The sequence below is a fragment of the Pagrus major genome, chromosome 9 (assembly GCF_040436345.1).
Source record: "Pagrus major chromosome 9, Pma_NU_1.0".
Classification (NCBI taxonomy): Eukaryota; Metazoa; Chordata; class Actinopteri; order Spariformes; family Sparidae; genus Pagrus; species Pagrus major.
In genome coordinates, this window is record NC_133223.1 from 11055531 (window position 1) to 11127619 (window position 72089).

The window sequence follows — 72089 nt, forward strand, 5'->3', positions numbered from 1 at the left end:
CTGCCACGTCTCCCCGCCTGCCTGGGATGTTTACTGCTAAATATTGATAGACATCTGGAGTGCCATTCATCCACCATCAAACTTCAGCGTGCCAGTGAAGCAGTCCCAGCCCTCTTTACAGTGTGTCACACACACACACACACACACACACACACACACACACACACACACACACACACACACACACACACACACATGCAGACAGGCACACATGTACACAGAGACACCTGGGGAGAGGTGTTTGGCATCACTGCGAATCAGAGGCCTTGGCCACAAAATCAAGCCCCTTTAGAAAGATTGGCTGCTTTCTCAAAGGCACAATGTTTTGGCATAAAGCTGTACTGTGATTAGACAAATATGCCTTTTCTTGATATGTGTATTAATGCAGACTCTTTATAACCAGGTCTTCTCGAGCACAGGTGGTAATCACATCGTGTAACTCCCTGCCTAACTAAACCGAGTCTGAGCTTCACAAACATTGTTTGGAGAACAAGCAATCGATCGTGGATACATTTCTTTTGTCTCTTTGCTCGCACCAGCGAAACAAAACAATGTTTCAGTCCTGTGCCATTGAAGCAGCATTGTTTGTGTTTGTCGTCTAGAACAATGGTGGAGGGAAAAGACCTGGTGGCAAATTCGGAATAAACTGAGTTTCAGCAGTTCTGCCTTCACCACAAGCCTCTTCATGTTAGAGAGAGATACTTGTACAGGGTCAGATTGGAAACATGTGTTGTGTGAGCACCATGGAGAGAATGATCCTCCATCTTATTAGTGGAGAACTCAGAGTACACCACACTGGGGTTTACTAGACACACAAAAGAAGGAGATACAGGAGGAAAAAAAACAAGGCTCTTTTGTCTTTTCTTAATTATTCATGCCCGGGAGGGATGCTCTCTCTCCTTTGTTTTTGTCAGCTGACACATGTACAGGTGTGCAGACAGTGTGTTTGTGTGTGTGTGTGTGTGTGTGTGCGTGTTTATATATTTGTTTGTCTCTGTCTGTGTTTTTGTGATTGCACAGAAATACCAGTTAAATGCATGAATCTGTCTTTGTCTGTGTGCACAATGTGTGCACAACGTGTCCGTCAGTGTCTGTGCACATGGGCGACGCGGAGCCAGATCAGCCACGTTGGAGGCAGCAGCTTTTCTCCTCAGTCCAAATCAAAGTGAGGAAGGAAGCGTAACAATGAGCCCAGCAGTTTGAGCTGATGGGCTCTTTAAATCCACCACAGACAACAGCGGCTCGGCGACGACCCTGCCCCACGCTCTAATCGCTTCAAATGAAGTCATGAAGGAAGCACAGCACAGCCAGCCTGAGCTCTCCTGTTCCGCAAGGTGCAGCAGCACTTGTTTGTGCAGAATGTCTGGCAATTAAAAATAATTGGGAAGCAGGTTTGCCCGTGAATCTTCCAAGAGTGCCAGTTATGATCTAATGAAGCTTCATTAGGCATGCTGAAAGCTGAGAGCGCCGTATGACAACGGCAATTAGCCAGGATCATAGGCAAAAAATAATCATTAAAAAATACCTCGGCCAAGATTAGCTTTTCACTTAATGACCAATTCATTAGCTAATTGATTTCTTATTAGTTACAGGCAGAGACGACTGTTTGGGGTACTGGTGCCGGTAATTAACAGCATTTACGCCATTAGTCAATCGCCTAATTTTCCAGGAAAACAACTTTGGAGGGGAGCATAGCTGGAGGCTTAGGGCCATTTGCTTTTTTGCTCCTCCACTGTGTTATCTCTTTAATATCGAGAGGGGAATCATCTTTCAGCTTAGGGGTTGTTAACACACACTAATACCTACTGATTACCCATTCATGTCATGTGACCACGTGTTTGGTGCCCGAATCCATCTGAGCGGAGATGGATGGATGAGGGGATGGGAGGAGGGTTGAGAAAGGTGATGTAATTAAAAGAAAAAATATAGGCCATATTTGATTTGACACTTTTTTCAGTATCACATCTGTGCTGCCCGCACCTATAGATTAGGTGTGTCAAATGAATTGAGTGGGAATTAGATTAATTATTGCTCTCAGCTGGTGAGGCTGCTGTGGTCTTCTGAGGGTCTTCTTCCCTCCATCAGACCTGAGTGAATGCAGACAAAGATGGATGGATCAGTAGTGACAGGTGCTCTCTGCCTAAAGCAGCTCACTGAGTTACAACTAGCAGCTTATAATGACCATCAGCAGAGGCTGTATGCCACAGCCAACTTTACTAACATGTGAAACAACACAATAAACTTATGATCTAAAATTATTTTCACAACCCAGTCTATTACTAATGATGTTTTGTTTTCTCATCACTGAGTGGTCAGAGGATATAATTATGATATTGTGACCTTACAGAGTTCATATTGCTCTAGTATAATTAATGGCTGCTTGCCTGCTTTGTAACATGATGTTTTGAGTGCTTCGGCTAAAAGATGCAATTTCTTTTCTTCAACGTTCCTTGTCTGTCTGACTCTAACATATTTACCTTTCACCTTCTTCCATTGCTAAAACCAAGATAAGTCAAAAGATAAGACAAAAATGTGTATAGGCACTAAGGCATGAGTAAAGAACAGTCTAATAATTAATGAATTGTTAATGAGTAGTTCCTGAATTACTGATTTGAGGACTATATAGTATATAATGAGTTACTAGAGAACAGTTTGGGAGAGCCGTGCATTAATGAATCATTAGGTAATGGTTACTTCATAAGTATCTGTGAATCAAAATAACAGCTACTTTCTTTATGAGTTGTGACAGAGTAACGCCTTGTTTTTACTTATAATTACGGACCTAGGCCCTTTGCATTCATCGCAAGGACCTGCAATTCTTTATGGATGGATAGAAATGCCACAGAGAAAATTAGATAATAATTCTCAATTCTCAATAATGAATGGCAACAAAAGAAAATTAGGAAGTTGACCTGCCATGTGTGTAGTCAGTTTTTTTTAAATATATATATATATATTAAAAAACAAAAACAAAGCATGCGCTCTTGTTACACGGCTAGCAAGCTACTTATATTAGCTAAAAATGCTGTTGAAATTTTCACTTAGAAAAAAATATATAAATAGAGCTGTACATTCATCAGTCAGTTAGCTAATTCAGTTTTTATGCTTACTTCCTGTGGCACACAGTAAAAACACTGTCCGAAATCTGCCACAAAAGTAACAAATTCCACCAGAAATGTGTTTGGTCCGTTGCAGATCCACCATGGCAGCGGAGCTGATGGGTTTCACTTTAGTCTATGTGTGTACTTCCACTGGCTCCGCTGCATTGTGTATCTACTTCGTTGCAGCTCCGGCAGTCCAGACCATTCTGTAACAGATACGCAAGGCTTCCATTTTTGCAAGATGCCGTAGCACGGCGCATCAGTTCAGCCAAATTCAGCACAGAGCAGACAGGACACCGCAAGAACATCATAACATCTGGTTAATTTTCAGAATAAAACACTCCGTGTTGACAGCAGCACAAAAATCTCAAAAAAAGGGACAAATATAAGCACTTCTTCTAATCCTTCAGTTGGGAACACTAATCTTTTGTCTGTTTTTTGTTGTTTTTATAACACATACATGTATAATTGCAATCGCACATGATTCTGTAATTACCACAGGAACTTCTTGGTCTTGCCACTCCAGCTGTCTGGCAGTGCTGTGCCGTGGTCCACTCAAAACACAGCTGGTGGGCGTTGACGGACGAGGTAACACAGAGCAAAACCGTAGCGGAGCAGTTCCGCAACGCACATGCAACCAGTGGAATTCTTGGGTTAGCCATCAAGAGGCACAAACTAGTAACGACTCATTCATTAGTAATTACTTAATCATTAGTTACTCTTCTTGTGCCCCTTCACTAAGTAGTTACTAAGTGGTCCGACATTACCTCTTGATTATCTCACCATTACTTACTGTGTTCACTAACAATGAAGGGGAAGTCTGTTCTCTAGTAACTCATCATTATCTATATAGACATTATACGTAGTCACTCATTAACAATTCATTACATTAAGTGTCAGATAGTTCCTCGTTCATTCCATAGTAACTACTCACATTTTTGTGCAACATATTGTAAAGTGTGACCTTGAGGCCTGCAAAAAGTGGACTTGAGTTTTGACTTATGACTTCAGTTCTGGCCTCTGTCTCAGTGAGAGATGAGAAATTCAAAAGGATGAGATGATGGACATGTTCTGATAGGAGAGAGGCAGTGATTTGGGCCCATCAAAGCCTGCCTTCAGCCAACAGACAGCCTGCGGCACATGCCAGATCAGACTTATATACATGTAGGTGTTGGTGTGTCACAAATGTAAGTATGTCTCTTAGATGGGGTTTCATGGGGACTGTCTTCTCAGAGTCCCATCTACAGAGGCCTCTCCTGTCTGGTTGCTACATAACATATAAAAACAAGCCTCTTCTTCATGCATCACCATTCTCATCCTAATCTCCGGCATCTGTTCTCCATTCACCCTCGCTCCCTGCGCTCTACCTCTCTGTTTTCCTGGGTAGACCCCTCTTCTGTGTTTTACTCACCTTTTTTTATCCCTCAATCCCCCCTCAAATCCACTCTCTCCCCTTCTGTCTCTCCTCCGTCTCCTCTGTCTGAGTCGGGTCTTGGGCTCTGTTAATTAAATCTAATGAAGTCATCTATCAAGGACTCCTCTTTTCTCAACACCACAACATAAATCACTCTCTGTAAAAGAAGCTATTCCTCTTTCTCCCTCTCTCTCTCTCTCTGCACTATGAACAGAAGACTCTCTCTCTCTGTCTCTCTCTCTCTCTCTCTCTTTCTTTTTCTCTTTCGACCGGGCTTTAATTGTGTGATTGAGAAAGTGTAACATCACTCCATAAAAGCCAGTCTGCCTCAAAAGGCCGTTCTCCGGCTGACACCAGAGGGACCCCTTATAGCCTGCTGTGGCGAGACACGCACATACACACACAAAGCAAGCAACTTAAAACAGACACTTATTGTAAATGGGCCTCATTGGTCTCTGTAGACGTTGTTAACATGTCTGTGGGATGGTTCCCCTGCCAAGAGGGAACTTGATCCATCTCCACATTTACAAAATTAATTTCTATTACAAGCTGTGACTGACTAACACTGTCCAAATAGGGATTTATTTGCTCCCACAATGCACAGCAGTGACACTGAACTGACTGCTATGCTGCTTGTAGTTTTGCGTAACATTTCTTCTTCTTCCCTGCACAATGAAAAAATTAGACAATCACATAAGTAGTATTTTCTTCTTCAGGTCACCCGCGCTGTGTCCCCCTCCAAAGACGATGATGCAAACCTGATGTAACAGAATGTACACGAGGAGCCCAGACGCATCTAAATAATGTATAAATGATACATCTTGTTAGCCTTGACACACAGGTTCAGTTGTCTTCTCTTGCACCAAATGATCAATGTCCTCCTATTATCCTCATGCGCTCTCTTCAGTTCCATTCCCGATTCTCCCCGCCTCTCCCCAGGTCTTTCATGTTGCCCTCTGGGAACCAAACAAAACATGGTTTTCTACTGCAAATAAGGAGCTAAAACACCATGTGATCAGCCATGAATTATTTGAACGCTATTGATTTGTATAAATTGTTGCATTTCCCTGGAGTATCTCATCGTAAGAACAATAGTATCTTCATAATACTCCCTTTTTTGGCACAAATGAGAGGAGATGATTTTTAGGGGGATGCTAGTAATTAATGAGTAGATTTAACCTGAAGAGCAAAATGGCTTGTTAAAGAGAGAGAGAGAGAGAGGGAGTTTGTATTTGATTTTCACACATTGTCAGTGGATTACTGTGTTTTCTCTGCAAATCTGCGCTGCATTTAAGGATATAATGTCAATTTCATGCCTTTTTTTTTTCTCAACAAGAGGCCCCGGTGCCCTGTGGGTAGATAGCAGTTAGAGAATAACAGGGAAAAATAACAATGCAAAAAGGAGAACCAACATATTCCCAGAACAATCCCAGTCGAGAGTGAGCTAATGTTCAGCACATTGTGGTATTTTCATGTTGAATTTTTTTCCTTTTTTTTTGCCCCGAAAGCCTCATTTAGATGGCAGACAAGGCTTTTGAACACAGAACAGCCTGTAGTCTCCGTGGACCGCTGCAGCACTGGAAAAAAGGACCTAAATGTAGGCACCAGACAATGTAACAACCATGAGATCCCTGCACCCCGCAGACAAGCCAGAGGAGTCTAATAAACAAACACACAATCACTGTCATTAACATGAATGCAAGATAAAATCCTCCTCTTCCTCACAGGGAAGGTTTGAATTTATCTACCAGGGGAAGAATCCAATTTTCTGATTCCTGCACATCTGTACGGCATTGGTGAATCAGATTCAAGTGTACCGCTTTATTGCATTTTTTTCTCTGCTCCCCTGTCCCTACAGTATAGGATGATGATATTTGGAGATAAGCGCTGCTCTAAAAGACGCTTTATGGTCATGGAAATTATGTTAGAAGCTAGAGGTGCATTCGTCGCTTTTTAAGTTCAATTTTCAAAACTCACTCTGCTCTCTTGCGGCCAAGTACAACATTTAGACAATCACATCTGTCATATGTTATGATTTTACTGAAGCAAGGCGCAGAGACACGAGCATGGGTGCAAGTAAAAACACCTTTTATTGTTTTCCTGTCTCTTTTATACACATGTAATTTGTAGTTCATAAATATGCGCGAAAAAAGTCATCCTTTGACTTGTTTTGATTGCCCAGTTTTAAGTAATAAAGTGATTTAGTTGTAGACTCCTTTCAGAAGTGGGAAAAAAAAATCTTGGCAAATTTCCAGCAGCTGAGATCTATATTTAGGATCATTGTCCCTTCTCACATGAGGGATTAACATCTTTGAACAGTGTCGTGGCATTTATTCTGAGGACGCACCTCTAAATCTGAACACTCGCAGGATTAGAGGGGTTTGAACCTTCACAGGCCACAGAGCACAAACACAGCTATTCTTATATCTGACATGCAAAAGTGTGAATCTGATGTCTGATCAATGGGAGCAACACAATCCTAATCTGTTTATTGCTTTGCATTGCTACAGTATGTCCCCCACTTTCTCTCCCTCTCCTACTGTTTCTCTACCCTCCCTCTCCTTCCCTCTCCCTCTCCCTCTCCCTCTCTCTCTGTCTCTGCTCTCCTCCAGCCAGCGCAGACTCATTTAAGTCTGCTGATGTCTTGATAATGTTCCAAAGCCTTCACAAGCAGGTAGAGGAGGAATTCCTCAGCTCCCTAATTAGCAGTAAATGGACGATCAGGGCACAAGTAGGTTTATGAGCAGTAAAAGACAGTGCTCGTCACCTCCTGCTACTCACTGGGAACGATATTTTACTGGTAACTCAATGTTAAGAAACCTGAATTCTACTTAGCACTCAGTATTTCCAATAGATTCAATAAAGTGGAAAAAAGACAAATTCATCAGTATTTTTCTGAGCCGGTCAGTTAAGCTTCGTTGATTATCTGCTTTAGTTGTTCAATTTATTTAATTTGCCATTGAGGTAGAGCAGCTGCTGTGCAATGGATATAAACATGAGCATACAAAAGTGGTGCTGCAAGGAGAGTAAAAATGTAGAAGATCATTTTAGTAGACCACATCAGAGCTGATGATCAGAAGTGAACACACACAATTAGAAAAAAGGAAATACATACTGTTTAATAATTGAATTTACATTTTCTGGACATTAGGGAGATCTATAAAATAAACACATTTTATCATTGGAATTTAATTGTAATAATAATAATGATAATAATAATAATAATAATAATAATAATAATAATGCTTTCTTGCTTTAATTATTATTGCTTAGTGCATTTATACACCCTTTTCTGTCCACCAATAACAACAATAACAATGTTAATAAATAATCAGCTGAATAATTAAATATAACATGTCTGTGTTTTTTCGGGAGCGCACGTGCTGTGGGGAAGGAGGGGTGCTGGGATCGTGGTGAGTTGAACAGCATGTGAAAATATGATTGAGGCCCCTTTAAGAGTTTTTTTGGCCACTAAACTGTAGCGACACCAGTGTTGGTGCGTAAAGAGCATCCATCCTGGATTTCTTCTGATATTCCTCCAGGCTGCTGCTGATTGGACACCACGTGCCTCCAGTCTGTGAGATTACACGTTTTTTAAAAAATCTTTAGAAAAGATTTAACTGGAAAATCCACCGTTGCTACTGGCGTCCTGTGATGAAGTGAAAACATAAAATAATAATGTTATAGAAATAAGAAATAAAATAGAAGGATACGTTTTGCTACACGCAGTTATTTTAATTGGGCACTGTGTTCGTCATTCATATTAAACATGCAAAGCCTATAGGCCTTCTGGCGGTATGTTTTGCGTTATTATTCTGGATGAATATTTTGTTGCTCTGAAGAATTGTAAATGAGCTTTAGTGTTGGATACACCGTTCAAAACACAATACGTCAAAATATCTCATCTTCATAAATGTAGTTGGTTAACAATACATTTAATTCCACTGTTTGATGAAAATGTCAGAAATGTGTTTTTCTGGTGATATTCTGATATATTTGAAATGACTCATTAAAATGACCACTGAGCAAATAAAGATAAGTGATCTCTTTATTGCACTCCGCTGTTGGATAGCACGTGCAGATGCCGTGCGTAAAAAGTTAAAACATTCCCATTAATTTCATTTTTAAGGAGCCTCCAGTTGGTGGGATTATTTCGTTACACGCACGTGCGCCCATTGTAAACGCAACTTTTATTGTGGGATGATATCGAGGCACACGACAGGGAGCGCAGATTTGCGTCTTAAAGAGGATTTAGGTCTATTAACAACAAAAGGCGCAGTTCATGGCACCAGGGAGAGACCTCGGCTTGTGCGTCAGCCGCAGTGATGTGAAGCGGGCTCACTGATAAATGGAGAGACATCAAACCGAGTCATTAGAGAGCTGAGATATGAGACTTTCACAGTGGCGGGCCGCTCAGGGCGGCGGACCCAGGGGATCACACTCCTCTCCCGGCCTTTTGTGTTTGTGTGCTGGACTGATGAACGACTGAGATAACGTTAAACCATTATGGGCTCACTTATTCCCATGAAAATGCTGTAAATAGAGGGAACATTTTTTCACTGCTGATATCTATTGATTTGTTGCCCATATTTGTAACCGGAAACCACAAAGGATTACAAGTGAATACTCAGAAGGGACCCGAATTTATACCAGCCTAATATTAATTACAGCACTGTCATTATGTGGTTGTGTATTTGCTGCTGTTAACTGCTGGCTACTTTTCCTCATTAGTTCCAGTTTGTATTTTGATTCATGTGAATATACAGAAGGCAGGGAGAGCTAAAATAAATAATAAATAAATAAAATAAAAATGCCTTTAAAGTGGCAAGAAATTAGAATTTGTCCTGCACTTAAATCTGTGGAAAATAAGAGCTGTGGCCTAATTAAGTTGTACTGATATTAACGTAGTTGAAGATTATTGGGCTGTTTCAAAAATATTGTAAGATATATTTTTAAAATGAATTAATTCATTTTAAATTCTGATTAGATATCGTTGAATCTCTCCTGCCTGCGTTTTCACACTCAGAATCGCGCCCTAACTCCACATCAGAGAAGTTTAAGTCCAATCAGCTGATACACCAGAGGTTATAGGTGGCTTACGGACCGAGTCGTGCACAGATTAGCCTTCAAACATATTTGTCAACTCAACAAACGCCAAAAAAAGGCGAAAAAAAAAAAATCAATCAATCAAGGGACTGCCCAACAAACACAGCATTTCTATCTCCTAATCGCGTTAATTAAATTTTCGCCGAATTAATTAGACATAACAGCCATATACAGCCTCCTCGCAGGAGTGAGCCACCGTGGGCATTTTAATGACCCCGTAATTCAATTAACCGCCTCCATCAGCTCCATCATTGATTTGTGGAAGAAGAAGAAGAAGAAGAAGAAGAAGAAGAGGAGAAAAAAAAGCTGCTGAAAGTTGAATTCTGCAAAGTCGAGCCGGCCTGTAATTGCTCAAGACACAGAGATCGGGGGGAAGACGGGGTGGGGGGGCTGGGCTGAGGTGGCCGTGTATAAATAGTGTGCTCTCAAATACACAGTCACAACAGCAGGAGTGATCTCACCTCCCTCTCCACCCCTTCTATCTAACGCTGCTGCCAGCCTCCAAAAAAGAGCGTATCCGTGAGCAGTGCTGGTACTATATAGAAGACGGTAAGGTATACACCGACAAATTCACGGTGGATTTCCCCGACCAGGACCACTACTGAGCCACAGAGCCGACCATGGAAGAACTTACGGCATTCGTGTCGAAATCTTTCGATCAGAAAACCAAGGAGAGCAGCAAAGAGAGTATCACGTACAGGGAAGTTTTGGAGAGCGGCTTGACGAGGGCGAGGGAGCTGGGCAGCCCGGAGACAAACCTGCAGGACATAGCGGAGGGCAACCACTGCCCGGTGCATCTGTTCAAGGACCACGTCGAGCTGGAAAAGGACAAACTGAAGGAGTTTAATGTTTCGAGGGCGACAGAGGGTGAGGCTTTGTTTTATTTTAATTTTTTTTTAAGAGAATGCTCCGTATTGTGTTGGGAGAATGTCTCAAGTTCAGTTGTCTTGTATCGGCGCGACGTTTTTTTTTTTTTTTTGGCGAATCCGTGCGTAAAAAGAGTTGTGTTTACACAACGGTGCGCTCTTAGTTTGGGTACATTTACAGAGTTAAGACATTATTCTGTCGTTACAATGCTTATTTCACATAGCAGGAGGCGGGCCATTCGTCTGTTCGGCGTTTTAACTATTTGATGATTGTTTTCAGACATTCTGTCTTTTGGCAATAAGAAAAAAATCACTATCTTGTATTTTTTATAACAGAATTTTGTTTTGTTTTTTCTCTTTAGCCTTATTTTAATGGCAAGTTCACATCTTGTGCCAATATTTTGCGTAATCCGAGAGGAAGCATTCCTTTCTTTTTATCTGTTGAAGCAATTGCATGAATTCCCGGGAACTTCTTCTGTTATATTCGGCCTTATTTACTGCTAATCAGATGTAGTGCCCTATAAAAATCTATTGCCTGTAGGGTCGTCATGCTCCTGTAGATTGTGCACCCAGAAGTCACACTTTGAGCTGCTGTGAATTAGCAAAAAAAAGAAAGAAAAAAAAAAACCCGCAAGTAAACACTCTCTTAAAAACGGATCCCCTTTTTTAAAAAAGCCTTTCATATATCAATTACATAAAAAGTACAGTCTCGAAGCAGAACAGGCCTCCTTTCACTCAGCAGTCAGATAGTGGGCAGTGGGCACAGTTTGAGACATTTAGTGAGTAATTTTAACTCGTTTCTATATTTATCCTGTCTCAGGAGCAAGAAAGGGTCAGCATTGTGCTCTATTATTTTGCCTTATGCAAGAGACTGTGTTCTCTGTGTGTGTGAGTGTGTGTGTGTGTGAGGTGGGGGGGGATTAATTTGATAAGAATTTTACATAACATTGTGTATAATATTGGATGACTTTCAACTGTGGGGAAAAAAGCACACTTTCACGTCAGCGAGCTACAAACAAGAAAATGTGAGCAAACAGGCCGGAAACTACAGCGGTTGTCAGGTCTGTTACTAATAATAACACACTGATAACACATATAGTGCAGTGTAACACGCGGGGTAGCCTCTGTGCTGACAGCCGTGCTGCTTATTGCACTGCCTGACATATATGAGCACATTTTAAGGTGTTAATGTAAATCTAATCTAAAGGTTTCTGGTGGAATGAAATGTTAGGACAGACTTTTAAAATTTTTTTTTTTATTTATAGCCTGAAATAACCTCAGTCTGTTTCACGGAGCGAGTAATTAGGCCCAAATCTTGTCCGTTTAGCCGGGGCTTAATTCTCTGCCCTTTAAATCGCTTATAGGCTTACATGCCATGTATTGACTGATTTACTTTTATAACGGCACTGACATTACACAGCGACTTATGGAGGCTGGAAATGCAGCCACAGGCCTCTCCCTCTCGAAGAGAAAGGCTGTGTAATGTGTGTGTGTGTTATTGCCAAAATTGCCAGGCCTTAGGCCCCTCACAGGGCCCAGTGTGTGCCATGGGGGGGCCAGTAATGTGCATGTGTGATGAGTGTAAGACAGAGAGCGAGACGGCGTGTGTTTGTGTCACTGTGACGAGTGCGTAAAGTCCAGCATTTGAACGCATCTTCTCTTTCTTTTTTCTCAACCGTGGGGCCGTTTAACAGGGATATACGAGTGTAAGGAGAAAAAGGAGGACGTGAAGTCGGAGGACGAGGATGCACAGGGCAAACTGAAGCAGCGGAGGAGTCGCACTAACTTCACCTTGGAGCAGCTCAACGAGCTGGAGCGGCTCTTCGACGAGACGCACTACCCGGACGCCTTCATGAGAGAGGAGCTGAGCCAGCGGCTGGGACTGTCCGAGGCCAGAGTGCAGGTGAGGATCTCCTTCTCCCTTTCTTTCTTTCTTTCTTTCTTTCTTTCTTTCTTTCTTTCTTTCTTTCTTTCTTTCTTTCTTTCTTTCTTTCTTTCTTTCACTTATCTGACTCCAAACGGCGTTAACACCGGCTGCTGTGTGAGCAACAAACAAGAATCGATGTTTTTCTCACAATATTCCTGCAGGGACCGGGAGCGTGCCTGCAGCGTTTACACTGTCCTGATCTGTCAGTGACAATGCTCCTGCTGTTTTGAAGTATTATTAGGGTGTTAGTTAGGCGCTATATACCGTCAGCTTCTGTACAGGAGGTGTTTAGTGGCATGGACGGGCCACGTTGGAGTTTTGTTAATGGTGTGATCAGACCTTTATTTATGCATCAATCACGCACTGCTCTACATAAGACACGATCATAAAATAATAGAATAGTGCCACGTGCAAAAGATTTTATGGATTTATGATAAATTCGTAAAATCATTAATCTTAAAATTATTTGTTTGGCCCATAAAACAAACAATTACAATCATGTCCCCCTTTTATTTTCTTCTTTATTAATCAGGCAGCAGAGTTTGGTGCTGATAATGTTTTTGAGCTTGTGACATTTACTACCAGAAATCCTGCGTGGGCTACATGTCATGTTTACAACATGCAGACATGTTTAAAACGAGCTTTTCCTCCCGTTTTTTATGTGTGATATAAGAGACCAGAGTGTGCGCGCGGCAACCTGGAAAACAAATTAAAAGCAAAATGTCAAGAGCTCATTAGTGAACAGGCAGGATGCCCTCCTAACCAGGGAGTGAGCGTGAGACACAAATCACAGCTTCCGCCCTTAAATCTAAAATCTTTTTAAAATATCCCTGTTGGGATTTATTAAGCGCCTGTGGTACTCACTGGTGGGTTTATTTGAACTTTATTGCAATATTATTTCTCATTCTTCGTGGTGTCTAATATTCCTGAGGGGAGTCACAGCTCCACTGTGACAGCTGGGTAAAATTCTGCAAAAAAAAAATCGTCTGCACGATCACAGCGGATTTTTCAGGATTTGCAGACTCACTGATTGAAATGAATTCATATTTAGACTGAATATTCAATCAAGTGTGTGTGTGTGTGTATGTGTGTGTGTGTGTGTGTGTGTACCTTTATGTGCTGTCATTGGCAAGTAGTTAAAATAAAGATTAAGAAAAAGGCCTTCGGCTTCAGAGACGTCAGTGTTCTCAAACAATCGTAGGATGCTGTAAGTCAGCCGGGATGTATCAACCTCCTGAACCTGCAGCAGCAGCAGGCCTGTACAGCCAGCAGCCTGTACACTCCTACGATCCCAGCAGCCATGGGGGACCTTAGAAAAAATCCCAACCAAACCAATGATTAAAATGAATGAAGAGGCTGAATGGCTGCTTCAGGGGACGCGCTCTTATGTCAACTCGTATCCCTCCTCATTTTCTTTGTAATATCTGCCATTGACTTGATGTAGTGTCCCCATAAAAACAGATTAGAAATAACTCAATTCTGGCCCAACTCTGCTGCTGTTCAGCCATCTAATCGGATGAATCAGACCCATCATAGAGCTTTTATAAGCCCACCGACTACCGTTTGGAGCTACCGTTAGTAGATCTAATACGGGACAACGTTACAACTACCACTAATAAACTTTATTGAAATAATTGATGGTGTAAATATGGTTAGTTGTGCGTGCATTTCTGACCGTGAACGCACCGAACACGTTTGATTGTCTCCCTGTGAAAAATAAAGCATCTGGAAAGTCTCATTTTTAGGCCCATTTTACGCACGGGGACACGTTTCCTCCAGATTTAGTGAGAGTGAAGTGCAGCAGGGCTGTTGCAGGCTGTGAACCTGCGCTCCGAGCAGCTGTCAATGAATCTAATTGAAAGTTATGAGAGCTTGGTGAGGAGCAGGCAGTAATTCGGTTAGGACTAATATCTTTGGGTTTCTGGCGCGCTGCTAAATTAAATGTCATTATTCACTGTCTCTATTAAAAAATCAAAAAGGAAATGAGATTAGGGTATTTGTGAAGCGCATCATTGAGTGGCCCTTAATGAAGAAATAACTGTCTGAACCAGTGTAGTTCACTTTGCTTAACATACTGGCACGTAATTGGAATTGATCTCGGGCCCGTCTAATATTAGCCTTGATTTATCTGAGGGATTACTGTGCGTCTATGCAAAATCACCTGGGATTCTCACAAACACCTTTTCTACCATCATTTACCGCTGCACAGCTGATAACACACCGCCTATACATTCACGACCATTTATAGTGAGTGCCTTTATTTATGTATTTGTAATAATAATAATAATAATAATAATAATAATAATAATAATGATAAAATTTCATTGATAAAAATAAACAAACACCGTACAGTTGTGCTTTCCAAATCTCATATTTTATTTTGAAAATATCCCTATTATATAGAATATCTGTAGGCTCAGTTTTTGAAGAGTTTTTATTCTCAGGTCACTTTTTCTCCTCTGCCGCGTGTCTCCAGTCTCTAATGGACACTTGATGGACCGGCCTGTTGTTGCAGTCCCATCGACACGCCGATCCACGCAGCTCAAAATGGCTCCGCGCGGCACCTTGAGACTGATGGTGATGATGATGATGATGATGATCATCAGTCTGCGCCCTCTGTGGTCCGCGACCAGCCGCTAATTTCGCATCTGTAAATGATAATCGTTGCGGGGGTCGGAGGGGAGGGGAGATGATGTTATTCACCGAGGCAAATTAGGTTGATGGTGATTAACAATAGGCCGTAGCCTGCAGCCTGCAGCTTCAAAGACAGACAGCAAATTGGACGGTGCTTAACGAAGGTCTTTTATTATTTTATTTTTTTATCTCATCATAAGATTCTTATAATATTACTACAGTGTCTGTGAGGCTGTGGCAGCTCAGTCAGTCTATGATCATTTTTGTATTTTATGATCCAACATAATGTCCCTTTAAAAATTCTCTGTGAAGCTAATTATCATATTTATACGGAGCTTGTGGTTTTGTTTCCTGTGTATAGACTATTTATGTTCTTTTCCTTTTTCTTTTGTTTAACGTTTTCCGGCTTTATTTAATCCCATAAGAAAAACTGTATTCATATCCTATACATAGCACTTTATTTGTATCCTATAGATAAAACATTATTTATAGCCTACAAATGAATCTTTATTTTTCAATTACAATTTACAGTTATTGTTTTTTATACCAACAGCTAAATATGATTAAATTTGCTCATATGTAACCTTCCCATAATATTTATTTTTATTGGTTACAAATAGGTGTCCTGTCCATAAATTATAATATTATTAAAAAAGCATCTGATATTAAAATTAAAAGGACATCAGTTACTTTTTTTGTGCTAAAAACTCAGTTTAGTTTGTTTTCTTTAAAGTCATTTGCTTTTTCAATTGTAGGTCTGGTTTCAGAACAGAAGAGCAAAATGTCGAAAACAAGAAAACCAGATGCACAAAGGTAAATGTTGCTTTTTTTTTAATAACCCTTTGAATGATCTTATTTATATTTTCCTTTTTTTCCGTAGTTATTTTTAGTTTGACAATTTGACACCGTTTTTAAACTGAAAAAAGAAAAAACCTTTGACCTCCCCATCTCACATAACAACAACTGTCTGGCTGTCTGACAGACATCTTTCCCTTCTCTCCAGGTGTTATTCTGGGCAGCGGCAGTCACCTCGACGCGTGCAGAGTAGCACCCTATGTCAATATGGGTGCCCTCCGGATGCCCTTCCAACAGGTAGGCCATGTTCGTGTGTGAGCAGCAGCTGACAATGCTTGAAAAAATGTAAACGTGTGATATGTAACATCCAATCTGGGAAGAGGAACTTAGGTGGAATTAAATGTAGTAAAGTCAAAAATGTAGAAAAAAGATGATTACTCAGCATCTTATAATGCAGTGGTGAGAGATCTAAAGGTCAAAGTGAGCTAGGTGGAGCCTCATGCATGTGGCTGTTGTGGTGCGATCAGAGGCAAAGCAGGCCTTCTATATTTGTACACTCAGATGAATCTATAGGCCATGTGCAGCTATCAGATGCAAGTGATGAGAGACTATGTGTGTGTGTTGGAGAGGGAGGGAGCAGCTCAGACCTCAGTGCACCTTTCACCTCCTGACTGTGTGGAGAGGTTCAGGCCGTACAGGGAGAGGAGAGGTGGACAGACATCTGATCTGCTGCTATCTGTTTGCGTCCCGGCTGCCGTGTTGTCTGCTTGACCCTCGTGAAATGCAAGCGGCCTAATTAAGCCAACAGTGCGGCAGGCGCGAGCACATAAAAGAGATGATGAAAGCGGGGAATGGAGTGGGCTCTGATGGATATTGGCGTTGAGCTGCACTGGCAGGGGTGTAGGCTTGAGGCCCAGTGTACCGAGATAGGCTCGCTGTTTGAGGTTGAAACAGGCAGCACGCACAGGGGCTGTGCTGATATTACAATGCAGAATCCGCATTTAAAACGAGTGAATGGGTGCTGGTTGGTTGGGTAAGGTGCAGGACTTGTAACTGCAAGGTCTGAGGGTTGAATCTGGCCCGAAACCTTCTCATCCTTTTTTCAGTATCAACAAACAAGTAAAGAAAAACAGTCAAAATCATTTTGATAAACAAAAGACTGCGCAAACTGCGAGTGTGTGTGAGGATTCAAATATGACACACACACCCTAACGCACAGGCACGTCAAATGTCCACCACCTGTTTTGTCAGGAGTGGATCAGATTCTGTTATGTCCCCCAAACACTCCACAAAATCAAGTTTCCACTACTTGAATCAGAGGTAATTGCATGATACATTTGGAAATGATCAGCCACAGCTACAGTTTGTTGGTAAATGAGATATGTGGAAACGCTTGTTGTTTGCAGGAGGTTTTGTTTGGATGCCACTGCAGCGCTGCCGAGCAACCATAAATTTGCGGTTCAAATTAATTTTCCCTTTCATTTAACAACTTAAGTCATTTTCAGTATTTTTAGGCAGATATGAAAGGAGGGAAAGCGTAAAAAATAACATTTAGTCGGGCTAAAACTTTGACTCGAAATGGTTCTATTTTGGTTGGAGAAGAAAGCATGAAATACTTGAGTTTTCCCACTTCTTCCTGTGGCGTTTGAAACACATGAGAAATGGCAACAGGCTCAGCCTGCTCCCTCTGAAGTGAGTGGATGCTTAATTTTCACCTACTTCTTATAAAATAATTGCCAAGAATGTGAAAACTGATATTCTATGCTCCTTATGGTTTCTTTTTTTCCCTTGACTCAGGAATATGTCTGGATAAATATTTATAACTCCAAATATGTGAATATCTTTTTAGTGCAAAATTGTTTATTTATGCAATTGAATACATAATCAGGATAACAAGACTGCATATTTCCAAGGGTATAACCGAGTCCTCAGTCTGAATTAAACAAATCTGTTCTGGGTCCTAGAAAGACTTTGATTCTAGACGATTAAATTGGATGTGGTGTCTGAGAGCAATGTATGATTCATTAACTTGTAGAATAGCTGACATGAAAAAAGGGCTAAAGCGCAGAGTGCAGCCCTTAACTATTTTCTTAGAAAACACACTGTAAGCAACAGCGTTGAGGGGGTAAAATTTGAGGTGGAATTTAATAGTGTCAGACTGTGAAACCTAAATCCTCACACACACACACACACATGGCCGGAGGCGCCCACGCTCACTAACTTTGTGTTTTGCTCTTCTGCAGGTCCAAGCCCAGCTCCAGTTGGACGGGGTCACCCACTCCCACCCCCACCTGCACCCTCACCTGGCCGCTCACGCTCCCTACCTGATGTTCCCGCCCCCTCCCTTCGGACTACCAATCGCATCGCTTGCCGACTCGGCCTCTGCGGCAGCGGCTGTGGCAGCGGCTGCCAAAAGCAACAGCAAGAACTCGAGCATCGCCGACCTGCGACTCAAGGCAAGAAAACACGCCGAGGCTCTGGGACTCTGACCCCACCGGGCTGCCCCTCCGCTCGCCTGATGCCCATAATCGCCTCTCACACAAGACTGAGCCTGTGAAAGGGCCGTGACACTCACAGCTAAAACTAAACTAAACAAAAACACTGAGTGAGAATGAAAGAGAGGAACACATACAGAGAAGGGGGGAGAGAGAGTGTGTGTGAGAGAGAAAAGGGGGGAGAACAGTGGAGGAAGAAAATAAAAAAAAGGAGGGAGCGAGAAAATTGTCACAAAACCAGCTGCCAAAACAAACCACTTGTAGAGAACGGTAATTAAATACCAATGAAATCACCTTTTACTTTTCGCCCCAACAGGCAGGACTTCTGCGGGGCCAGTGGCTCAGTCCACTCCAGGCACAGATCACATCCCAAGGACCGTACAAACACATGTGGATGTCTGTCTGAGGGCCGGGCCGGGGCCCGTCAGACCAGAAGATGTTAGAACAAACTGGCAGGGCAGCAGCAGGGCCAAAAGCTGAGCCTCGCTGACGCTGGCTGTCGCCATGTTGACAATGCAGAGGGGTTGAGCATGGGGGGAAAAAGACCCAAACACCACCTCATCGAGGCATTGGAACAGCTCTCACCTTTACACTCCAACCCTCCCCACCCTCACCCTAGAAAAACGAAGAAAAAAGAAAACATGAAAAAAAGGCCATATTTGTCTCCAACCACTGTGTTCCCTGCTGCTGCCAAGTGCATGAGCTCTAATGGAGGAGCGTTGTGGGACTGGCCTCTATTCACACCTGACATACACGCTCGACAGCTGTTTTTAACACTGCCATTCTACATGCCCACGAGCCCCCTCTCTACACCTACAAAGGTCTCCATTACAGTTTGATACCCTTCTTCTTATGGACTTGTGCTGTAACAAAAGCAACAACTCATTTTTCCTTTGCTGCAGATGTTCCTCTGTGTTGCTGGGCATGTGTCGGCGAGACGTTTCTCCTCACGACGTGCTCTCTCCCTCTTGTCTTTATTTCTTTCTGTTTATTGTGTTGTATCCCGGGTAAAGAAGTGAAGATAGCCTTTGCACTTCAGGTCTTGTATGTGGGTGTTTTACAAATGGCACTACAAGCAGATACTACTTTACTCATTAAAAAGGGGGAGGGGGATTTGATATTGTCATGTGATCAGCAAAAAGGACACTATCTTGGATAAAGGGTATACATGCATTTTTTTTCTTCTTCTCTTTTTTTTTGTAATTCTGAAAATAAGAAGAAAGCATCAGTCAAACTGAAATGCAATGGTGTGCAGTTTAAGTGCAATACTGTAAATAGCAAAAAAGTAAAAACAGCTAGCAGTTAATCCTCAACGATAAAGAGACCCAATGGTTCTTCTGTTCTCTTTCTCTTTCTCATGCACTGTCAGAGTGTTGAATTTCTTTGCCAAACACACCAGTTTATCTACAGCAGCATTTTTTTTGTTGAGTTCGAGGAAAGTCACTCGTCACCAGGTGCCATATCCAACGTAACACCGCCTGTGTATTCAAGCAGTTTTGTATACATCCTGCTGCAGTCGTCTCTTGTTGAGGAAAACATGAGCACATTTTTGGATGCTGCAGAAATTAGGGTCGGGTTCGAAAATAATTTAAAAAATCTAACATTAGAGAATATTTCGGATGTTGGAATGTTCATGATCAGCATTTTAATCCAAACCAAGCAGTTGTTTACAATATGATTAGCTTAATTCTGCATGTTATATGTGACATTTCCATCATTCATTTCCAAATAATTCAGACTGTATTTTTACAAATGTATCCAGACAACAACAGAACATTGGGCTTGTTTTGGATTTCAAAGATTATTATTTTTTTTTTACTTTTCAACACTGCTGTCAGAGCTGCGCTAAACATGTAGATCTGTTTGAGATCTACGTACCTCTAACAGTCTCCAAAAAACATTTTTCTCCGTTCACAGACCTCCATTTAGAATTGTTTATCTATGTCTCCATTTTAAATTAAACATATTGGTGTTTTATTTATTATTATTTTGTCTGAAAGTTTATGAAAGATGAAATAGTTGAACTACAAGTGTACATTTTTACATGGCTTTGCATTTATTTTTGTATGTTTTTTTAAGTGTTCAATTTGAATTAGGAGGTGTGGCTGTAGTGCATTGTTTGCCTAAAAAAAAAAAAAAAAATGTAGCGTGTCCGAGTTTACAAACATTTCAGGGATGGTTGAACTGAACAATACTCCATGGAATTTGTTGTACCCATTAAAAATGATTATCATTTCATATGCAAGCATGCCTAAACATGAATCATCGTACAGTTTGTTTTTTCCCCTTTTGATTCACAAAATATGAATGTACATCTTGTACAAGTAAACTATCAATAAAGTTATAAATATTTGTATTTGAGTTTTAAGATGATTTTACAACTTGTTAAGCTGCACATAAAGTTTCATACACAGAGTAAAGCAAGCGGGAGTAAACACAAACAAGACGATAATCCCTGTAAACGACTTGCTAAAACAGAACTAACCACATTTTCAAGATAATAACAGCAGTCAGTGTTAATCCCCCTCCCTAATGTCCTGATGCAGATTCGTGCTCTCTGCGTGCTCATGCTCACCAACTGTCTCAACCTGTGGATCAATATCAATATCAGTCTCGACTTGACATTCACATATACACTCCATGTTGGCCGGCCCAGCTCATCACATCCAATCTGAGCGGCGCATCGGCACGGAAAATTGAGCTGCTATAAAATCCAGATGCAGCGAGAATCTGGAGCCCCCCTACATGGTCCATCTCCCTGCCTGTGTTTGTCAAAATGACACAGATAGGATTGGTATGGAAAGTGGGGGCCGCAGCGTCGTCAAATAGAAGCAAGATGGCTGTAACCTGAGTGGGAGGCCTTTAAGTGTAGAGGGAAAAATAGAAGGCGAGGAAGAGATTTGAGGGATACTGCATATATGACATGTAATCTGCTTTGAGCTCGATGCTCAAAGAGGATCTTTTCTCCTTGTTTCAACGGCAATGATTAACTTTGAGCAGATGACATGTGAAGGTCAAGAGTTAGCCTATGTACATCAGCATCTACATTTGAAGTCAACCTCCCGCTCACCGCCACACACACACACATTATACACACACACATACATGCATGCACAAACACACTTGTTCCTCCCACACACACTAAATTTTGCACATTTAAAATTGCTTGGCCCCTTTTTTCTTCTTTTCAAGTGTATTAGCTTCCACTGGGAGCTTAATTCCAGATGTGTGTACACAAAGTAATTACACCATGTGGTATAGTGGCCTATTGTCTGAGCCCCATGCAGGAATTAGCCCAAATGGCGTCCTGTTGAGTGCAGCACCCCCTAGAAGGTCGCCGCGCGTTTAATTTGTACCTCTTTGCTCATACATCAAGATTGAGTGATATAGTCGCAGACTGATGGCTCCGTATTTACCCAGTGACCCCTCCGGCTGGGACCTGCTGGGCCAGGTCTGGAAATAACAGCATCCTTTTATGCGGACTAATAATTAGCATGGCGCACACGGCCATCCATCAACCGCCAATGAGCCATGGCTGCTTTGTCAACATGTTCAGGCACATAACTCTGTTTGTGTTGGCCACAAGTAACAAATACACAATAATATATTAATAGGGGAGAGGAGTGTGTGTGTGTGTGTGTGTGTGTGTGTGTGTGAGTGTTTTTGTATTACATCTGGTTTTATTGCTGATTAGTGTTTTCTTCTTTCTGAATGTGTTGGAAGAAAATCAGAACACATTCTTTGTTATCCAGACTTTAACATTTTTTGTTAAATAATAGTTTTGTTGCAATTACCTCGCACGGACTGCAGAACAGTCCCCGAGGTCTGAGCCTCGGTGCTACGCTGCACTAGCCCATCAGAGGTCAAGTGCTCAGGGGTCACGTGGAAATAGTTTTTATCACATTTCATTCTCATAATCCTCTTTGAAATGTCACACACAACTATGATCAGACGGAATGTGAGCTGTCGTAGCCTCAATGTAAAGCCAGCAGTGGTGTGAAGCGCAGGCCTGAGAAGACGGCGAATATTCAGCACAAAGACATGAAGTTAGAGCTTTTGTCATTCTATATCACAACAACTGGAAGGGCTGCTAACAGCGACTCAGAAAATAAGCGTTTATTTGGTTTAGCTGAGTTTTTTTGGAGAGCCAACTTTGTGGCTCTTAAATCCCGAGTAAATCCTGTTCGGGCAGTTTCAGTTGTAGCTTGAAGTGAAGCCACCCAGAGAAACCTCAGCTGAAAACAATCGAGCTGAAGTGCTGAAGTCACTCCGGTCGGCCGAGGATCAAAGGCCGCCTTTCATCCCAGTTTGTTTGGGCTAGACTCGGGTTTGCTTTGTTGGCTAATGCTCATAAATGTATCTGGAGTCATCAACAGTGCAAAACTATATTAAAACTAACATTTTAAGTCTGGGTCAACACTTTGTCCTTTTTTTTTTTGCAGTGGAGGTGGAAAGTGTCAAGAATTCAAACTTAGAAAATTGAGGAAAGAAGGAATAAAAAAAGCCGGGCATTAAGTTCACATTCCGTTCAGCCGTTTATGTTACACTCATTAGCAGTTTATTTTCAAATGAAGCGTTCTGGGCTTGTGTTGTTGTAATCCAAGTGTGTTATCTTATAAAAACACAATATTTTCTGTCTTATTGCGGTGTAATGTCCCATCAATTTGGAGTCATTATGACTAAATGTATCAGCTTCATCTGTAAATACAGAGACTTGAAACACTGTCACAAATGAAAAACAAAAAATTAAGAATGATTTCAGTTTAATCTTGACTTTTCCTACCTTTTATCAACCTCCATCTCACTAATTTATTGCATACACACATTACGATTCATTCTACTTTAAAATAAGTGTAGTAACTTAAACAACAGATGTAGTAAGAGATATGGAATATGTGCACGGTGGCAGCATTCTGAGCTGAATGTTTTGGTTTGTGCTTTAATCCTCTGGTTAGCTCTGGTTACAGTGGGTTCCTCTGTTGCCGAGTGTCGTTGCAGCTCCATCCAGTGGGCTCAAAGTATTTCTGACCCGAGCATTTCCTTGTCCTCCTCTTGTTCCCCGCTGTCTGTCTCTCTCTCTCTCGTATTCATTCAAGACAGGGTCACACGAGTCAGAGATATTCTGAATTTAATCACAGTGAAAATAATCAAACAAGCTCATGTAAATAAAGAATATAATGAATTTATTTAGGTAGTTTTTTTATTTATTTTTTCAGCAAGAGTCTCACATAGTTTGCTGTTATTAAAGTAAGAACATTTCAGACATTTTGACTTGTCACAACAGGAGAAGCACATACAAAATATAATGACTGATGGCTGGATTCCATTTAGTTGCTTCAGCTTCAGGGTCCTGCCGATGTTCATGCTGGCTCACTGTCACACTCATGTCACGGCTTATTGGGACGCTTAGAGAGAACAGAGCCCCTACGACAAGACACATGTTCGCTTTGAATAAGTCTACTGAATTGACTTAAACTGATTAAACTGAGATTCACTAAAATCAAATATTCCACAACATAAAACACAAAGCATGAGGAGACTTTTACCACAATCACATGCTTTTAAAATACAAAATCTATGTATTGCTTTATTCAGCTAATTTTAATAATTAAATGGAGATTGTGCTCTTTTATTTGTGAATTCTCTCTGTGGAGGTTACGATTTAAAAATGCTTCCTCGCTCCGTGGCATTGAAGGTAAACAACAATGCAGGACTGTGACTGTGAACACCTGCTTAATTAGCAGGCAGAAAATATAAGTAATAAATAAAGTAGATTGCATGCCTACAGGCACTGTAGTTCTATATTTTTATCTAGTATTCCCTTTACTTTACTAAACAGATAAATAGCTGATGTTTATTTAAAAATAGAATCAGATCCCTTATATGTTGTCCAGAGCTATACATTTCTCCCAGAAGGCGAAAGAAAACAAACTTTGTTCTGCGACCCGATGGACCAGCTTCAGATGGTGTGATGACATTAGACATAAGAGTCTCGTCTCTTATTCTCACTGACAGTTGTTCATGTTCATAAACAGTCTTTGAAGTGCCCACAGTCACTGAGAACATATGAACTCTATTATCGCGCGCCTTTTTTTTCTTCTTCAAAATCAGAACTGCTTCATTTTGAAGACAAAAACCCATCCCCATATAAATGATGCATCATTGTTTTATTTCTTTTTTTTCCACGGCAACATGGTGGATATGGTACAAATAAACACGGTTTAAAACCATAATTCGTTTTGAAATGTCCTCCATTGAAGTGCTGAGTAACAAACACTTCACTTAGAGCTGTTTTCCAAATGTTTCTTAAAATGTCAAATCTCTTTACTGTAGTCTTCTTCAAAGCTTTTTTTAATTACACAGCTTCAAACCAGTATTTAGACAACAAATTCACCCAGAGAAAATAATCATTGCATATTAATGTGATCAATAATCCCGACCAAACAGCAGTTTTATTTCCAGCCGGGCTGCCTGTTTATCTGAGCTGCTCTCCCCTGCAGACAGCACACTCCACCGCTGCTGCTGCATGGAGAACTTAGTCGATACCGTTTGGCTTGTATTCATAGACACTGTTGGTTATGCTCATATTTAGAAAAAAAAAAAAAAATCTAAATGGGAAAGCAAATATGATTAAGCTGAGGAATTGAAACAGATGCCAACAGTAAACGTTTGCTAACCATCCCAACAGACCATCAGAGTAAATTCCAAGACTGTTAGCTTTAGTTAGCTCAGATCGCCAGGAAGTCTCAAATTCATATTCCTCAGCTCAGTTTGTCCACAGTGATATTTTAATTGCTCTTGTCACAGTGAGTGAATCAAAAGATTGGTAAAGTTAGCCACTCAACGCTTTGTTATTGAGAGAAATCATAGGAGGAGAAGCTACTCCCAAGTAAATATATCATGTAAGCTTTTATATAAAAACTAGAACGATTTCTCTGATGCTGTGCCAGACTTTTGTGTGACTCTATGACAGTGCAGAGTTACTCGCCACATCTTTACTCTGTGGCTTTTTTTTTTATCACTCTTAGTCACCCAAAGTGGTTTATGCTAATCCGGACTAAGGCGGAGCAAAGGTCCCAAAAATTATCTCTCCTTTTCAACACTCTGCTTTGAGATCATTCAGGAGCGTCCTGTTCTTGATGTAGCTTGGCAAAACATCTGTTCGACAGAGAATTAGGTCCGATACATTTAGGGAAGACACTTCGTGCCTTATTAAAAGACCCCGCTACTGACAAGGAGGCCATCTTGGGCTGTGTGTATGAGACTAGTTTGTGTGGTGTGACAAAATTAATGGATAACACCACTCGCACTTTGACTCTAATCTATTTTCTGAACCATTTTCTCCACACTTGCCCAAATAGTAAGCATTAAGATATTTTCAGTGTGTTGACAAATAAGGACATTTGCACAACATATGTTTGGGATTACTCCCGCCAATGATGATGCCACATTAAAGACAAGATGTTGTTTCTGGAACTCGACTATTATACTTTTGATTGTGATCTTAAGCAATCATCTCAACTCATCCAACCCTCTCTTATTGAAATCATGTTCATGAACAACTAATTTGCAACTATGAGAATGCATCATCTCATCTCATCTCGTCTCGTCTCGTCTCGTCTCGTCTCGTCTCGTCTCGTCTCGTCTCATCTCATCTCATCTCATCTCATCTCATCTCATCTTGTCTCATGTCATGTCATGTCATCTCAATTCATTCTTCTCATCTCAGTTAATCTTATGCAACAAGCTGTTCCCACAATGCATCTCATCTCACTAAACAGGTAAAAAGACAAACCTGCCTTACTGTGTCCTGACAGCCGGGTGGCTTTAAAGTAAGAGGAAGCTTAACCGATTCAAGGCAATCAGACAGAGGGTGAATGTTAATGAAAAAGCAAACAGCCCACCACTGCAATTTGTGCTGGAAAACATGTTTGAGCAATTGCCACGGCTCTGTACTCTGCTCCGCTCGCCCTGCAAACAAGGAACACTTCAGGGAAAATAATTATCTGTCATTTCCAGTGTGAGGGTCAAATGCATTTAGATGCAAATGAAAACAACTTCCGGTCTTGTTAATGAAATGTAAAAATGCAAATACGGTGCGGAAAAACATTTTTGCCGTGATCAAAACTATGTGATCAGTGGGAGCATGTTCAGGAAACTTTGTGCCAAGTTTTTCAGACTTAAAAGAGATGATGAAAGAATGTTGACTTTGATTTTTGGCCTCTTTAATGAAACAACCTCAATGAAGGACAATGGGCAGAGCTGGTCAGGAAATAAAGATTAAACATTAAAAAAAACTAAATTTCACTTTGATTTTCACTCAGTTGTTGAGACTTTTAACATGAGTCCTCTACTGGAAAGCCACAAAGAGATTTAAGTGTGGATGAGCAGATTAAACTTTTGAGTCTCTCGTCTGAACCCGTACTTTTCAAGGCCAGAAGGTCAGACCTGACTGGGTGAATTCAGAGTTTTGTCCTCAGGGAACATTTTGGTTGTAGGAAATGTGATTTACATAAAATATGGTCAGCAGCTCCCTGTGTGCAATAATGAAAACCCACTGAAGCTTTCAGGACTGCACATCGGCTTGTTTTTGGATGGTATTAATATCTGAAACTAACACTAAGACCTGAAAAATACTATGTTTTTAAAACTGAAATGACAGCCCTCCCTGAAATTGTGCCTATGACAGAAATTGGTGAAATTTAGAAAGCTATGTCAATAATCTGGCAGTTTTACATTCAAAGGTAGACAAATATTTTCTGTAAAGAGGGCTTCACTGACAGAATCAACGATATCGCCTTACAAAATGTGACCTTGTGAGTGAATAGCAGCAACTGAAGTCTTCCCAGTGATTGACTAGCGTTCTGCTGCAATGTAACTCAAATGTGTGAAAATAGTAAGAAAGCAAGGGACTTCACTTTTTTAATAAAGTAAGACTCTCCCCAGCATATTATCTCTATTTTCTTTGGAAGCTCCCTTTCAGAAAAAGAGAATTCAACACCCACCCCCACTATAATATGACACCAATGAACTGGTACAACTCACTTTGCCATTAATAATTGAAAAGCGCACTGTGTATTGCCAGATTTATGGCAAAAGTATAACAACATTTTCAGTTCTGTTTATGAAATATTTCAGCCATTTTTTACTTTTGAACCAAGAGCTGTCACTGTCACTTCATGCAACCTGCTTTCTTTCTTTTTTTTTTTGTTGATAAATTTTACTTTACTGTAACTCTCCTTTCTGATTAGATGCAAAATAAGGTAAAAGTAGGAGTGGTAAAAGTGGTGTTGGCCAGTGAAACAGTATTCACGTCTTATACCAAGTAAAAGTACTAATACTGCAGTGTAGAAATACTCTGCTGCAGGACTTGGCTTCAAAACTGTAATGAAAAAAAAGAAAAGAAAAAGAAAATACAGCCCACTTAAAGCACAGAGAGTAAAAGTTATCACAATTCAAAATGGCCCATTTCAGAATACTTTATATTATGTTTTTGGATAATGATTATTGATCCATTTATCCATTGGGCCAGTTGTGGCCAATTTTAACTACTTAGTACACCGCTGAGCAGCTTTATCACTATGTTACATCATAATTTATTAGCCAATTAGCTGCAAAGCAACTAGTAACTAAAGCTGTCAAATAAATGTAATGAGAGTGAATGATATATATAACCCATATTTACCTCCAAAATGAAGTGGTTTAGAAAAAAAAAGGTACATGGAAAATGGAAGTACTAAAGTAAAGTACAAATACCTTAAAGTTGTACTTAAGCAGTGTCATCGTAGTAAATGTACTTGGTTACTTTCCTCCACAAATGACAGATAATATGCACTCTGGAAATATACTGTTCAATCACTGCAGAAATCCATATCCATCTGCTTCATCACATTGATCCTATTAGCGGCTAGTTAATTTGAATGTGAAAACTTTATTGCTGATACGTAAACATGATTATTGTCTTCATATAACAAAATGCAATTTCATGACCTGTGGCACACATACCTGTACAGTATAATCTGATGTTATTTTCACTTTTTTCAAGGATGAGTTAAAGGGCCCTGCCAAAGTTACTTTCCCTTATCAAAAAGAGAAAAGTAATAACCCTCCCCCTTTCTGACCCCCCTGATATTTTGTACAGTCCCTGAACTGACCAATCTGGAAGAAAATCTGTTTGATAAAAAAATAGCCCGTGCTACCTCGTAAATTTGGGTTGAAAAACCTCTGTGCTTTTGTCGCATCAGTAGAGATTCATCATGATCAGCAACAAAATGAGAACGAGTAATGCAACCGGTACAATAAGCCAACACAATGTGTAGCAAATTAATCAGGCCTGGCCCAGGGCACGGCTCTGGAAAAATGATCTCATTTGACCAGACGGGTTGGGGCTCCTCTGTAATTATATCAAAGTACAACTCCATGGTTCCTCATCTTTGTTGTGCTCATTACAAAAATAAAAACAGCAACTTCACTTTCAAACTCTGAACCGGTATAAGCATGCGTAAGAAGGGACAGCTGCTTTTCCGCAACCAATTCATATTCTTTAACTTCTGAATTATGCGAATTTTAATAGAAAGCAGATGGCTAGCAGAATTAATTTGGACTGTTTGTGCTCAGATAATGATTTTATGCAAATCGAGATGCATTTAGATGTGTAATTACAAAACTGACAATGCCACACAAAGACTAGTGACTGTCATCTAAATAACAAAATGCTTGACCTGCGTGTTGATCTTTGGATTCACAACCAATGCTGGAATAATCTTACCTAATTTAAAGTTAAATACTAAAGCACAGTTTAAGAATTAAAAATCAATCAATACAATTTGAATTCAGCAGTACTGTGTATTTACACCACATACTTCTGTACAACCCTGTGACCTTACAGATGAATCAGAGCCTTTAACTCACTCTTAGAGATTACTGTAGTCTTATCTTCACCACTGAGCGCAGTGCATGTGGCATTATGAGATAAATATGAATATAAATGGGACAAAATGCATTCAAGAAAACTAGACAATCCCCATGACGGCCCACTGGGGTCATCTCCAGCCATGTAAAATATCTGTATGTCATATACACACATCTGACCTCTCACCCTGCCAGGATTTTGCCGGCGAAGAGCAACACCTTTAGGGGGGCACCCAGACTTGCAGCACATACTTTCTGCACAATGTGTTACTTATCGCTCCCCCTTAGGGTGAAGAATAGGGGAATATTTCATATGATAAAGGCAAATGGGTCTATAAATTGCCTGAGGGAAAGCTAGCTTTCCTGATTGCTACTCATCTCACTGTTTCCCAGATGTTTTATGCTCTTCTGACTGGTAATCAATAACTACACATGCAGCCTCTCAGCCAGCGCTGGTCTTTTATAGTACGCCTAAGGAGTGGTTGTCAGTCAATGGCAGCCTTATAAATAGACTGAGGCTGCATGCGGACAGATGGATGCTTTCCTTGTCAATTGTGCAATGCCACAGTCCAGCCAGCTTTAGTTTTTTCAGTTGTTTTTTCCACAGGAGACTGTTTTTTCTTGATATTGTAGAATTTTGCTATGTAAGGCACTGTCTGAATAAATCCTTGATGCAGCTCTGGATTTATAATTTCCCCCATTAATCTCTAAGTTTCATAGTGATCCGTTTCTGTGTTGGATATGTGTTGTGGTACCTTCCAACCCAACCCAGCGGCAGAGGGGAGTACGCAGAAACGACTGCTGACGTGTAACACTTGTCCCTGCACTTGGTCAAGCCCTCTGCTGCACTTAGTTTACAGCGAGGATTACAGCTCGCTTAAAAGGATGAAACATGTCTCAAAAAGAAAAAAATAACCTTCCAAATTTCACTCAACTTGGTGGGAGACCTTCAACTTTATTGACATTTGCCTCTGGTCTGACTTGCTCGTCCTCTCGCCTCCACTCTTCAGACTGTAGTCCTGCATCATTTTTATCCTTCTTCTTCTTCTTCACAGACACACACACACACACACACACACACACACACACACACACACACACACACACACACACACACACACACAACGTTTGCAGTTGAAGATATTTTTCAGCATGTCAATTTCAGATGTAGACGTTTTGATCACTTTTTTGCACATTTTTTGTAGGTTTTTTTAAAAATGTATTTTACCGTGATCTATGAATTAAAGACTATTGAAAAGCTATTTTACTTTAACTGGTTTTAACTACAATCTCTTAAATGTGTTGGGGCAGCTTCTTCACACTGGAAGAAGTTGAACTACAGCAAAGCTCATTCTTATTTGGTTAACTCAAGCCACTTCTAAAAGTACTACAAGCTACTTTGTAAAACCTAATGAACAAATTTACAATATATGTATAATACGGAATTATAACATTATATGATACAATACGGTCACATGCCTGACACCCATGTGTTCAATGATCATAAATAAACCAACAACTAAATAAAATAAAATGAAATTAACACAGAATATACAGAGACAGTTCATCAGTCCACCTGGGCTTATCACACCAACTAAGATAACTCAGTTACCCAGGTAACTTCTAAAATAGCATGCAACAACTTTTCTGAACATTTATTTAAAAATAGAAATATTCGATACTTGACTAATTGACACCTTCAACTGCTGAATGTATATCCAGGCATGCCTTTAGTCAGGATGAAACCAAAAGAGCTGGTCAAAGGGGGTTCAATTACAATAGTAAAGAGATGATGAATGTATATGGCCCCAAATTGCAGTTTCAGTAGTCAACTACACACAAAAAATGACAAAAAAGTGATTTAACTATTGAATCACCATGCAAATATGAATGTAGCTGAACCACCAGCAAGGCACAGCAGGAAGCAAGTTCTTCCTTATACATGTAGTTCACTACTCCTAAATGCTGTTTAAATGTTAATACGTTGATAATAAATGGATTTTGGTTCAATGCTCGGCCATTTTCCACAAGGTAAATTGTCAAATGGTCTATTGGAAGGTTGTTTCTTAAAGCAGTAAAGAACCAGTTGGTTTGGTGGAACAAGCAAGCTGACGGAGGATAAACACCAGTTAAGGGACTCTTCACAAACCCATAAATTGTAGAGAGGAACCCAAATTGAGTGGTAAGTGTGCAACCTTGTTCTTGTTTTTGTGCCTTATTTACAGCTTTCCGCAAACCACAACTACAGTTGTAGTTTCAACATGTATTTTTGTTCAAATAAATCAATTATTTTAATGGCATGTAACCGACGCAGCAGAGAACATAAACCCATACATCTGTCAGCTTTGAAAACTCTTATTCTCTAGGTGTTTACAGGCATTTGCACGGACACCTTCCATTTCAGACACTGCAGTAATGATTATCCACGACTGAAAGATACATCAGTAAATCCAGCAAGGCTGCTGTTTGCTTTGAAGAGAACAGAGTACCTAATTACCCTTATTTACAGGATGCTTCTGAGTAAAGCATCATAATATCTCGCTGTGACAGATTCACTTGCCTAATAAATATGATCATTAGGATTTTCACTTCTCCAGCTACGCCTCATGGATATCACAGATTTCTGTTGGCAATCACATGCGCACAAAAATATATCTTTGAAGTAAAGGGCAGAGAACCCTATCGCGAGTTATTATGGATGTGTTGGAGGAATTTATAGAGTGTTATTGACGCCTGCAAACCCGCAGGGATGACACACACACACACACACACACCACAAAATGAATGTACTGTGTAATCACCCTCAGAGAGAACTAAGAGTGTTTTATTTTTGCCAGGCTGAGCTTGATAACTGTGTCTATCTGCACAACAAATAAACGTCGCAGGTACATAATGTGGGACACGCTGATGAAAAAAGATCGGCCCTGTTAAGTTACTGCACTGTCTGTCCCTACAGGCATGCTTATGCTATATTGATGAACAGATTAACAGGGTTGGATTTGACTAGAGAAGGTTCTATTAGATGAAGCTGTGAAAGATGAATTTAATTGTGATTTGAATAGCACAACCCACACTAGATGACTTTCAATGGGAGGCAGGAAATTGGCTCAGGCTAAATTGAGTTGCGCTTGTTATGATGAATGCTCAGCGGCATATCAGTGTGGATTTATTATCACACCCAGGACACATATAACTGCTCTGTAGAAATGTGTATATTCAATCAAACGCTTGTTTGCCTGTAATCCTGCTTTGAATTCTTTGACTGAACCTGTTTAGTTTGGATGCTAAACTTGATGAACTCTTCCTCCTCTCTGCTGTTATTCTGAGACCCAATTAGATGTACATATCCCACACAATCCTGCAGTTGGAGGCCAGAGTGCGTCTGTTTGTCCAAAGGGAAGAGGCGTGGGAGAAACACATAGTGGTTTTACCCGCCAACACGCTGCACTGGGCATGGTGCATATCAATATGAGCAGTAACTAATAACACTGGCTGCAGGTATGTCTCCCAACATCAGAGGGAGACGAGTGCAAAGGTTGTTTCATCTTTTATAGATCCTGTTTGAAACCAGCAATTGCCTCAAAGAAAGACGGAGTGAAGAACCAAAGAGTAAGAACCAAAGCCAGCCTGTGTGTGTGTGCATTCGCTCGTGTGTTTATGTGTGTATAAATCGCGTTTTGTAAGTATACTGTGCCCCGGCAGTGTAACTAGGCTGTTTGCAACAATCTACGCTTGTCTTTGAAATTGTTTATGTAGGCCCAGATCCCTACGGCCGGATAAGCAGGGGGCTGTAGAGCTCCCTGTGGAGGTTAGCCTTTCTGGAGCCCCCCCTCATTTGCGATTGCCCTATGTGATAGCACCCAGCAGGCCTGAGAACACAAGCCTAATGTTCTGGATGGATGGTGTCATGAAAGAAGACAATTATCAGGCAGTGAGCAAGGTCTCCCAGGGTTATGGTTTTAGTCAGATCATTTATTTTATGTAGTTTTTGAAGCAGGAGCTTTAAAGTTTAACAGCCGTGGGGTTCCTTTTGCCTTTTTTTTTGAGCCCCGACTGTGTGTATTTGTGCGAGGGTATATTGCTGGGAATAGGTTTTTTGATGATCTAATTGGCTATTATTGGATGTTTTCAGGCAATAACATTGTGCTTTTTTTTGTTTTGTTTTAAGGTGTAGTATGTGTGATATTGAATCGACTTCACGCAAGCCCTTTCTACACCCTTCAGCATGTTGGCCACAGCAGCTGCTGCATACATACACTAGAGGAATAGAGATGGATAGAGTTAGAAAGAGGGGGGTGTGCTGCTCAGAATTACAACTTCAGTTTTGCAAGAAGTCGAATAATTTATTTTTCTTTTTACTGATTCTAGATTTCCACTCACTGCTAAAATGTCCAAGTGACAAGGACTTGCTGCATTTAAAATACTATTTTGCATGGAGGTAAGGAAGACACAGATAGAGATGGAAAGAATGAGAGAGATGAATGTAAATGAGGTTATCACTCTAATAAGGTTGAGCTCCACGTACGTAGGTCCCAGGGCGAACAAAGAGTTGCTGTAGCTGTCTTTGGCTGTAGCGACTACCAGCCGTTAGCAGGTAAAGCTCAGGTAGTTGTGAAGCTAAGTTGCCCTTTTAGCTGATGGAGTCTGCCCACACAGCAACCTCGGATGACGTCGTGGGGTAGTCACTGCAAGTATCATGGCACATCCAAACGGCCTCCTGCCGAACACGGCTGGTTACCAGACTTTGACTGAACGCAGCCTCTGAGACAGATGCCGGTTTGAAGACGGGGGATATAGTACAGAGGTGATTTACTGTACAGCAGCTCAAAGCAAGACCATGAGTCAGGACGAGAACACATGGCAGACGGGGACAGGAGAGGCACAAAGCAGCAGAAGACTGAAAGAGAGAGAGCTGACAAAAACGGTGTGTAAAGCTGGGTGAATTGAACTTACTGGGTGAATTGAAGATTTATTTCGACCAAACTTGTGATTGTGGAAAGACAAACCAGACTGTGTTGGTGAGTTTTGTTTAATCGATGTCAAGTTTGAATGGTGTGTGTCTTATGGAGTAAACAAGGCAATCAAGCTTGCTTTAGTTGAATGAAAGAGAGAAACTTGAATTCAGACATGTAACGCTGTATTTTTCTGTTTAGTAAGGAAGGTTAGGCTTCTGGAGAATATTCTAGGTGACGTAAAACCCAATGAATCATGGACTGAGGCCATGGTGACAATTAATGGGAACACATCGTGCGCTAAACTAGGTGTAAGCTAGCGCTTGTTACTTACAAAACACACCCTGGCGGTCCAGATCACTTCTTCTTCACCTGGAACACAGTGATGTATATCTAAAGCTAAAATCCCTCTGTGATAATCCACGAGTGTTGAATGATGACGTGATGACACACAGTTGGGCACAATTTATTTATAGGAACTTCTAGGAACATTTTCTTGGTCTTTCTCTTTTTTTAAAATCACTGAATATAATTATTACTGTTACTTATTAGTAGTATTTATGTAAAACAAATAAAACATTTGTGTGATGCACTATTGAGAACTTTCATTTTTACATTTCTGTTACGTTTCTTATGTTTATTAATGAGCTTTGGACAAAGTCAAAGTTCTACTGCTTCCAGTCTTCATGCTAAACTGGGCTAATCACCTCCAAAACTGCACTTAAAGGTCCAATTTGTTAGAAAGTTGATAGTTGAGTCTAATTCCCAACTGGTCAAATACTGATGCTTTAGCATAGCTAAAATCATTTTACTTAAAGGTTGACTGCCACAACACAAGTAGTACTAATAAAATGATGTTTGCTAGGTATAGGGGACTTTATTATGAATAAATCTCATGGTTGTACCAGCTTCTAAAAGGCCATAAATCTATTGAATACCTTTGGCTGCCACCGTCAAGAAAATGATGCTGACCTTACTTGAACCTTGGTGAGGAAAACTATCTTCCTGCAGTCGTTGGACTCATCCCCTGCAGCGTCGCACACACATGCTTGCTCCTCTTCTCATGTCATCAACGTGCACTGAGCTCGGTGTTAGCTCCACTTCATTTAGTGAAGTGAAGCCATCAGCTCCCAAATAGACACAGACAGAAAATAAACTCAAAAGACGTCACGCAGAAAGCGAAAGAGTTCCTCGTTATCATCAGCTCACCATTCTCCACTCTTCTTTCCCTGTGTTTTTTCTTTCCTGGCATTTGCCCTCTGACAATCTCACATTAGATACGTTGCACCCCCTTGATGTTGAGCAACCAATCAATAAACAAATGACACATGACCAAGAGTTGATTGCGACTGATTGATTATTGTGAAGACACCAAAGAATCCTGAACACTATCGATCATTTGTACTCACTTTATTAATGACATTTCATTCCTTACACGTTCTTCGAATAAAATTCAGACGGACAGACAACACATGCACCATGTATATACATACATACATACATACATACATACATACATACATGCAGAGCAGGTCCAGAGAGGGAGAAATGAGTAAGTCTCTGTTTACATGATTTTATCATCATTTCAGATGACAAGTATACAGTATAGTATTTCAGTTCTGCCCACAATTTGTCCAGTACTTTGAGCCCTAAAGAATTCATTTGATATATAACGAGTAAGATAATTTGTTCAACCATGATGTGATGTCATGATTTAGTACCTTGCAGTAATTTCTTCAATCACGGTTTGATTCTCTCTGATCACTATTTTAATGGAAAACATTTTTTCTGTTTTGTGTAAAGGTCATTTATGGAATTACCTGTAACTGTCACAGTCTAATCTGAAAGAAACATTTTCTGCACCTTTAGAAATAAATGACTCCTCCTTTTGTGATTTATAATCATGCTGAGTAGATGTATGCAAAACTGAGCCTGGATGTGGATAGAATCGCCTGTGTCACTACAAGACTAATGACCAGGACTGTATTTTAAATTGTCCATGTTGGTATTAAAGCTAAGGGCGTGAAGGTGACGGTGGTGTTGGTGTGGGTGTGGATTAAGGGCCTAATTTGGAAAATTGTATCCCCCTCTCCATGATTCCTAATGGCTGGCCTGCAAACAGCTGTGATAAAACCAACATGTTGAATGGAGGACTGTCTAAGAACACAGTCTCTTTGCGTTGTAAAATGTCCTAGTCTGTAGTATCAGATAACGAACAAAAGCTTTTGTAGCAAAATGTTGTCTCTGCAGGGTGTCTGTGCTTGTGTGTTTTTCACACACAGAGAATGAGCTAGCTTTGAGTGTGTGTTTATATACGCCTTGTGGCATGCTTCAGGCCATGAGCTAAACTGCTGGGTGCCATGGAGTAGCACAAGCTGCATTAGGGTGGTTATACGACACTAATCGCAGTGGTGTACCGATCATAATTGCATGCTCGAGACAATGTTAATTGAAGAGCTTAAATCTGTGAATGTTTTGCTACTTTATTTTACTGGGGACTGATAGTCTGATTTCTGCAGAACCACTTACAGCGGCTCCTTATGCATGGCCAATAATACTACTTCCTGTGCAATCAGCCTTCACTACTTTCCCAGTGAGCGGCCCCACGTCTCCTGCAATTACATCCTCCCTCTGTAATCTGTACTTCCACCCAAATGAGGCCAGCCTGAGTAATTTGCGCGAAGATTCGCCAAATTAAGAAATATAATGGGCGAGAATCCGGTCTGTTCTCCTGGTTATTGAATACAGCAGCGCCGAAAGCGATGCTCTCTTTGTACCCTATTGTTTCTTGTTGGTAATCACATTCACAGTGTCCCAACCCTGCAAGCCCAAGCCTCTCCCAAATGGAAAACAAAGGCGGTCATGACAATCTGTAATATTAATCTGATTGGGTTAACAGTGTCTCCGGGGCTCCTCCAGCCTGACTGCTCAACTACCTGTGGCTGTGTTTTAATCTGATTGCACTAATAGCATATTCAAAATCAAGACCTTGCCACCTTCCCCCACTGTTACACATAACTTCTAATAGGACATCCTGTATTTCACATGAACACTCACAAATTTGTAAATAATTACTATCACATGGGGGGAAAATAATAGGTGGCCCCAATTCAAATTCACTAGCTCGAGGCAGTGTGGTAATCATGGAGGAGAGCGGGACAGGGAGAATCGGGGATATGGGGGGTAAGGAGAGAGAGGAAGGTAATCACATTGTATAACAACCACATAGTCTGACAGTTTGATAAGAGAAAGAGTTCAGAGTGAATAATGAGCAACTTTGTACATAGTACTTATGATTTTATGTGCTACATCATTTGTCAGTAACAACTACACATTCTTGCTTTAAAACGCCTGTTACCTGTAGTTAAAACCAACTTGGCACAATCTAATGGATTCATTGTTCGTTTAGGGACGGCTCCTTACAGATAGCCGGGTATATTTCTTTGGCTAGCGGCCCTATATTTGTTACTTAAAAGCAAACAACGCACACATTCTGCAAAGTTAGTGATGGATTGGATGTGTTATCTGCCTGTTAGCACAACAGCCCATTATCAATGTGCCCAGGTTACTGCGCTAGCTGTAAAGCAATAAAGACAGGCTGATTCTAGCCACAGCTGAGTAGGAGTTCAGTGGCTGCCTGCGTCCTATCACTTTCAAATGAGCACCACAAATCACTTCAGCGGGATGCCTGCACCAGTAATGTGGCCATCAGCATATGAAAATATGTATGGGAGACCATCCAATTTACTAGCAGCAAATAGGAGGAAGAAACCCACAGTGTGCTGAGTGATTGTTAGATGGTTGGTTGCTGTGCATACATGCGGTGTGTTTATGTACAACTCTGTGTGTGCATGTTGTTAATAAAAGCAGAACATGTGATTGCATGTAAACAACATTTTTTTAAAAAATGGCCAGAAAACAGACAGCATTTGTTGCATTAATAAGCTAATCAATTTCTCCCTGGGAATAATCACAGCATGACAAGAAAACCAGGGGAAAAAGTTGGGCTGTTTGGTGTCTGTGCTCATCCACGATTTGTTTTTCTGTGTGTGTGCATGCGTCTGTGGAAACATGCCTGTCCGCTTGTGATCATGTGTGTGCTCGTCTGTGTGTGCGCGCGTGCGACACATATTTTGTACAAAACCAGTCTGATCGTCACAAGGGTGTTTTGTGTGCACTTTGTTCTCCACACTGATCCTGTCCCTGGCAGAAAATAATTACAGTCTGTTTGTGAGCCACGGCGATGGAGGAAGGACAACACAGAAACCGGCTTCATTTTACTGCTTCAGAGGACGTCACATCGCCCAGGAAGAAGAGGGGGTGACAGAGAGAGAGAGAGAGAGAGAGAGAGAGAGAGAGAGAGAGAGAGAGAGAGAGACAATAGCAGGAGAGAGATAAGACCATTAGATGAGAATGCTAATTACTCCACCTCATATTGGACGTCTGTCAAACCACCCACTTACTCATAATAAATCCAAATCTTGTGAGCTTAACACACACTTCACATGTGGGCAGAAAAAGGTACATTATGCCTCATAGTTTCTTGCTCCAAAACAGCTGGAATAATAGTTTGTCCAAGCTAATGAAAAAAAAAAAAAAGAGGGGCTCATTTTTTGCAGAAAAAAAAGTAGTAATAGCGAGGAAAGCTTTCACTGATTCCAAGATAAATGAGACAACACAGTGGCAGAGACAATGTTGCCTCTTTTATAAGGATTTATGACACACAAACCCACACCCACAGACAGTGTCGACCCCCCTCTCTATCACTCAACGCGAGGATTTACATATTGTACACTCAGACATGCATACACACTCATTAGGAGAGGGGGCTCGTGCAAGCTATATGCTCGATGATGCTAGATGATACCCACCTCCTTGACAAGAGATCTGAGAGAGATCCCTGTGTAAGAGAAAACAGCGTTGAAGGCTCCTAATATCTTTGATAGCATCGTTATGGTAATGATCCGGCGTAATGTAAAATTCATGAAGTGTACCTAGCATTTGAGGATTGCCAATACTTGTTCTGCAGGCAGGGAGGAGGATACAGAAAAAAATGTTACAGGAGTGGTGCATGCAGATGTTGTTATGCTTTGCCCTAATTGTTTTTCGACAGTTAAGTGCAGCTAAATGACTTTCATGTGTTGGCATGTATACAGAGGGAGGGAATTGCTTCTTACCTTTTTCTTTCAGCTGTTTGGCAGAGTGCTTGTTGAAACAAAACATCGCCTTCCTAATTATTCCAACCATTAGACCTGTTAATTTGCCCAGTCAAACAACCCAGACAGACATTGTGTAAAAATACCAACAATAGAAATATTGTGATTTCCCAGTGAACATCTAAGCTTAGCCAAACAGAGTAAAATGCAAAACAATCAGAAGGGGTCTGCAGCGGAAACCTGGTCCATTCTGTCACTTCAAAAAGTCTCTGCATCAACCTGTCCATCATTGACAGTTATGAGTTTGGACTTTCTCTCTCTCGCTCTGATATGCATGCAAGTGTGGGTTTGTGTATATGTGTGAGTGTGTGTGTGTGTGTGTGTGTAAGATCTCTAAGGAGTGTCTTTCAAACACATTTCCATCGAGCACTCATCAGTAGGAGGTCCAGGTCCATTGGAGATGGCATCGTCACTCTGAAATCACACAGCTAACCAGGACTGTCAGCCAATCAGGATGTTTTTGATTTTTCTTGAAATCCACGCTCAGTTCAGATTAACCTGGACTCCGACATAGACATCAGAATGGAGTGTGATTAGATGGCGGTGGATGTTCACATCTGGGGAACAATTAGCCCGGATGCACGGCCAAGCTGGAGTGAACAGAAGTGACAGTGTTGTCAGATTTGACAGGTGACTTGAGCTGTTCCAAATTTAGCGCCATTGAAGTTACATGAGGGTGAAATCAGGTCAGAGACATGCATCATGAAAAAGGGTCACTTTGTCTTGGGAACCACTGTCACCTCACAATAGCATGTAAAACAGTTGTAATAAATGTAAATTTGAAATTTGCAGGACAACAGATGTTAAATTACAAAATCATAATATAAAAAAAATACTTTTAAATATCCCGTCACTAGAATGGTCCTTACTCCATGTTGTCCAGTTGGTGTGGCCACTATTCAAGTTACAGTTTTTGATCTACTACAAGGACGTCTGGATCCAGCTGCATTCGGTCTGGGCTTCATGTCAGCATCTCACGCTTGGGTTTTATTAGGGGAATTGTACAGGGACTTGAGCCACTAAGGAAACCCGGTCGCATCCATCTGCATACCAATATTGGGGTGGCTGTACCTCAGTAGGTAGAGCGGGTTGAAGTATCCTTGATCAAGATGCTGAACCCCAAGATGCTCTTGATGAGAAGTTTGGCACCTCGCATGGTAGCCTCCGCCATCAGTGCATGAATGTGTGCATGGCTGTGTTGTAAAGCACACTTATACTTTCAAACTGCATATCCTTTGTTGTGAGCAGGTGATACACCAATCTACCTGTTAACCTCTGTGGAGAGTAGATCCATAGTCAGTTGACCTTTGTCATCATGGCAACAAAAACAAAAACACAACGTCAGTTTGGTTAGGTTCAGGAAAAAATGCCAGTATGTAAGTTAAATACGTCACGTCAAATAAAGGAGAATTTTTAAGATATGGACGGAATTTTAGTTAAGTTTAGTTTGTAAAACATTCTTAAAAAGAACAAACATTATAAACAGAGAATGGAGAAACAACAGTGCTGATGTTATGTCAAAGACCTACATATTGTGTTTCAGTGATATCTAATGAAGTTAGCATGCTAGCCAGCTAGCCCTGGCCAATCCTGTCTCCTAATTCAACTTTAGTTGTCATATTGTTATAGTTAATAGTCTGATAGCCTCTTGTAGTTTCAGCTGGCAGAGATATGTCAGCTGTTAACGTAATAAATGAACAAAATAAACCCACTAAACATAAGGAAATTTAATACTCTTACATCCATTTGCCTTACTTAACAGAAAAATACATTCATATGCCTTCTGAATTTAAGTTTCTCTCTTTTATTGACCTAAGATGAGCTTAATTGCGTCAGTAACACATTGTAAAACACACTTCACTCAAACTTGACATAAACTAAATGGAACACTGTCTTTCTGCAGTCACCTCTGGTTTCGTTGAAATAAATCACCCCAATTCAGTGAAATGTGAAAATATTCCAGCTCTCTCACGCTTCTCTCCTGCTTCATGCCTCTTGCTTCCTGCCTGCGAAGTCTTGTTGTCCCTAAAGTCATAGTCTCTACTGTAAATCACGTCTGTACTGTGTCCTCTGTTGTCAAACTGACTGTATTCAGTCCTACCTTGGTGACCAGCCATGTTCACTCTTACGTCAGGCTGCCAAATCCAGTTAAGCTAAGCCCTTCGCCCGTGGTGACTCCCCCTGTGATTTGAGCTCCCCGTCCAGACAAACTCTAGGGCCACTGGCTCCACGGCTAACTCAGCCATGAGGTAATTAGCTAACAGTAGTGTTATCGACCTCAAGCCTAGGGGTACCTGTGCCAGTAGCTATTTTGCTACACAGTCCTGGGTGGCTGTGAAGCAGTAAAGAACAGAGACATGTTATCTGCTTGTGATCAACTCAAGCGCCATGTTTAGCTGCCTGTTGCATGGCAACAATCCATTACAAAAGTATTCTTCAGGTTTCATAACATTATCATCAACCAAAACATATGTCTGTATCAGAAATAAGCACTTGAACACAGAATATATTCTGTATCCTCAGTCACTACTAACAGTTACAGTTATATCCCAGTCACAAAATGTACATATCACTAACCATTCAAACTGGCCTAAATTACTCAATAGTACAGTTAACTCTCCTCCCAAGTGAAAGTAAATGAACCAAGTACCAGTATTGTAGCATTAGGAATACTTGCATGTAAGTGGAATACCATTGCATCATTACAATGTCAGATGCATGCGAAAATTAAACAAAACAGTTAAATAACAGTAAAAACATATCTACATATATTTCCCTTTTACTATAGAACTTGTCTGTTTACATAGGGCAAAATCATATGTTGTCCATCTAAACAACAATTACCAGTCCACAACACTGCTACAAATTTACCGTATTTTACAGTTAACTCATGAAGTCAAAATTGAATACTTTTCATGAAAATGGTGTTATGAAATACATGTCAAACAATAAGTATTCTTTTTCGCACTGATAAGATGTAGCCATTTTTAGCTAGGCAGTGGAAAACAATAGGAGCTAGCTTGACAAAAAATACACCAAACAATATTCCAACACGGTCTCTAAGCGCCTATATCAGCCATAAAACTGTCAAAATATCTCTCTTACATGTAGGAAGTATGTTAACTAATTTTAAGTTGCTTTAACCACATTTAACATGCCTGTGAAGCAGAACAGAGACATTTTATCCGCTTGCGATCAACTTGAGCGCCATGTTTATTCTGCCTGTCGCATGGCGTCCCCTACTGTGCCTGGTCTTACAGCGATGCCTACTATCACGAGAAAATAACAGCAACATTTCCACTAAATGTGAGAGGGACTAATTTATTAAGTAGCCATTTAAATGTAAAAATACATGAAAAAAAAAATAAGGGGGTGTCAGTTTTTCTTTCACCTTGAATAGAAGCTATTTTTCCACCCCTCTACAGTAGCTAGGTACAGCCAAGGTTAGCTAGAAAAGAGAAGCAGTTGTCAGTCACTCTGGTGATGTGCTGCCCCCTATGTTTTTGGAGCAATCTCTGAAATCTCGCCATTCTACAAATAACACCTTTAAGCTACGGACGTAAGTTAAAACAAGTGACAACGCTGACCCTTTTCTTTCACAGGGGACATAAACACCGGTGTCCTGGGGGGAAGTCCTGTGTTTATTTGACCGAAGAATCAGTCTCAAGATCCAACCTGCTGAGAATTTCTTGCTTTTTATACTACTTTCCACAGAACTTAATGGGAGGAAGCGGTGAATCACCTGCATGCTAAATCGGACTTTGGCGTATGTACTTTATGCAATCATAGTCTAAATTTGTGTTTTTCGTAAGCAGCTTCAAGCGACTGGGTCAAAACACAACAGTCTCATACAGTACAGAGCTGTTTTCTTCACAAAAACTGTTTTTCTATTCTATTCTAAACTGCTCATTCTCAGAGCATCAGAGCACATATGAGCATCTCCCATCAGACTGACGCAGATTAATGGATCACCAGATTTTTGTGAAGTGGAATCTTTGTCTTGTGCTTTTCGTGCAAATATTCCCGTCGGAGTGTTTCTGCAGTTTGTCTTTATTCACCCCATACAGTCAGTTTATCGACCATGCAGATGTAAACTGTACCTAGCTGGCAGCATGTACAGTAATTGTGTGTGCAGAGTGCCTGCTGTGATTCTCCTCCAGACTCATTCTCATTTTCTTCTTGTCTCAATACCTGCTTAATTTGCACCACCAGAAAAAAAATCATGTCTATGTGCATCAACTTCTGTCTTTGCACTTTATATATAGTTGCAACATGTCTAAAATTTGCATAGGTCTAAAAACCTTTACAGCGTTCTGACAGCAATCACAGAACTGGAGGTATTTGAGTATTTATTTGGCGCCACATGCACTGGTGCCTACTAGGTAAAGTGTTCCACAGAAATTACATCGTTTCTGTTGAAAAAATAATTCAAAGGCTACTTATTTGAAGACTGGCTGCCTGATATCAAGCTGCTGTCTGAAAATAAAAGGAAATAATTTCCCTGCAGAAAGTGGACACTGGTGAATTGCCAATGATGAAATGACAAGGATGTCTGTCAATTGGATGTTTGATGCAGGCTCAAACTGAATGAGAGGCCGTGAGCTGTGGAAAGCAAACACTCTTTGAAGTGTGTTATTTTATGACATGTTGTATTCATTGGTGGATGTATGGTCCTGAATTAATGAGGGATGAAAAAATGTCAGTATTTCCCTTTAAGCACATCCAAAATGTGCAGACTAAGAACTAACATATATGACTTCTGCACTCTACTTCATCCACTCCGTCAGTTTGTTAGAGGAACTTTCTCTAAGAAGGAAAAAGTAGATTAAAGCTGCTATTTTAATATTAACAATGGACTAAATGACATCATAATGACACAACTTTAATCCCAATTATTGATTTCAGTTGAAATGAAACATGAAATGAATAGATTTATATTTAATTCACCCACCCACTAGACATTCAGGCACGGCAACACATTGTTGAACATCCACCATGGGAAAAAAAGGGAAAATGAAAGAAAATCAGAACATGTGCCACTCAATGAGGAGTTGGGGTTTTCCAGTCTGGTCTGCAGGGGCTGTGTGGCTCCACTGTCCTTTAATATACAGTGAATTAATGATAAATTATGGTTAAGTGATGCTTGTACAGTATAACATACGCAATAAATGAAGGGATGTTTGCAAGGAGATAAAGGAACAAGCAAACCTCCGTTCCATAATCCATTTTCATGAGGAGAAAAAGGTTTGTTTTTGTAATGTTTAAGGGAAACGATTGTCCACTTGCTCGTCCATCCTTCAGTTTATGATTTATTTTTGGTAAAGGTTGAGATCCTTTTAACTAAAGTGTCTACACGGTTGGTGAATTAAATATAAATCTATTTTTTTTCGTATTTTATTTCAACTGAAATCAATAATTTGGGATTAGAAATCTGATTTTGTGTAAAACTGTGGAAATCACAAGCTCAATCTTGGGCTGTTGTTTCAATGAGGATTAAGTGACTTTCTAGAAAAAAAATAAAAATGTATGTAAGTATTCATTAAGGCATTACAGTGCAGAAGAAACCTGACTCCACCAAAATTAACCATTTGATAGTATTTTATATGAACCTTGTAAATCTGAAGCAGTCACACATGTATTGAAAATGTCATGATTCATTCCAAATTTGAAAAGATGAATACTTATTAAAATAAATATTTACAACATGTATTATCATTGTCATTTGAAAGTATTATTTAAGGGATACATGTTTTCACAAAGGTTCACAAAGAATATTAATAAATGGTTAATTATGTTTAGGTAATGCTTATATAGTATCCTTTTACATTTCTATCTTATTAACTGTTAATAGGGGCTTTATCTTAATTAAGATGGGCATCATTAGTAAATTATTACTTGACACATAAGTTAACTACTGTTAATGAATGTTAATACTCCATTACCTAATGTCAATTAAAGTAACCTTATTATTGTTGTTACTGTGAATAAACTGTTAACTGCTGTTTAAATTAACAGCTTTTATTAACAGGAACGCCATTATTAAATGAATACTTGACACATTAGTTAACTATTAATTGACTGTTAGTTACTACTACATATACTGTTAATTAATGTACCCTTATTGTAAAGTTACCCAAAGGGTTACAGGTCAAAGGTCAGAATATGTCAGACTCATTGATAATGTGAGAACAGTTATAAAACCAGTTGAACACTGATCTGTACACATGGTTTCTTCTTTGCTCCTATTCAGAAAACCCAGTAATTAAACTAGTGCCATAGGGATTATTTATGTATTCATAAAATGTGCTTTAGTCGAATATCACATGTTAAGAGGGTTGGTGAACTTTTTGCTTTGCTCAGAGATAAATTAGAGGAATCTCATTAAGATGTAAAAATAGCCTTTGGGGTAGGAAAGGAATTAATACCTGTTCACCAGCCCGTGGCAAAAATCTGAGGGGAAGAAATTTGCTTGAGCAAAACAGTCCAAACTGATCAGAATTTAAAGAAACAGTTTGGGAAAGAAATACTCTTATTTGCTTTCTTGCCATAAATTAGATGAGTAGAAAGATACCATAATCATAACTGTCCTGTTGTAATAGGGCTAAAGCCAGTTAGCTTAGCTAATAGGGGAGGAGGAGACAGTTACCTGTCCCAAGGTAATTAAATCCACTAATTAACACATAATCCCTCATCTACTTAACATTTTATACCTCATTTGATTACCCGTTTAATTCACCCACAAATGGATTATAGTGCTGTTTCCCCTTTGTTTATGTTATGTTCAGCTAACTAGTTGTTGGCTGTAGCTTCTTTTCCAAAATGTCACACTACCGCTTTAAATCTGAGCTGAAAGGAATATTTGAAGCTGCGTCACACAGGGTATGTGCTGTTATTTCTAATCTCACCTCTTGATATGTTGCAGTTTTTATGCTGGGTTTAAATCCAGTGACCTTCACCGCTCCTCTGCTCTACGAGGCCGGTTCCCACCATAACAGTGCTCGCCCTACCCCCTTCCTCCCTCCCTCTGTATCAGTTTGACCTAGTGGGGTCCAACTGTGTCTGCTCCCACACCTGTACACCATTTTACCCTCACGGTTCCCACTCAAACATGTTGACTGACAGCTGCACTTCAAAGATCTGCTCGCTGTGGAGCTTTCATGGTTATCATCTGTTTTTGGAGGTGTATGTTAGAGGGAGAGGGGGGAAAGAGAATGAGTCTCAGGCAGCCGGTTGTGTTGTGGGGCCAATTTGGATGATTGGCCTTGAAATGCAAGCTGAGACGGGCTTCCCTGTGTTCCTTTAAAGTGACCCGTGCCCGGCAGTGTAATGTAAAATTATCCTCGCCATGTTTGTGTTGTGTCAGATGTGGTGACTGGCAGAAACTGTTAGTAATTGTCTAAGTACTCCGGTGTGTCAAAGCTGTCCGTCACTCATCCCAGCCCCCTCCTCCTTAGTTCTGCTTCTCCAGCTTCTCATAATATTTTCACTGAACTGCAGAGGACAAACTACTTTCAGTGATGGAGTTGTCACTTTGGTGCTTTTGCTAGGAAAAATATTTTACCTCGGGAAGAACACACAACCGACTGACATGTGTTCCTGCTTTTTGGGAGAGAAAAAATGAGAGAGGCATACTTGTTCTTTCTTTTGTTCTTTGATACTTTTACAAATTCAAGACTATGAGCTTTTCTTGTCATAACTCATTGAAGTCGAAGCTAACCTGAACGTGGCATTATGAAAATACATTCCCCGACAAAATCAACTCTAAAAGAATGGACACGCGTACATACTCTCTTATGTATACACTTAAAATGGAAACTATTGCCTGCATGCCTGAACAGTGCGGTATCATAAAAGGCTCAAGCTGAAGTCTGGTTTCTCCGCTTGGAAATTATTTAAAGACACACCAAAGCTCTGCAGTGTAAAAACATGAAACTCAGGTGTATTGAATTCAGTCCATGAATTGTTCTGGTTATTAATCCTGGTAATCAGGGTTTATTTAGGTAGACAGAGTTTATTTTAAAGCTGCTATGGAACATTATGCTGCTCAACATCACTGTTGTTACAACTTATAAGCATCTGTGCATTTTCAAAGATGCCTACCAGCACTGTACAAACACCCTAAATATATTTTTAAATAACACCTTAATTAGGCATTTTTACATACACATTGTAGTCTTTCAATAACAAATTAAAACCAGGTATAAACAAACTGTTTCAGTGAAAAGTTATGTTGCTTGTTTTTATAACTATAATAAATATATAATGAATATTGAATATTACTAATCATTTCTAAACAACTTATTTTAATAATTTTGGTACTGGTCTATTGACATTTTTTCCAATTATCTGCAAGAAATGTGAGATGTAGCACTACTTTTTTTCTGTGTATGTTAGACTACCACCAAGTTAAGGTTGATTTATAGTTTCACGTAGGCTCTACCTTAAGCCGACGCCGTGACCTACACAAGTGGCTGATTGCTGTAGTGAGCAGTTATACATGTGTGCTGGCGTTTCTGCGTCGCTGGTACAGTTTGCCAGCTGTACTTTCCCCTTTAAACACACTGACCCATTCTGCTCGCAGCTGTGTCTGGGCTACACAGAGTGGACTGGCAGAGTCTCTGCAAGTAGGGCCGCCTCTCCATACAAACCCAATTAGAATGACTCGATTTTGGCACGCTGGCGTTTGCCACCAGGCTGCTCTTTGAGGGGCAGCCTGCCCTTTGGACATTCAGCCTGTCCACTCTGCCTTTCCCAGAGACTCTCCGGCAGCGAAGAGAAGAAGAGATGAGCAGCTGGCGGTCATGCAACAGCCAAAGATTGCAGTGTGTGGGGAAACTACAGGTCACAGTCCCTGTTGCACCGCCGCTAAGCACCAGAGGAGAAGCTGGAAAATGCGATGCTTCCAGGCAGACTAATCACAGTCATTGCAGACCGCGTTTCTGCAAGGTGCAGTTACATACGCATGTCAAGCTACAGCGTAGGGCATGCACCTATACAGAGATTATGCTGCAGGTATAGCGTTGATTCATCGCAGAAGCATAAATTAAGCTTTAATATTGAATTGAGAGTGCTATGGTGATGAGGTATATAAAGACTAACCAGGAAGTTAGCATCGCCCTGGTTCCCTTGAGTAAAAAGCTAATGTTGTTCTATAAACAGACTACACTGCAGTCGCATGACTTAAACGTCACCACCACTAAGCGTCTTACTACACAATTACTAAACACGTTTACTGTAAATTGATCAATCTACAAAGGGTAAAGTTAGAGTTAAAATAGTTTGTGACTAAAGTCCACCCGGAAAGACGAGGTAGTGAGTAGATGAGTCTCCGCGTGATGACATTTAATGTCCCTGACAACTTCTGTAGTTTCATTTAGCCACTTGTTAGCAACCGCCGTTTTTAAGACACATAAGTGCTTTATAAATCAGTTGTGTGACATTTAATGATGTATTTTAAGATGTATGTATTCTTATGCCTGTAGTAACCACAGACCTTATGTCAGGCATTTAACTGAAAACCCATTCAAAAAACCCAGAGACTTTGAGACGAGGGAATCGAGAGACCAAAAAAACTGATTTCGGGGTTTTAGGACTCATTACAACAGCACGCTCTCATGCAGTGGTATTCTCATAGAGTGAATGATTAAGTCCAATTGCCATATGAAATCTGAATGTTAGTGTGCTTAAAATGACATACGTTACCAGAGATCACTTGTCAATCTGTGAAAGCAGTGCTGTGGTACTTTAAGCTTTATTAAGGCATTACAATTTGAAATTCAGTGACCACATTAAGGTTACTATTCCCAGTTGCATTCTGCTACTTCATCTTGTTTGCTGTTTTTCTGGGGGTTTAATTCAGGCTTATAATAAGTTTCTCTTGCCATAGCATTAAGTGTTCCCTGCCTCAGTTTTAGCTTGGTGCATGGAGAAAATGGAGGAGAGGAGAAAGGCACCTCCCAATAATCCCAAAGTTTTCACCATGGCTAATGTTAAGCTAGCTGTCGATGGTCAGTAAATACCTCTAGACGTTGGCTGCCTGCCTGTTAAACCATAACGAATCATTTTCTATTTGTGGGCATGAAATTCAGGAGATGTGGCGTGTCGGTGTGCAGACTTTGGAGCTTTTGAAAGGCACGTTAAGTTACACAGGCTAATTACTTTTACATGGAGTTATACATAATGACTGATTGATAACATTTTACAAAAATGTGCACATCAAGCTTTTTATTAAATCTTTTTATCAGAATTTCCTTTGACCTATGAGTTTCTGTTGTGGAAGCAGAAAAAAGACAACGAATGTAAGTTTGAATGGGATATGCTGAGTCGTTATTGTATTATTTCAATAAGAAGCAGATGCTTGTTTATATGAAAAACACTGGATGTTATTTGTTTAATGTATTCCAGTTTATTGCTTCCTAATACTGTCAAATGCCAACATAATTTTTCACATTTGTAATTTAATAGCCAGTTTGCTCCTGGGCTGCTGGAGAGCCGCGCGACTCAGGATGCTGGGCTGCCGTGAAGTCACAGCGTGTTAACCTGCCCCCCCTTTCCAAACACACCTTCTCTGCCTTCCTCTGGGGAGGAGAAAAATCATTCGTTATTTTAATGGGTGTCAAATATGTTTTCCAAATCTACTAAAAGGTTATCGTTGTTACACGCGGACAAGTGCTTATATCTGAATCAATGTTAACTTTGTTACTAGGGAAATTTACTGCCTTCACAGTCCGACCACGGTGCACAAACTTAATCGGCATGTTTTCACAAAGTGCAGCTCGAGGGTGATTTATATGGCCAAGGTGACTGACTGCTCTTTGACAGAGCGGGAGAAAAACACATATCCAAGAGGTGCGACGAAGGCATAAATACCACTCTCTGTATTTTCATTTGAATGTCCGACACATGAAGATTATGTATTGTTAGTGTTAGAACAGCAGGAGGGGTGGGAAATGTGGTAATATGGATGAATGACATATGACTCTGCAGACAACCTCTGGTGGTTTACACGCAGCCAGAAACTTGCTCAGACCACATCCTAGCCTCTGGTCTCTCCTCACCTGACTCTGCGGAGGTCTTGCCCTTCTCACAATGATCTCTGTATGATGAAATTACGGGTAAAAAATTCATCATTTGTTGAAAAAAGGGTGAGAGGAAGAAAAAGAGACAGGGAGAGGCAAAGAAAGAACGCGAGTACTGCTGTTCCTCCAGTGCCTCGGCGTCACTATTTGTCTTGGGCAAGTTAGTTTTATCTAATAAAGTGTCTTTGTATTAAGATGGATACTTCAAACACTCTTTTGTCTCTATAATCACAGTGGAGGGAGGCAGAACTCACACATTCCTCGCTCAATTTATTATTAATAAGTACATCAGTGGGAGAAAGATATCCTGGGGACCAAAACACCCGCCGAGCGCAACATTCATCAAACGTAAACGAATATCACAATACACAGGATACAGAGGCTCCAATAACAGATAATTGATGAGAAAGGTCTTTGGGTGCACTGGATCATTGTTGATGGTTATCATTATATAACATCATTTCATAGTTTACATCAGATGATGAACCGTTTGTTGAAGGGAAATGTTTTTTTTTGCTGCCTTCTGTATGCAATTAAGTGGTCTGTTTGCGGGAGCGGGGTCATTCTGTGCTCTTGTGATTAAACTGTGGTTAGCGGCATAACTGTGTCCACTCAATACTTGTGTTTTCTCACAAGACCTTAGTCTTTCGCAACCGCAGCAATTACCCTTCTGACAGGATAACAAAACACAAACACAAACAACATGATCACATCCAAGGCTTTCTTTTATTTATTTATTTTTTTCTGTTAAATAACCTCTTCATCTTCTGCAGGATGAGGCTTTGAATCTTGTTTTCTTTTAAAGATTCTGACTAAAATCTCAGTTTGATGAAAGACGCAAAATAAAATACAAAAAAAACTCTGATGTACAAAGATAATTTAGGGAGATGTTTGTGCTAATATCCCCTGCTCTTATTTGTACGTGATAATGAGGCTCTATTGTACGAGACCCTGACAACAGGAAAGCACTATTTCAGATGACAGATGGGACTGGCTGTGCGACTGTCATAAAAGGCCACTCCCCACCCCGCTGCACAACCTGTGCTCTGGTGTTGGGTTTCCTAAAGCCAGTAGCAGCACCGACACATGTAGCTATAGGACCCGTGTCTGAGGGCAGGAATTCAATCAATAAAACTCGCCCCTCGACAAGATATACCGTGTTACAGCGGAGACTGTGAGGAAGAGGGTGAGCCATCTGTTCCTCTCTTCACCACTCTCCCCCTGTCACATGTCAATCTGCGCTGCTAATGTCCAATATATTGGGTTATCATTCATATAGTTTAAACCACCTTCTCTGGCTTTATGTAATGAAGCTGTAACTCAATTGGTTTTGGTTTACTGTCCCCGATGCCTGCTCTCAAATCAGCTCGCATCTGTCTCCCTCCCCCTCAGGGACTGGTTTGTGTAGCTGCAGAGACATTGTCACTTTTCAGGTGATATAACATTAGAAAACCACTCCATGAACAAACTGCCTGCTTTATTCACCAGAAAACCAAGTGCTGGATTAGTTTGTTTTATTCGATTTGTTGTTTGACTTTCCTTTAAAGATATAGTATGTAACATTTCTGCATTGAAATGTCCCTTTGTCATATATTTTGTACTTCCTAAAACTTTCTTCAAAAATGTTTCCAACAATGCTTAAGCCCAGAGAAATCTGTTACAACATATGTCACATACGTTACGCCATTTACTTACGCTCACTTCCTTACATTACAAAAATTAAAAACAAATCACTGCTGATTCACAAATGCGATGCAAACGCCGTTCTTCACAGGGAAAGTCAAGTGAATGACCCACCAGAGCAATTCTCTTACGCCCTTGGATCTCATGCCACTTACTTTGCTTTGTTTTAATTGAGAGAACCCTAGCGGCAGAAGTTACACCCTGTGCTCTTACATCGCAGTAACCTCCCAAACTGGTTTTAAGATCTTCTTACAGTCAAGTAGGTGCAGTCACAAATTGTTGGCAGGTGGAGGATTAAAAAGACAATTCAAAGCCAAATTCGATGTTTTGACCTGTAGGGCCTCTGAGGACACTCGGTACAGAAGAGTCTCTTCACAATCAACGCTGCTTTTGAGCTGAATACAGCAATCACAAGCACCTTAGAATGAACCACCCACATAATGAGAGCATCATTAGTCACATCCCTACATGTTTTGTTGAAGTGTAACAACTCAGGAGGTGTTGCGGGTGTTGTTTTTTTTTTCTTATCCTATTTTTGACTAAAATGACATATTACATAGTTTGGGTTTACAAGGGGAATGTCATTTCCTTTTTTACAGGCTGTAAGTAGTTTCTTGACATTTCTTAAGCTGTGACATTCAGTAGGAAATGAACACTGTGAGTCCTGGTTTATAAGCTGAGAGGCAGATTCTATAATAATACTGCATTTGAGGGATGTTTCTGAAACACAATCTGTCATGTAACTAAAAAAGGAATCGAGAGCAACAATATGACCTGAATGCAGACACACAACCTCACTGTCTCTGCTCATAAGGGCAATTTATCTTTGGGATAAGATAGGGTTTTCTATTGTTTCAGTGGTCTGCACAATCCTGCTCTCATAAGAATATGAACACTTCCCCATCTGTTTGGTGTTAGCTTTCAAACCGCACTTAACTGCAAACCCACAGCCATGCCAGACATCTACTGTTTAATTAAAAAAAGAAAGGAAAGAGTCAGAATAAAATTATACCGCTATAAAAGAGTCTTGCCAACAATAACATTATCGTTTGACATGCAGCGTGTCAAAAAAAAAAAACAGCTTCATATCACAGTAAAGAGAGCCGACCTTTGAAGAGTGTGTGTGTCTGTGTGTGCGTGTGTGAACCGCTGAATTAAGCTTCAAAGATCGCTTTTAGGATACCACAAAAGAATAACCTCTGACACCCAAACAAACAAACATAAGCCACATTTAAATAGCACAAGTTGGAAAAGTCTGAAAGCTCACTTCTTTGGTGCGTGCGTGTGTGTGCGCGCCGCACTGTATGTGTGTGTGGTAAAGAGCGGGGACATGTCTATTATGTGCAGTTTGATTAAAGCATGATGGCTGGTGTCCAATCTGCTTTCCAGGGGAGTGCTGTGACAGCCAGCAGCGCGTCTACCTGCTGCCTCCTCTGCGTGTTAGGTGATTTACGGCTGACTCCCTCCGTTTATGTACTGCCTTATTTTCATTTCTACCCCGCTGAGTGCCAGGTTCAGAACTCCTGAAGAAATATTATGCTTTGCTGACAAAATACAGTGACAGCCATCTCCCAGCCTTAAAAGAGTGCCAGAGTGTTTAACAGTACGAGAGCCTGGGAGACAAGGCGAGGTTGAAGGCATCTGTAAGCACGCGGCCCATTGAAACAAACCGTTTGATCTAAACCAGCTCTGATTGGGTGGAATGATGTTTATAGCCGAGTTAGAATCTACTTTCAATTAAAAAAATGACACAGGGGGGAAAGGGGAGGTCTGTAAAACAGACGGTAAAATTTATTGAACAACTTTTACTGGGGTCTTGTCGGAGAAACATGTGGCGCACAAATGAAATGTTTGTTTCGACAGACGGGTTCGCCTGCAGACGAGCAGGTAACTTGACGCCAGGGACTTTTTCATTAACCCCGAGTTCAAAACCCCGCTGCTGTTTCAGGCTTTTGTGGGGAAGCAACAATTTGATGTAAACGGATGAATATAAATACCACTGTTGTTCAAGCGCCGCCATGTTTCCTATTCATTGCAGCCTGTTTTCTCCTTTACAAGAACTACTCAGAGCCGTAATGAGGTGTTGTAGCGTCCCGAGGCGTTATCATTTGCCGCATTATTATTTCAAAAGCTTCGACAACAGCGCCGGCTCTGATGTAATTCTCATGCATATGGAAGGTGTTCCAGTGACTTGATATCCTGGTTTTGAGGAGAAGACGACCCCTTGCTTAATAAAATGAGCGATCACAAACCTAATGAGGCAAACGAGTGTTTGGAGCAGTTGGGGCCAGGCGTCAGATGGACATGCTGTTGTCTGTAATTAGCCTCTAGCTACATGAGCGTTGCTTGTTTTTGTTTAGATTCAAGCCCTGAAACCAGTTAATATGACTCTGACGCTACAAAAAACCCACCCCCCCTCCCTGCATCTGAGACCGACTATAAATAAAGATTGTCATTGTAACCTAATCAAATTATGAGACGTATTTTGGTTAGGTTGTCAGTTGTCTAACGCTCTCCGTCTCTCTCTCTCTCTCTCCCTCTCTCTTTCTCAGCAGACGAGGCGACGCAAAGTGAATCCCCTGAGGTCCTCTCATCTCACTTCAGGAGCTGCCGACTCTCTTCTCTTTATGGCACACCCAGAAGGATTAAGCACAAATGGCATTCACATGATTTCAATAAGCACAGGGAGACAAGAACCAGCCTTTCAGCACATTAGCTTTTCGCTGTGGAGGACACAAAGCAGACACCGAGCAACTGCAGGGGGAAGAGAGGAAAAAAAAAGGAACACACAGTTAATGATGAACATAATAATAGACCAGTCTGGCGCTGCTGAAACGGTATTCCACTGGCCCAAAAATGGCCCCCTAAGTGGTGATGTCATCAATAATGGCCCCGATTGGGTTAGACGTGAACCTGGGGTGAAACCGTCGTAAAAGGTGACCCCTCGCGGCAAAGCCAGAGACGGGGCTTTTCAGGAAGGTAATGAAAATTGTTGTCTGGAGAAAGTCAAAATGTGTGACAGGTCACCCTCAAGCTTTGGTTCAGGCACAATACATGATCAGAATTTCATCAAACGGTAAACACCAATTTTCAAACACATGATTGGACCCAGCTATCACTCCATCAACAGTTATTGATGTTTTCTGATGCTTCACACAGCTCTGAAACAGGCCTATGATTTTAGTTATGATTAATTAAAGATGCTACAAATGATTATTTTTATATTAACAATTGATCAAGGGACTATTTGCAATATGAAAGGGAAAGCTTGTAGTGACAAAGCTGCAGATAACTATTACTCAACTCAGTTTCCCTCAGCCCAAATTGATTTGAGAAGATGACATACACCCACACACTTCAGATGGGTGTAGCCAGTTTAGGCTAGGTAGTAATAATAGTAGTAAGAGTAATGTAAATTTGGGATCTCAGGGATTCTGGAGACTTGGATTATTCCAGATGAGCTGTATGGAGCCATTTTATGGGTTGTTTTTCAAATGTTTTAAAACAGGTCCCCATCTACTTCTGTTGTTTAAGAGAACGTTGCAATGCTGTTTTATTATTTATTACTTTTATGCCAAAATTATGGTGTAAATGCAGGTTTTTTTAAAAGCTGGTAAACCTGCAAAAATAGGCGTTTGACTCCTATCCCATTGCCTGGGGTCAAGTATGCCTTTCTGTTTTTTTTTTGTTTCTCTTGTGTGTCATTTTCATCATCATACACTGTACCTCATCAGACTACATCCAAAGGAAAGTCTTGATCAGTAACATTCTGAATTAGAAACCTTGTTTTTTCAGAAGCTGATGATGAGAGTTTCTAAGAAGTGAGACATCTCACTTTCTCATCTCTGTTCAGAGTTAAATGATGAATAGACTTGAATTTCTATAGCTCTTTTCCAGTCTACTGACTGCTAAAATCACTTCTGTATCTTTTGCCAGTTTGCAGCAGGGTGAACAGACCGTGGCTGGGTTAACACTGGGATATCACTGATGCAGGTGGGTACCAGTGATGTTCTGGACGGTTCTAATGTTTCCCATCAGGATGCGGTCTATTGCTCCTCTGTAAAAGTTTACCAGAATCTGGCCCTGGGATTAAGCCCCTCTAAGTTTTCTTAAGAAGTAGAGTCTTTTTTGTGCTGGAGTATTGGTGACTATTCGATGAACAAAAAAGAGAATATACAAGCCAAGGAGCCAGATATTTCTGGACATAAGGAGACATAAACTGATTACAAAGGTGAATACTGCACAATTTTCCAGAAACATGACTCCGAAGGAATGCTAATGTGTCTCCATGTCTGCTTGGTGTGTAAATAGACAACTTGATGAACAAGTTTACAAAGTGAAAATCTGGGGGGTTACAACTTTTATAATTATGGAGTTTAGGGTAAAAAAATACTTTTCATTTAAGACTGTGTTCAAAGATTCACTCGTACCTTTTGTTTTCTTCTGTCACATAAATAAGCTTGATATATATAAGAACACATCTCTGTCACCTCATTAGAGCAATTTCAACCGTTAGCTTGTCAATATGGTCTCCTACTTTGCGACCTCCTTTCTCTTTAGCTTTTTCTGCTGTGTTACTCATTTCAGTTTTGCTTGATGTCCTTTCTCGTTGTCGTGTTCTCCTTGTCTACGTCTTTCTTTCTCCCTTGTGAATGCTACTAATCGTCTGGCTTGGTGAAGGTAGAATGGCACTAGGTCTCCTCCTACTTTCCCTTCCCTCCCTCCACCCCTCCACCCCTCCACTCCTGCACTGTCAGTAATTTTTCATCGCCCTTGTTGGGGCCGTTTTATGCATTGTTTCCCTGATGCAGTGATTGATGTCAGGGGCTGGTAATCTGGGGGAATGAGAGGCTGGATGGTGGCCGCCGAGTCCCCTCTGTCTCTGACACGTGTCGGCTGAGCGCTGGAGCGCTGTGCCGCGCTGGGGGCCCCCCGTTTGGCCGCGGCCACTGCTGAGGCTGCTCACTCCGCTCACTCAGCCAGCCCTCATTTCCATTTCAATCTCAACCTCATGAATGCAAAAACTCTGGCCGAAAATTAATAACACTACACAGGGGAAAAGCGGGCGCAAAGGAGAAGGATGGAAAGACAGAGGGAGATGGAGAGGAGAGTTAGAAAGAGAATGTGGAGCTGGGGTCTTTTTCACCCCTTTTGTTCCTCCAAAAGTGCCCCTTATTTTATTCCCCTCTCTCTTTCACCAGGATCCTCCAATGAATGGCATTACAGACAATGCCATATCCAGAGTGACACAAATTTATTTCGGTTGCAGCGCCATAGTGTATTTCCACAGAACCAGGGGCGATTTGTCTGGGGACAATTTGGTTTCCATAAAGGATTTAAATGGTTTCTGTGGAGATAGTGGGGTGAAATTTAATTTGTTTCTCATTTACTACAGCAGGTATGAAAAGGAGAAAAATTGGACGGCTGATGGGCTAAAAATTGGTGCTGTCCCTCTGCTGTATCCCCAAAGGACCAAGGCCCTGCATCATATAGATTGAGTTCGACCCCCCCAGCCCTCCCAACCACAAGCCAAGCCAACACGCACACACACACATACACACGCACACACACACACACACACTCACACACACCCAGCCTGCCTCCAGCCTGGAGAGAGCTGTAACCTTAAACCAACTTAAACAGTAACCTTTGGGGAGGCTGCCAATCACTCCTAAAACAACGTTTCCATCGATCGGCCTGTCTGCGTGATTTATGGCCTCATTTTACACTAATTGAGAATTAGAGGGCGGATTAGTGGGCCTCAACACTTCGGCCTGATATGCACTCTGAGCAGTGTAATCTGTCACACCGGGATGTCCGACACTCTCTTACTCACAAAGGAGGAGAGGAGGGAGGAGAGCGAGGGGGGTCCTTTCTAATTGAATTTCCAGATAACATGGAAATTAATTTGACACCAGTGAAATTTGACTACAGCTCTGGTTCTCTGCTCTCTTGCTCCCCCCTTTGTGAAATGTATGTGTTTCCTCTCTTGCTTTCTTCCCTTCCCTTTCTCTCTCCTTGACTCTCTCTGTCTTTGTTTCTGCTGTGCCCAGCAAACACTATTGATCCAAATCACTTTGAGTAGAGGGCCGTCTGAAGCACGGAATCTCTAAATCATATTTGTGCTCATATTAGGGCAGTTCATCTGCTGCTATATTCGGCCAGATAAAGAATATTACCTTTCATTTTGTTTGACTGTGTTCAGATTATCTTTTTTTCTCCCTTTCTTTCTTTTCGCGGAGGGGAATCTCCTTTCTCCTCTCCGGCGAATGCATGCAGGCGAATGCCCAGAGTCAACAGTTGGAATTGAATTAGGGTCCCGGCTCGCCAGGTCCATTGTCTAGGTAATTTGTCGTATAAGTGGCAAAATGAAAGCACTCTCCACGGTTCTCCGAGCACCTGCTGTTGTGTCACTCATCGCTGCAGATACAGAAAGCGAGCAAGTGTTTCAAATGCTATCAAAGATTGCATGTTAACTTGCTTTGCCATTATCAACTCAGATGTCATCGCAGGGCTTTTTTTTCGTCATGGAGTAATAATGGCATCAAAATAATCAACAGCTGTAAGGACAATTATCTCATTGTGAAATATCGGTAATAATGCATGTGTGATATGCATGTTATTGCTTTTCCCACAACTTATTTTACACCAGAAACCTCAATTTCTTCCCAACTTTCATAATAAAATGAAAAAAAATTGAAAAGAAATTTGTCGTTGTGAAAAATCACAACAACACAATGTGAAAGGTACAGCGTTATCAGCTAAATGTACTGAAGCATCAAGAGTAAAAGTATTATATATATACAGAATGGCTTCTTTCAGAGTTATATGATGTATAATTGGATTCTTTTACTTTACTTCATTTACTTTACATATTGCTGTATAGCTGAAGTTATAAAATCCATAATATTTCATAAACTGTTCATGTGTTGCAGATAAAATATTAATCTGCAAACAAACTAGTAACTATAACTGCCAAATTAAAAAGTAATATTCATATAAATGTAAGAATGGAAATATCTAATTAAAGGTCTTAAAATTGGAGTTAAGTATGTAGCTACTTTCCACCACTGGTGATTTGGAGGTGCACACAAGTGCTTACAGATAAAACGATCTCCCCTTTTTAACTCCAGCAGAAACCTTTGCTGCTTGCATTGTGTAGGAGTTAAGTTTGCACAAGGGCTCTTTAGCAGGCTGAGATGCATTTATCTGCGTAATGAACTTTGGACGCTTGCTAACTTAATCCCAGTAATGCCTGCGAGAGTCAATTAGCGCAACTAGATTCAGTGCAGTATTTATCTGCTAGAGCAGCAACTACACACACCAGAACACACGCACACTGTATTGACCATCTTCATCTTATCGTTCGGCTAATGGGACCACAGGGCCCATCATCAGCTCCACTCTAAAATACAGCGTTAGGTTCTTTGAAAAGCCTGTGGGGAGTTTTGAAATTGAGTAGCTGTTGATTTGCAGCACTAACAAGTCTTTTAAGAGTTGATTTTTCCTCCCCTGATCATTTCAGCTTGCGATCATATGAGCGTGTTAACCTGGATTCCCCTCAATCAATGCTCGCAGGATATTATCAGTGGAGCACACAGGTGACAGCATATTACAAGACCTGTAACAGATACCTCTGGGATCTTCATCTCCCCTATGACAGGGTCTACTATCTGGAGCAGGAGGCTGTATAGAGAATAATAAATGACAGGATGTGATAAGACTAGGCTGTTAGCAGGCACGGTCATGGTCTACATTGCCCTTCTTGTCTCTCTAGGGACGAGCGCGAGTGTGCGTCTTTGTGCATGCATGAATGTGTGTGTGTGTGTGTGTGTGTGTGTGTGTGTGTGTGCTCCAGCTGTGCTCTCACACAGACCTGCTTAACTTTTGCAATAGTGTCAGTGGTGGCCATTGTCTTGTAGCAGGCAGCACACAGTGGGTTACAAAGGTCTCTATCTGCCTGCTTCCTCATTTCTTATTCAGACCCACAGGGACGGAGGGTGGAGGAAAGAGGGGGGTTGGGGTGGAGGGAGGGGTGGGAGAGGAGGTGGAACAGGGGGATAACTGAGAGGCTGATGGAGACTAGGTGACAGGTTGGAATGGGCCATCAATAGATCCATCAGGCTGGTAATTTGGAGCGCGCTTAACATACATCAGTGGAGTCGTAGGAGCTGGTATCTGTCTTGTCGTGGAATCACAGTAAATAACAGTTAAAGATGGTGTCAGGCCTGACCTGGCTGACCCCCCTTGCACACACACTCACACACACAAAGACACGCACGCCACCCACACCCCTGCAAAAGAGCAGCAGTGGAGCCGGCACAGATGGGAAGGGATTAACACATAGATTAACAACATTCACGCTCACACATATAAGCTTCACAGATCGCAGCATAGATAGACACATTGAGACTCACACATATGGGGAAAAAACCTCAGTTTTAGTATATTTTAGCCTCTTTTGAAACTTTCAATACTTAATATCCATACAGATAAGAGGAAACTCTTTTGATATAAATGTAATAGGATAATTTAACTTTCCATGCTGCAACTTCTCTTGTTTCAGGATTTTTTTTACATCAGTTTCTGTATCTAAAATAAGGCAAAAAAAGCTGATGCTGCAATAAAATAAAAAATCTTTGTTTTTCTGAATAAAATATTTTTAAACTGATAAAAAAGTCACAATAGTGGCAAATCTTTTTGACACTGTAAATAAAATGATTGAAGGACTTATTTAAAGACTAGGTTCCTAACTTTTTCCCTTGGGGGGCTGAAAGTTAAAACCACAACACCTATTGTATGGTTAAGATGCAAAACTGTAGTAGTTCCCTTCATTGACTGACTTCCTACTCAAGGTGTAACTCCGCCCGCTGTGCTCAGATTTTGAAAAAGAAATAAAATTATAAGGGAGGCTTCGTATTTAAAGAGCATTTTTACTTCACATAAATTTAAAAGAGCTTAGACATTATTATAATTTTTCTCACAAATCTTTACATTTTTCTTCTTCACTAGAAACATCAGCGGGGCCAAATTTAATCTTGTGGCAGGCCGATTTTGGCCTACAGTCCGCACTTTGGGTGGCCCTGGACCAGGAAGTAATTCACACAATCATTTCCTCGAGTAACTTTGCTAACACTTAACAACCCAATTAGCATAAACACTGCATTTGATAAATGGTTTATAGCACAATATAATGTAGCTGTGAACAGATTTGGGGATATTATAAAGTGTGTTGTGAGCAATTACAACTTCACTATAATGACATATTTCATATCATTACAATGAGGTTTACTATGTTGTGGTACGTTATCTGGTTAAACACCAGTCTCCACTCACTAAAATACTAATCTGCTTACAACTACAATGCTTTGTAACACCAAATACTTGTATCTGCAATACAAATACAATCAGTCCTTTTCATTTTATAAGCTATTTGACAGGAAAAAGAACAAACCCTCTCATAAGTAAGTTGACAAATAGGCTGGAGCGTCTTTCATTGACAGACACTCTGAGAAAACAAATGCTGCAGGTGCTTTGAAAACTGTATAGCACCAGAGGGCAGGCAGATGAGCCTCATCCCTGTGGAGGATGTGTCTCTTTTTGTGTAAAGGTGAGCGTGTGTGTGTGTGTGTGTGTGATGTGTGTGTGTGTGTGTGTGTGTGTGTGTGTGTGTGTGTGCTCACGGCAGAGCATGTGACTAAAAAAGTGAAGCACCTTAGGCTAACTGCTGTTCCTGCCACTCACACTCCCCACTAACCTTTCGAACACACACCATCCAGTCTTAAAGGTGTCATTTCACATTTGGGAGTAATTCATAGGGTTAATGCAGTGAAGTTGGATGACTTTAAGCTGCGATTCATGATACTGATTTATAATAGTTGCAGCTATTTATGATCACCTTCATTGTAATGCTTAACACTGAGAAAAAATATATTACCCCTCCAGGGCCTTACTCTGAGTTTTTCTATATGCCAGTTGATTTTGAGAAAAGATGTATCAATGACTGAACTGTATACATTTGTGACTCTATACGTATATAATTAGTTATTATATAATTTTGACTATTATAAGCATGGTTTTGAAGGTGGAGGCCTTCGTCATCATCAACCTGGCATCCTGAAGTTTGACAACAAAAACCATAGAGATGTCAGGGCTGCCACCTATGTCACTAAACAATGGTGATGAAAACCAATACTGAGTATGTTAATATCTTCAGCGTCATTTTTTTAAGATGCTCAAGGCATATGATGAGCAGAAATAGAACATTCTTGCTTTGGAGTTTCATTTGCCTTTCAGGATTTTACAGGGGTGCAGTTCTCAGTCCACACCAGTTACATGACTCTATAGTCAAAGATTTGATGGGATTTGAACCATAATCTACTGTCATTATTGAAACAGCTCGGTTGAAATGCTTTGCATCATCTTCAGAACGTGTCCAGATTTCTCATGCTACAGTTTTCTGGTGAGGGCTACTTGTTATAATAAACAAAACTAGGTCAGAACCTAGTATATGGCTGGACTGAGTCTGGTCAAGGTGCGAAAATGTGGCCAATTCGTTACTTTAATAAATGGCGACTGACAAATCCTGCACAGTATGCCTCTAAATGAAGGTTAAACAATAATAAAAAGCATCATCTTCCACCTCCTTCTCATTTTTTCCAAGCAACACTTTGGTCACACATACACATGTGGAGAATTATAATGCTGTTGTGTAAACAAACTCTAATTTTCAAGTTTAGATTATCATTTAAATTTAGTCCCCTACCGGTTTCCACGCAGCAAAGTTGATCCAAAGTGCTTTACAGCCCAGAAACACACAAATGTACAGCTCCACCACCACCATCAATCTCATGTTACTACTGCTAGCACTACTAGCCTGACGGTGGCTAGCTAGAGGAGGATGAAGTCTTAAAAATGGACCCTGATATTTTTGAGGTGAACTTGTTCTGATGATTTTGTTCTATGGGGCCAGTTGATTACTCTAAACTACAACAGGCTGGACAGGGGCAGCAACTGGTGAGTGAACCATCCATAATAGTCTTTTCATTAAACTTTTGGTTATGTAGTAATCAGTTGTTTAACTTCATGTTTATTACTCAAGTGCTAAATTATTTTTGTGACATATTTGAATAATACATTTTAGTGAGATAGTAGAAGTTGGTACAACTACATGGGTATAACTTTTTATGACTGTGATATTTACAGAGCCACTGAATGATCTTTTAGAGAATAGATATAAATTTATCCTAAAAAACAGGACATATTGAGATCCATTTACTTACAGGAGGTCATGTAACCACATACATCCTGATCAACACTGTACATCAAAACAAACCTACTCAACACAGCTATAATACTTGTAGAGTAACAACCACCAAAGTCCTGTTCTTTGGCATGTGGTTTAAAACAAATGTGTGTTTTTTCATTTTAATGGTGGTTGTAGTTTGCCTACAGAATAAATCAAATTAGTGGGAAAGGAAATCTGATCACAAATGCTCACTCGATACGTACTTGAGATTCATTCAGAGTTGTGAACAGCAATCTGTCTCCAGTTGGATCTGGACAAAATCTGGATAAGAGTTAATATAAAATTCTTGTTCACAGCAGAGCTACAAAAACACAAGTTTGGATCTGTCTGGTGCTACTATTGCTCTGGGGTGTATTTTACATGGTTATGGTAGCTTTGTATGACACAGCGTGTACATGTGGTGTGACCATTTAATCTGATGTATTTTATAGGTGCAGTGAAATAGACCTTGAGTACACAATGAACCGTTTTAATCTAGATATAACAGCATCAACCACATTGAACATTAAACACAACTAAAATTGTGTGTAGGATTTATTTAGGATCTACTGGGCTATAATTTTTAATAATTATCTGAAACTAAGAATCATTGTGTTTTCATTATCTTAGAATGAGTGTTTTATATCTACAGAGTGAGCAGGTCCTCTTCCACGAATTCTACCATGTTGACCCGCCATGTTTCTTCTGTAGCCCATTTTTAGCCACCATCATGCAGGGTTGGTGGTGGTGGTGGTGTACATTGTACTACTCAAAAAGGTAAGATTGGAGACATTTTGAAAATGTTATTTGTATTATCAGTATCTTTCTACACTGATGTGATAACCACATACAATACAGTTTAATCACAACAATAATCATGATTACATATTAACCATCATCTAATGGCCAGAGTAAAAGAGAGATAAAGAGAAGAGAGAAAACAAAAAAGTAAACACAGGTTATAACTTGATAAACTGTAAGCTGTGCATTTGACCCTAGTCACTGTGGTTTTCAAATTAACACACATAACACGCACACACACGCACACACACACACAAGCCGGAACTGAGCCGTGCCTTTGACCTGTTCCTCTGTCTGATTGGACCTGTTACGTTCCTCTTGACCCTGCTTTAATTAAACCCAATTAGCTAGTCAAGGTTCCACGTACACTAATACGGTTACTCTGATACAATTTGGCCTCTGCTTTTAGCTTTAAGTGTGTGGCGCCACTTTAATCAAAATTGTCAGTTAAAATGAAACTACAGCTTGAGTAATTAAATTTAATTGGATCTTGTCACTTCTCATGCTGCCGGTGTTTTGATCCTTGTTGGGTGTTTGCTGCCTACGCTTCATACCGAGTTTTATTACAGCGCGTGTCCTCGACCTCACTGGGGCCAAATGCGTCTGGACCTGGTGGAAGCTGTGGATGCTTTGAACCGTGATCGTCAGATGAGAGTAAAGGAACAGCTCTAATTTGGCGTCAGATCATCAGTATTTCTAGGTAATATCTGGAAATACTCCTGCCTGATCCTGTCGTGGGCTTCACTGTGGAGGAAACAGGTTACAATAAATCCATAAAACAACATCTGAAAATACAGGGAACATATAGACGTGCAGATCATAATTGCAGGGATAATAGCATGTTAGCTGACCCCCTGTGTGTGTGGGCGTTTAAAGCACGCTTATAGAAAAGACCTATATAATTACTGCTTTGAACAAATCTGCTACATCTTAACACACAAGACAATTGTTCGTCTCTATAAATTGTTTTTTAAATGAATGCTTGTATTACAAGATGCATTGCCTCCTGCAAACCAAAGCCACATTACTTTTTTAAAGCAAATTTTCAGGAAAGCAGCTCACACCGGCTGTTTCTTCACCAAACTCAATGATTTGATGGGTCATGAAGGAGATAACTGCTGATGTCTTCGTACCTTTCGCTCAACGCAGAGATACGGAAAGCCAAAGGTGGAATAGCTTTCCTGGAGCGTTGCTTTCGTGGCCAGGTATTTGTGTTGCCAGAGGAATGAAAAATCTAAATGAAGTGGTCAGGATGGGCTCGGCAGCATTGGAGTGACCTCTCGACCTCCAGACTTGGGAGAATATGGAGGAATTCAACATGCAGCCATGCTACCTAAAGGCAGGAGCGGCGAAATCTTTATTCACTGAGAGCCGCTTGCTGCTAAAGCACATTCCCTTTCAATCCATTAGAGCTCACCGTCCCCTTCCCCTTCATCACACAGTGCACCCCTTTAATTTGACAATGACAAAGAGCCACTTGCAGATTTAAAATTTCATAATTTTAATCTGTCAAGTCTGACATTTAATTAGTGGCTTCCTAACCTGTGTCTGCCTCGCTCTCTGAAGGGCACCGTTTGTTCTGAGAGCGCCGTGCAATCTCGCGGTAGAGGAGAAGAGAGAGTGGATTAATATATATGTACATTACCAGCTGCTGCAAAGACAATACACAGAGAGGGAGGCCATTAGGGCCTAATGCAGACAGATGAGGTTAATAATATTTGGGAAGTGTTGCTCTATTAAGCAGAGCACTGATTAAGACCTGAGTGGGATCCCCCCTTCATGAGGCGCTGATTGGGACCGGGGCTGCCTTTTGTTCTCCCGCTCCCAGGAAGAGGAGAGAGGGACAGAGTAGCAGAGGAAGAAAGGAAGGGAACAATGTTGGCCGACTTTGTGTTGCAGCTGACAATGAGGATGGGCTTAATGAGAATCTTTACAGACCTGGATGGGGGTTTATAGAAGTCCAACACCCACTGATAACTTCATTACAACCACAGAGCAGACAGATGGAGCCAGCTTTTGGGAATCTTTCAGGTCCAAAGGAAGAGCTCGGTGATTGCTTTTAGTTCACACTCGGCTTCTTGTCTTAGTCACTGCAGATAATGTTGCCAGACTGACCTCATTAATTTATTTCCATCATTATATAGCTTCAAGCGCGGAGATTCGCCCCCCAGTTTGAAATTCTTTCCTCGAAAGAAAAAAAAAGCCAGTTCTGCGTAACACTGTTTCACACAGACAGCTCTGGTGGAGCAGCTATTGATTTTAAAATCAATAGAAAGTGAAGGGAGATGGGTTGGAAATGGCTTGGAATTGGGCAAGCAGGGAAAGTGTCAGGTGCTGCAGGTGTGTGTGTGTGTAGCACGTTTTTTTGGTGTGTGTCAAATGTCAATGTCAAAGTTTTTGGATGATAAAACATTTTTTATTTTGTGCTGGGTGACTTTTTTAACTTCTGGTTCATTCTCTTATCATTCACACTTTCAGAGGAAATCTTTTTGACTTGCCTCTGAATAAGTTCTCATTCAGTATCGCACTTACAAATGAACCAGCGAATCAATAAATACTGATTCAATCTAAACCCATTGTTGTGTTTTTGAAAATCTCTCTAATTACTGGCAGCCGTCCACTGTGTTTTGATTGAATTGTCTCTGGCAACAGGCCCTTCTGCACCTTCCAACAAGCGTTACCAATGAGAGGCAGAGGGAGGGGTAGTCAGGAGGGACGGGGTGATGGTGGTGGTGGTGAGACGGTGGGAGGAGTGAGGACGTCTTTCTGAGGCCCACTAGTGGTTGCTCTGTGCCTCTTCAGCCGCTCCGACTGAGGGATGAAGCAGATGACAGCCACGAGGAGAAAAGAAAGATTAAAGACTCGGAGAGAGAGTGTGGATCCACATGCTCACCGGGCTCCTTCCTTCACTCTGGACGTGGACGACTCTCACACCACGGGGAGGAGAGACACAGACAGACCCACCTGTTTAACTCCTATAAATCATGTGTGTGTGTGTGTGTGTGTGTGTGTGTGAGTGCCTACGTGTATTTGTCTGTACCTCTGTGTGCACTGGTGTGTGTGTGTAAATCAGCCTCTTGGCCTAATTGGTGGCTGATAACGCTCTCATTTCCTGTGAAGGAGGCCTATAAGTCATCGGGGGCCATGCTGGGTTACTCTACGGCTTTAAACACTGCTTGACCGAACCACTAACTGCGACATAATCTGTACCAATCCTCTCTTTTTCTCTGTGCGGTGGATTTCTGTCTGAACTCTTTGGTGTGCCTCCACTTCATGTGCAACTTTGTGTGTGTGGTGTGTGTGTGTGTGTGGAACTAAGTTATGTGTGTCTGTTTGTGTTTCACTTGATCGCCGCCTTCCCTTGACAGTGCTCATAGAGAGAATTAGAGAGCGGCTGAGATAATCACATGAATAAAATGCAGCCGGTAGCTCATTACAAACCCTATTATTCATTAATTAACATTATTAAAACGTCTAATAGACCCCGGCACTCCTCCCAAGCCCCCCTGCCTCTTTTCAACTAGGTCCCTACTCCTCGGGTCCCTCCCGTTTCTCAACATGAAAAGAATAGCACATCAAACGAGGCCTGGTTTCAATGTGTTGGGGATTTGCAGGTGTAGAATCACACTGCGCAGGGGATCTGCTTGTCGGCCGCGCCACGCTCTATACTCTTCTACTTCGGCCTCGCCGTGACACACGTCGCTCGCGCCGCGCCATAACAAACCCCTCATTAGGAGTGGGGAGAGAACTGGGCTGTGTGCTCCCTAATTAGGTCCCCGTCTGAAACTTTCTGTCTTCCTCTCATCCCTCATCCTCCCCCACTCCATGTCCCTTCATCACAGGGAGGAAGAATGCTGACATTTATGGAAGGAAGTTTAATCAAATGAATGTGGAAGGGATATAAGGGAAAGTTTTGATAACAGTTTGTGTCTGTGATGTGCACACGCGACGGAAGTACATTCATTTAGTATTCTAAAGAGACCGAGCAGCGGTACTTCTGTCTTGGCAAGATTTTTTGGAAATATGAAAAGTCTACAACTAAGCTCGTCTTACTTTGCCGTGATTTGCTTTTTTTTCATGTATTTTTATGCATTAAAATACACAAACACAGCCACAACATGCACAAATGCAGCAGATTCATTTGCTTGCATCGCGGTGACTAATATTCAGCTCACGGAATAATATCTATCAAAAGTTTCTAATTGTGCTCTGTGAGGAGCGGATATATTAAACATGCATAATATATGTGTGCAGCGAGATCTGGGGAAATTTGTGTCCTCGAAATGTAATGATTATCATGCATATTCAAATGTCCAAACAATACACTTTAGTTAAACATTAATACCATAATTTAGATACAATCAGTTTAATGTGTCCAGGAAAAGAAGTATTATTCCTCATTTTGTTCTCATTATTTTCAAATAAACAAGACACTACGTGCGGAAAGAAGGGGCAGAGCAGACAAATGATGAATATGTAGAAACTCTCAGAGATATTAGTGGGGTTTAAACTACATCCTCTGATTACTTTTCCAGTTTTAAATACTTGATGTTCCAGTTGTACTATGACCTTAAACTAGATTTTATTGGAACACAATATCCATACCATTAAGGGAGTCTTTTATCATTCTGAGAGGGACATTGGCTCCATGTATCCTTTAGTGGAGTCTTTGCACATTAAATTACATTAATATTTCTATTTGTGGCACCACAGTCATATGTAACGCAATACACCGCATGCATATTGTATAATGCTAAAAACAAATATTTTTCTCAGGGGATATGTGATATTATAATACAATTTTTAACTGAATTAATTTATGAAACACAGTCACAGACACAAAGATGGATAAAGATACAGAGCAGTGTATAGAGAGGCAGCAAAGGAATGGAAATTTGGGCATTTATCAAAAAACTATCTCTTTTATCAAAGCGGAAATTATTGGCCATATATTAGTATGGAGACAGCTTTCCCTTTCTTAATCTCTCTCGCTTTCTTCTTACTTTCTTTCTCCCTTTCACACGAGCTGAATGATGCATCCTGACAAGTAAATCACAAAAGAGGTGGCTGAAGAACCGGCGTCCTTCGTCTCTTCCCTCCTTCCCTCTCTTCCTCCTCTCCTCTCCTGATTAAATTTACTGCTCCCTGTAGGATTATTAGGATTCTAATTCAATCTGAATTTCAGGAACTTGTTTGCTTGGTTACCTGTCACAGCATATCAGCTTGTCATATTAGTGGTGATGGTTGGCTCTACCTAATCTGCTTTAAACAATTTCATTGGGTGCTGGTCTATAAATCATTCCGTAATGGGATTGACACGCGCGGGCTTAGCTAGGTAAACAAATCAGCTTTGTTTTATGTTAGGCAGCAATGAACTTGGCTTTATCAACTTCCCATCGATTCACACACACCACAAGGTCAAAATCTCTCTGGCTGCTCATCAGTGGGAGTAGGGGTCAGCACTCAGCAATTAGAATATGTATCAGATAGAAGCAGAGGAGCCCGTCACATCCTGCTATCACTGCCTCTCTCCAAAGCGTTAATTCATTTCTTATCAAAGTGAAGGCATTTCAAAGTAAAGCGTTGCAGCATTGGAGGGGAAGTACCCTTTATGGGACTTTGAAAGAGAAAATAAAATGAGTTTGTAGTTTATTGACGGGAAGTCCCAGAGGCTGCTTAAAAACTCACTAACTTTCAAAACTAATTCAGACGTGTTGATTAACATCTGAGGCTGTGAGTTTTTTCTATAGATGGATGAAATATTTCAGGGCCGGTGTTTTTGGATCCTGCAGACGTAGTAAAGGGCTTCAATTCACCCTGTTTAGTAAAGTTGATTCAAATTTGATTTTGATTAACCACATCACAGCCTGTGCTGGTTTGTTTTGCAAAGAGAAAATTAATCTATGTTACTCAATACATCAAAACAAAGAGTATGTCTAGCGCAATATTCAGCAGTATCCTGCTGCATCTCATTAGAGGAAACCAAACAAACTCTCTGTTTATACCACAAGTTCAGCTGACTTTTTTGAAAAATGATATGCAAATGGAAAGTTTGCTTGATTTCAAATAGTCATTTAAATATCCCTATGCATTCTGCTCCACAGATCTGGCACTTAAACTACTCAGGGGGGCGTTGGATAATTTCTGGATGAATATTGGGTTCAGCAGAATGATGCATGCTTCACTAACACCAACAGCTGAAATACAAACAGCAGGCAGACCAGAAACAAGGTGTCCTAATCCAGCATGAGCTGTAGAACCCTGTCAAATGGCATCAACTATGGATCCAACATGTAAACAAGCTTTAGTGTCCAGAACTCTGAATGTATGTATCTTTTTGTCACAGCTGAACTGGGAATGATATCAGCCAGTTGTGTTGTTGCATTGATGGGAGTGCACAGTTCAGATTCAAAACAGTTTTAAACCTTCTGCACACAGACTTCTAATAAGCATGACAGAGGTGGATGTCACGCTGATGTACAAGATTACCAAGTAAGGTTATTCAAACATTAGACACTAAACTTGCATTTGTTCAAGTGCTCTGGTGGGATGAGCTCTAAAAGAAGTTGGTGTTGTGAAACAGTAGAAGTATACCCTGTCAGGAAAGTCACCAGTTTTTTGAAGCAGTTTTTTTAAATCAGATTTGACTGGTGAGTCTATACATGCAATTGTCCTGTGACCATTAAAAGTGAAGTTCTGGCTCTCTCCCCATTCATTTAAATAGGGACCTGGCCTTGTTAGCCTGAAATAACTTGCCAAGATGGCTGCTGAGTGGCAAGAAAGTAAGTCAAAACCATTGAAGAAGCAGTCACAAAACTTTACAGGTGTGTAGTTAATAAAAAAAAAAGTTCAAAGATGGATGTGGTCCGAGCAAGCTTCTATCACATTCCTCACAATCTATTACACTGTTATATAAGGGGGCTTAGACATTTTTTTTGTTTTAGGTTGAATGCACTTATTATGAGCACTTCGTAGGCACCGTGTGTTACAATTTAGGAGCAAGACATCTCTCCTCATGAATGTAAACACATTCAGTACATTGAATAATACATGTCACAGATACTGTCACCGTTTAGCAGCTACAGTGTACTACACTGCATTATACATTAGATTCCAGGGGTTGGATCATGCATATCGCTCTATGCCATGAAAAGAAACTATTATTATTCCAGTTCTAGTATTCAACTGTAAATTGGTCAATTAGATACAAGCTATATGTGTAATATGCTAAAAAAAAAAAAAAAAGTGTAAAAAGAGAAGCGAACAGATGAGTGGAACCTTAAATCTAACTCATGTCAACTAAACAAGATGATAAAGCTGCAGTTGGCACTTTATTTCTGAAAAAAAAACTGGACAAAACTGGACTACTGTCTAGTCAGACAAATCATAATTTGCAGTAACATACTGATGCTCATGTACAGGGGGTCCCTGTGAGTGTAGGTAGCATGTCAAATCAGCATAAATCCATAAACCAAAGACCTCAGACAATTACTGATCTGAGACCTACAGAGAAACTTAAAATGTCCCTGATCAATAAAGACTGGATTCATGTAAACGGACTAATTACACGATCGTATTGCTGCTCGTTCTGAAGCAGATAAAGAGTTGGGGAGAAAGAAGGAATGCGGGGAGGAACAAATAGCAGAGAGCTGACCTGTTCAGCAGCATGTCATGGGATCTTTTCACACCAATACATCTCCCTAATGCAGGCAATTTCCTGCAGCTTTTCACCCTAAGAGGGGATTTGACCTCTGTGGGCAACACTTAAAGCGAATTCTAATGTTTGCCTATAAGGAGGGATTAAGTCAGCCAGAAAGTGGAGG

At 40.7% G+C, this 72089-nt stretch overlaps 1 protein-coding gene across 2 annotated transcripts; it reads left to right on the forward strand.

The window, feature by feature from the left end:
* The first annotated feature begins 10241 nt into the window (after window positions 1-10241).
* On the forward strand, window positions 10242-18744 carry shox (shox homeobox). 2 transcript variants are annotated; one of them, XM_073474258.1, is made up of 6 exons: window positions 10242-10488; window positions 12182-12390; window positions 15804-15861; window positions 16052-16140; window positions 18087-18299; window positions 18655-18744. In XM_073474258.1, the coding sequence occupies exons 1-6, from the start codon at window positions 10242-10244 to the stop codon at window positions 18742-18744; spliced, it is 906 nt and encodes a 301-aa protein (XP_073330359.1). The 2 variants fall into 2 exon arrangements, with proteins under 2 accessions (XP_073330359.1, XP_073330358.1); XM_073474257.1 differs by lacking the exon at window positions 18655-18744 and having other exon boundaries at window positions 16052-16157; window positions 18047-18332.
* Window positions 18745-72089: the final 53345 nt, after the last annotated feature.

Coding starts and splice junctions, on each gene's coding strand:
- shox (XM_073474258.1), top strand. CDS start 10,242: ATGGAAGAACTTACGGCATTCGTGTCGAAATCTTTCGATCAGAAAACC. Junction 10,489..12,181: donor TGTTTCGAGGGCGACAGAGG/GTGAGGCTTTGT, acceptor GCCGTTTAACAG/GGATATACGAGTGTAAGGAG. Junction 16,141..18,086: donor TCCGGATGCCCTTCCAACAG/GTAGGCCATGTT, acceptor GCTCTTCTGCAG/GTCCAAGCCCAGCTCCAGTT.